Source organism: Rutilus rutilus (assembly GCF_951802725.1).
Source record: "Rutilus rutilus genome assembly, chromosome: 11".
Taxonomy (NCBI): Eukaryota; Metazoa; Chordata; class Actinopteri; order Cypriniformes; family Leuciscidae; genus Rutilus; species Rutilus rutilus.
The window spans coordinates 28,483,193-28,550,275 of record NC_140216.1 but is presented as its reverse complement, the minus strand read 5'-3'; the positions used below and the strand labels follow the sequence as shown (position 1 = coordinate 28,550,275).

Sequence of the window (67,083 nt, the reverse complement as noted above, 5' to 3'; positions counted from 1 at the left end):
TTGTTGTTGTTGTTTTTTTGGGTGGGGGGAGCAATTCATTTTTGCTGCATACCCCTCTGACACTGGGTGGTTGCGCCACTGAGTATCGGTAAGAGTAGTAATAGGCCTACCGTTAAAACCTTAACGATACCCATACCTATTGGCAGCAATGAATTACAAGTTATGGCCAATTTAACTGTGATTAAATTCAGTATATGTCTGCCATATGTTGCCACCCCTCAAAAATTCCTGCCCCCCTCTCGCCACCCCATAAATATTTTTCTAGATCCGCCCCTGCATGTACAGATGAATGCTTGCGTAAATCCATTATTCTCTGTGTACTGTTGCACATGGCAACAGGTGTTAGATAGTATTACTATAAAGCGTGAAACACTGCCCTCCTTTGGTGTAATAGTGAAGTGAAGTTTGCATGGTTGTTCCTTAATTAGCAATACAATTCTGTATTTTTACTTGATATTAAGCTTGGATATATATATATATATATATATATATATATTTTTTTTTTTTTGCTCCCTACAATCAATGCCACAATTATCCATTATTAATTGAGTCATTCATTCATTCATTATTTATTTATTCTCTTTATTCTCTTTTATCTTTTTTTTCTATAAATTCTATCATTTCTATGATGAATATACATTTTGCCAGTAGTCAAGCTCTAAAATATTTTATCAGGTAGAATTGACTATTTATGAGTAATTGTAAAAAAAAAGAAAAAAAAAAAGAAAAACACATACTGGAAAATTCCATTCTTGAAACTTCTAGAATTTGGGAATTTAACTATTATTGTATAAATTACATTACACAAAGCAGCTTTGTCATTACAGCATAAGTACCAGAAATAGCTCCGCCTACATTGGGGGCCTTGGGACAATGGGATCATGGAATCAAAAAAGGCTGAGAACCACTGTAATATCTTTGACTTGTTGCAGTGACTGTTTTCATGGCTCATAAGGTGGGTGTTGTGACTGTGGTGAGCCAATAGAGGGCATCAGTGGCTCTAAGAGAAGAGTCAAGCACAGGTTTATTTCAATATTCAGGTCAATATCCTAAACATCCATTATGATTCAATTGTCTGTCTGTCTGTCTATCTATCTATCTATCTATCCACTCCCTGGACCTGCAGATGTGAAGAGTATTGCGGAGGCAGACAGACAGAGCTGTTTCTTCTCCTCTGGGGGCCCGGATTGGTGATAGCAGTGAGGATCTGCCGCAGGGAGGGGGGAGAACTGTTGTCATGACACATCTCTCCCTAGTGGAGGAGGGGTTAAGCACTCAGGGATTTCCACCGAAGCAAGACTCCACACCAGCCCGACCATCTGCCCGCGCCCCTGCTATCTCTCTCTCTCTCTCTCTCTCTCTCTCTCTCTCTCTCTCTCTCTCTCTCTCTCTCTCTCTCTCTCTCTCTCTCTCTCTCTCTCTCTCCCAGCCCTCCCTTCCTTTCTCATTCATCCTGGATTCTCCCTCCTCCTCCTCACACATCTATGTCTGAGAGAGATCAGATTTGCTGGTTATTAGGCCAACCTAGTGTATTATGAATGCATTATAAATTAGGTTTCTGAATGAAAACTAAGAACCCAATACTGTCATTTCTCAAAGGTGAGAATGGCTGCGCACATACAGGTAGACCTACATGACGTCACACACAAGTACTGTTATTTTGTGTTTTTGTAATGTGACTAGGAGGGTCATATTCTTTCTAACCACCAGGTTGCAGATATGCAAAACTGTCTGTTAAACAGCTGCTCTCCATTGTCAGTCACCTGCAGGTGATGTTATATTTGAAACTCTCTGCCCAGTCTATCATTATCATATGACCAAACTCAAATCAAATAAGGTACAGGGAGCGTTCTCAGAACTTTACCTGGAAAGGTTGAAACTGGAACTGAAACTGAAAAACAATATTTACACATCGTTCACCTTTTTATCTGAAAAGTTTTCTCAGCTAACAGGGAATGTTCTCAAAATGTTAGCAAAAAACTGTAGACTGTTTCTACATTACTCATGGCATGTTTTTTTATTTATTTTAGATTTAGTTGGACTTCTGTTTTATGTTACTACACTGCGTTAAATGTTTAAGTACAATCAACTTGAATGAATAAATCATTTCAACTTAAATTAAATAAACAGAGTATCATACTAATAAAAAAGTTGAAAATTGCTTAACTTATTTTGATGAGTTACCATATGTAAAGCAATGTAAAACCAATAAGTCATAACTTATTGATCATATAATGTTTTACAGTGTATTTGTTTCAGAATGTTCACATAACATTCAAAAGTAATTCCCCATAATGTTTGCAAAATTATAAAATGGAATGTTGCCTTATTGTTCGCATTGAAAATGTCAATTTTTTTTTTTTTAAATGATGTTTTGAACTTTCCGAGAACATTAGAGAATAATTATGGAGAACTATAACGTTTCCATAACTAAATCACATATTTTTTTTGTAAGCTGGGACAGTTGGATGTTCATGTTTTTTATTTATGTTACTACTTGTTTCAGAACGTTCAGGCAACATTCAAAAGTAACATTCCCTTAATGTTTAAATGATCCCTGTTTTTTTATTATTATTTTTTTATGGAAAATTCAGAAATAATTTTTTCATAACTTCATAGAAACATTAGCAAAATGTTCTAAGAACATATTTTTGTTAACTGGATAATACTGTTGTGTAGTCCGAACTACAAAGCCATCTATGTGACTTCAGGACACATAATAAACCCCTTTCACCCATGAGCGGCTGATTCCAGCCCTGGTCCTACTCTGAGGTAATGTCATAAACATGCCAGACTAGCGTTTTTTCTACAGCCTGACAGAACGAATCTATCAGCCATTATTAGGCAGAGCTCCTGAGCACCCACGACAAGGAAACACAAACCTCTTTATTCTCGTTTTATGCTGTTTTAATAGAGTCGATCTCCTGTCCCAAAACTAATTACAGGTACAAAGAGACACTGCCAGATGAAAGCATCTCATGGATGATGAGAGGCCAAATAAATGTGATTTGTGCAGTAATGGACGACAGAAGAGTTTCTGCAGCATCTCCGAGTTCTGTTCTGGAGTGTCAGTCTTTGAATAAGCCAAGAATTTTTTACCACCATGGTGGAGTCAAGTCAAGTATCCAGGCTATGAAAACAAAGGCTGCAGGTTCAATTGCAAACTAGGAAGGGCCCTGGAGAGTTACTGAGATCCTCTTTTTGCTCAATGCCCTTGAGCAAGGCCCTTAATCTTAAGGTGGTCCAGTGGGACCTTCCCTGCTACCCAGTATATGTGCACAGAAAATCTCTTTAGATAAAAAGTATTCTTATAACCTTCTGTGGTAGGCTTAGCCATTATGGTCTAACAATGAAATATTTCCAAATAGTTTTTTACATTTTTTACAACAAAAAAAAAGCTCTAATAAAAAAATAAACAATAAAGACAATATAGCTTTGGCAAGCTTATCAATCTTAGTTAAAGGTAGGGTAGGCAATTTCAGAGTGGCTAGCAATAGTAAGCTAGCTTTGAAAGCAAGAGATCCCACCTTCCCTTTAGAGTGTCTCCCAAGCCACACCTTCTTCAAAACACATTACGCACACAGCAGAGTCCGCAAAGCGTCACGAGAGATGCCATTAAATTACCTCATGTTTTAAACTACATAACATTGCAATAATAATGAACGTAAACAACTTACAGAGCTCTTACTTGTACCACCTGACTGCTGCAGATTTATTTCAGCGTTGACATAGAAACATAAATCCGAGTCTGAGGACGTGAACAGCTCCGGGTAGCGGATTGCCATCTTGTAATTACGGTTAGGATATGGTGTGAACGCAACATAAGCTCGTTGTTTTGGTTCAGGAGGAACTGTAAAGGATGACTGCTGTTTTTTTGGCAATCGGTGGCTGTCTGTCTCTGCATAGCCTTAAAGCGGGGCTCAGTAGTTTCGGGATTTCTTCGCTGTATTCTCGCTTTTTGCTCGCAGGTTTCTCTCTAGAGCTCCCCCCACAGCTTCGGAATAGATATTTGACAACACTGTTGTAAAAACTCGTTGGCTATTCTCAGACACCAGAGGCTAGTAGATCAACGACATCAAAGGAGATGGGACATTCTTTAAAACGTCTTCTTCCTTCGGGTTCGAACAGCGTGAGGGAGCGCAATAATGACAGCATTTTAGCAGATTTCTTTTGGCCGTAAAGCAATTGTTTACATCGCGAGACCTGATATCACGCGATACTTCCTGACGCGGCGGCCCGCCGGCTCAAAGTTGCAAGTGCGGATCTTCCGCTCACGGGCACCAGGGGGGTGCGAAACGACCACCATTCAACCCGAAATAAGTAATATAACCATTCCAATGACTCCGAAGCTGTTCAGTTAAGGTAAAAAAGTTACTTAGTTCACCTTTAACGGAACGCGCTGATGACGTGTGATGTCTGTGCGAGCTGGGTGCGCGGTTGTATGGACATGTATTTATTTTAGACCAAAAAGTGTTTAGAAAACAAATTGCCTACCATACCTTTAATTGTACCCCCAGACAGCAACATAGTGTCGGCATCTGGTACACGTGGATCTGGGCCGACATTATTGTACGTTGCTATCTGGGCCACAACCGTAGTCAGTTTTAAGAGTTAATTATTTACTCTTTTTCCTGACCGTTCTGTAGATTAAACACATGAAAGATAAACTGTATCTGTGTTATTTATACATAAACACAATTATATATACTTCCAAATAAATAAATAATTGCATAATAATAATCATCACATAAATAACTTCAACATAATTGATCCCAATGACGAAATGCATTACTGAAATTCCACTACGGTAAAATAGACATTAGCAATATTTTCTCAGTTTAATATGCAAAGTTGATCTGTGTCAACTCAAAACCAACATAACAATATGTAACTGCTCTTTTTAATATCTGACGATTGTTGTAGATTTTTCCAAAAGCGCAAAAAAATTGAAGGAAAATCAAACATCATATCAAAGAGAGCTAAAGGCTATTAACAAAAATGTCAGAGGTGTTTAGATTTAATGTTGTTTATGTTGTAACGTTAATGCTTTCTATCAGTGCTTCAGTATCTTAAAAAGCAAGTAAATCAAATCTATAAAATCGTTCAGGACATGATTTGATGAGGTTTTTGATGTTCTAAAACACAATTTCTAGCACTTCATGACTGTTTTATTTCTTTTTCATTGTTGTAAGACAGTGAATCCCAAAACAAAAGAGACTGACTTATAAGAATGTACAGAAAACCCAACTGAACAATGTTTTAAAGCTGAAAAATCAGCAGGAGCGGTGTGTAAACATAACACTTAAATGAGAGAACTCACAAAGAGTTGAACACAGTGCACCTTAATTGTCTCAGGATTCAACTCCTGTCTGCCTCTTTTTGTCTGAATAGATTAGTCCCCAGGTCAAAGTTTGGCGGGCCACCGCTCACCCTCCCCCCGTCATGAAATATTCACCACATTCTGCTGTTGTCAAAGCAACAGGCCCTGACACCGCAAATAAAAAAAAAAACAAGGGATTAAAGCAGAGGGGTTAAGTGTATAAAATGCAGGTTTGAAATGTTTTAACCAATGAGAAACAAAAATACATGTGCTGGGTTGACCTATATAGACTTCCTTTTCCTGCAACATTCTATACAAAATGATGCATCATATTCCGCTTCAGAGAGTAACTGATGTCACTTATAGGCTACGTCCCAGGTTTAAAGTAGATTCTTCCAGTTGTACTACAGTGCCAAGAGATGGCATCAGTTAAAAAACATCTCACGAGTAGTTTTCAGATAAAACGGCTGCACCTCAAGTGCACCAAGTTCTAAACCAGCTGATTGAACGTGTAATTCTGTTGTCTCTATAAACCGCACAGTTGGAGGGGAACAGGAAAAGCATTCTACACTTCTTGATGGAGCCCGTGAACTCTGACCTGCTGGAAGAATATTCACATGCATCCTCCCCCACTTCTCTCTCTTTAAACTACCTCTCAGAGTCAAAGTTGTTCTGCTGTTGAAAACAACAGGTTGCTGCTTTCAGATCACACGTTTAATAACTTAGAAGAATCTGTAGTGCAGAGGAGAATGCAAACACATTCTGCAGAATGCAAACACCTCAAGAATAGAAGGAGAAGAAACAAGCGTTCTTTGTGAGGGCAAAGTGTGTCTGCAATGCAAATACACTCGGGATAAAACTGAATAGGTTGCAGCCTAAAGGATGCATTTAATGTAGAACTTTGAAACAACAACCCAGCTAACAGGGAATGTTCTCAGAACTTTGGCTAACGTTCTGGCAAAGGCTCTCTCAAACATTGTTTGACATTGTTTGAAAAAGCTGGACGTTTTGAAAGTTCACAGAACATTCCGAAATAATGCTTTCTTAATGTTAACATTAGCAAAACGCTTCTTAGAACATATTTTGTTGGTCTGGAAACAAACATTTAAATCGACACACATTCTCAGGCTCAAATGTAACCCCCCTTTCCGTGCTCCTGTTATAAAATTGACTGTTTCATTTGTATTTCACATGTGATAATTTATACTCATCTTTCCCCCCTTGTGTCCAGACTCCTGTGTGTGAGGTTTTGTGTGTGCCTGAGAGGAATTGTGGGGTGAAAGAGTTCAGAATTGCCCTTCCCCCACAACCAAAAAATCCATCGACTCTCGCTCATGGACTTCCATCTCAAAAACAAGCCCTTAAAAGGGTGGCAGTCCCGATTACCACGAACCAGGCCTAATTGTACCCCACTAATTGTCAAGCATACACACAAGAGGATTAGACCGAATAAAATGATGTATTAAAATACAAAATATGATAGGAAATGTGTGAGAAAAAACAATAGTTAGCAGAACACGCATTGTTAGGCGGGCAGCTGTGGCGTTCGATAATTGCGCGAATGCGTTGATTAATGATCAAAGCTGTGGGCCTGAGGTAGTGTGGCTGGTGGTTAATGACAGGGGTGAGTCTGGGATTAAATATGAGATGGGTAAGTGGAGATGAGGGAGTCAGGTTGCATGTCTTTTCAGCCCTACTGTTCATACTGGAGCATTGTGAGCGGGCGAGGGGGAGGCACTGGGGCCCAGCGGCAGCCACAAGCGACAGCTGTCACAGCCTCTGGTGAGAGCCACTAATGACCACTCTTCACATAGGTGTCCTGCAACAGCTCCAGCCAAACAACTACTGCATGATCCACTTCTGGCAGGCCTGAAAGTTATGTAACAAAGAGCTGAAATGATAAAAGTTTGACTGCTGACTTTAAATCGCAATGGTTGTTTTTTTTTAAAGGGCAAGTGTGGTGAATAAAAAAAGCATTTAAAGGAGCAGCTCTAGGAAAAATAAATCAGTTTATTCAAGTAAAGGACTAGTAACACATATATAAAGATTACAACGAGATGATAAAAATAATACACACCAATATGCAACTTCTAAATAAAATAGAGAAAAGCCTGCATGTGTGTACATCATGTGCACTCTTTTAAATTTGAAGAAATTCTGCCACTCAATGACAAATAAGGATGTCTGTGATGATAAACCTATGTAATAATTTTTCTGCCAAAAAAAAAAAAACTCCAAAAATGTCAAGTACACCATGAACACACACAAACACACACATGCACACACATATATCTATCTATATATTGGGGGGTGGGGTTAATACTTCAAAACAAAAGAGGATTACTCCAAAAATAATATTAATACATAACAATAATAATAGGCTCATTTGTTTTTAGACTTTTTTAGTTACACCACATAGATAGTTTGACTCAAAATGACTTTTTAATTATTCACACATCAACTATTTTTATTTATTGCTTGTTTGTTTGTATATTGAAATGTATCGTGAAAAGCAAATAGATCAGAGAAACAAAAATGTAACAGCCTTATGTGTGTTATCTTTTCCCAAATAATTTCATTATAATCATAAACTGTCAGTCATCGGACACTATCACTTTGTTTGCCAGACAGAGATTGCCGTTACAGAGTAATATTACCATTACAAGTCTTCTCAACGCCAGACTTCTGGATCACCTAACTTTATGCTGAACAAACAATAGTCAATGAAAGAGGGAGGTACGGAACCATTGCCGCTCCAGGTGTCGCACGAAACACACGGGGCACTTCGCTGTCGATCCGTCTCGATCTGGATCAACGTCGGTCGATGTCATCGCATTGTTTCCTCGATCTACAAACCAAGACGATGTGATCGCTTTGATTCGCAATTTCAACGCCGTAGTCATTTGGAAACTGCGGATGCCACTCAGTTTGTCATCATCATCTCGGAGTGTCACCTTGCGTTTGTGCCGTTGCCCCACAACTTCATTACGTCATTTATATGTACCGAGGTAAGTTTCGAATCGAATTCTGAGAAAGAATCGATCATAAACAGTAGGATCATGTAATGTGTTAATAATAGTTCGCTACTTTGAAGGGAGATTGGACGAAGAGATTTCGCTTGGACTTGCTGTCGTGATGTGAATAGGCATTGTTTCAGCGCTGGTGGTGTAACTGAGATTAAGATTAGAGATCATTCTATTGGCAACTCACTTTAATGATAGTCACACATTGAATTATTCCCTTCTTTATTGTAAATAGCCTGTCGTGTCGCACTCACAAAGGCTATAACCTCTGCCATAACCATAACCCATTCTGTTTGTCCATGCGCTATTTTTAGGAAGTTCTTCTGAAGAGCTTCAACCATTTGTATGGAAATAAATAGGAAGGAATTCAATAATTCTGTTTCATACGTATCATTCCATAATTCCACCAACGAGTCTTTTAGTACTTTTGAGGAAGACATTTTTGAAGTAAGAAATTGTAATTGTAGATTTGCTGCACTCAGCAGTCTGTTGCTGGTGAGATCGAATAGATCATTTCTGATTTCTACATAGCATGTCGTCTATAACAAATCAGAAATAAATTAAATCATTTTTTGGTAAAGAGTGTTTTTAATGAGTTTCCACAGACTTTTTAGAGGTGGCATACATATAGGCTACAATCCAGTAGCCTAATTAACCTTAAAGGTTACATAAACAAATAAAATATTTGTTTATTTTATTTCTTACTTAAAATATTATAATAACGAGAAAGCCAGCTTTGTGGTTTTAGTAGGCTACAATGACTCAGATTAAAGTGCTTTTGATTCACTAAAAATAACCGACTCATAAGAGCCATTTTGTACTGATCGCTCTGTATGTTTTTGATTCACTAAACAGACTCGTAAGAGTCATTCATTCGGGAATCGTTCTACCCCGGTTTCGCTGCATGTTTTTGTTTCGCTATAACGACTCGGCTCGTAATAGAGTCATTCGAGCTAGTTGCGTTGTATTTTTTTGATTCATTATAAAGAACCGGTTCGTAAGAGAATCATTCTGAAATCGGATTATGCTGGCTGCTGTAGCCTATGTAACGTTGTAGGCCTACATTCAGTAGCGATGTTTGTTTAAACAACTGTTAACCCTATCAGTGCAGCAGTGTTCCAAGATTGCACATTCAAGAACGTAACGTTGTGAAAACCATTCAGATAGGTATTTGCTAAATGGAACCTGTTCCTAAGAACCCACCGGTTCCCAATATCTGTCTTCATTCAGAAATGTTAAAAGCTTTTGAGTTGGCAAGTTTCGTGTGTATTTTAACTTTAGGCGACTTGACGCCACATTTATTTACTTGAGTTCACAACCTTTATCTATAACGCAGATATAACGACCAGCTTGCTTTTATTTACTCTTTACTCATGTTAGTTTAACAACGGTCACTATGCACTATATCGTGTATAAATGCATTAATTCTGCACAAATCGTTAATATTTTAACTATGATCAAGCCAAGCTCAGGAAAACAGCCGTGCATTTACACAATAAACTTGTTGATGCAGAGCAACACATGATAGTCTACATAACTGAAAACCAATTATTTTAGATGGAAAAAGCATATACCATGCAATGCCAGGCATTAAATTAGGTTACAGCTATCTTCCATCTTCCTATTGATTTTTTTCGACATGTTTAGGCATACGTTCAACATGATCTATTATTAGAATTTTTTTATATATTTTTTATAATAGCTACACAATAGCGATCAATTGCTTCTTATGGTCTCAAATCTAAACCCAATGTTACTTTCAGAGCTATTACAGTCTAGGGCGGGGCTTTGGTGCTTTACTTTTTTGTTTTGTTCAGTTTTTTTTCCCCTCCCCTCTCCCTGAAAGCTTGTCGGATGCTTGTCAGTTCGCATTTAGCTTACCATTATCAAGGCTCAAAGCCTTTGGAGGACGACGGACTGCGATTTACAGGGAATTTTTGGATAACGGTCCTGTTGAATTGGGGTCTTCACTATACGGGGATAAGGAATAGGCTATATGAATGAAGCGTTTGAAAAGCAGCAGAGGATGTTCGTGCTTCCTAAAGAATGTGCATGCCTGATTTTTCATGAGGACACTTAATAAATAAAAACATATGGTAAGACATTTTACAGTTATAAAACTTAATCAAACTAATTAGGCCTATATGCATATTGATTATACAGTATGTGATTATCCAGCAAACTTTGATTAATAAACACCTATGGCCAGTTTCAACAAACCTCTAAACTTGAGAAAACCTTTAGTTCTAATCTTAAGTGTTTAAAAAAAAAAAAAAAAAAAAAAACATGTTTTTATTGTAACTAGGGGTTTAAGTTTGCATGTTCATTCACATATAAGGAAGGTTTCTTATTTATCATGCTTATTAGTCTCGACACAAACTGTTAAACTGGTTTTTGGTGTTGTTTGATAATGATAATGAGCAGAATGAAGCGGAGGAGGATGATATGTGTGTGCATTATCATTATCATGGCTGTCATGGTGCCAAGGAACATCTGCTTGTGTGAAGCTGAAAGTTCATGTAACAGTCAAATAACTTGAGGGAGGTTTTTGTGGTAAATGACCCAACGGGCATGTGCAGGGCTCTCTTGTTGTATTATGAGGTGAATTTGCTGGCATAAGGGCTGTTGGGGGGCTGCTGCGGGGATGGCGTCAGCATACTAGTTAATACCCCTTTGCTTTGTGATGAGGGGTCTGTTTCTGGCCAACATGACTTTGAACGGGATACTTCTGCCTGTTCTGGCTTTTCTGGTTTACATATATTGCAAGTGTGACAGTATGGCTTCGTATGGTTAGAAGTGCAATATTTGTGGGATAATGTTTTGTCAGGTGACCTAAAATGGTGTTTCATTTGGTAACATCTTAATTCATTCATTTAATCCCCAAATTTTACTGTGCACATGTGTAATTTAACAAACGGCATGTTTTTTTCTGAAAAAAAGATAGTGAAGATATGTGAAAATAATTAACTCCTCAAAGTAACAACTGCGTATTTTATTGTGTTAGCTCATTTATTTGAGGTGGGTTAAAAAGGTGCAGATGACACTAAATGGTTATTCTTGTGTTCTGTGCTGACAGACAAAAGCCTTACCTTGCAGTTGCAATGGAGATATTTGCATAAGCCTTAGCTAAAGTCACTTCCCTTTTATTTACAGCTGGTTACTGTGCTCAGCCTCAATGAAGCAAGTTGTTTACACAGCTTCTGTTCACGCACTACACACCTTTTGACAGTGCAAATCAAACAGCCTGTTCATTCGGGAATGAGTGAGTGGGTGTTGTACTGCTTGTTCGAGTTGTAAAGAGACCTAAGCAACCTATGAAATCCCAACTGTGACTGGTCTGAGATGTAAGGAAAAGTGATAAGATGTTCAGTGCTTTTTCTTTTCTTTTCTTTTTTGTGGATTTGTTTTTCTTCTGAAAAGGGCCAGGGGGCTTGGGTTCAACCATTTAAATGTCGAAAGATGTGGTATTTTTGTATTTCAAGATCCTTTTCTCTGAATGAGAATGAAAAGAGCAGCCTTTTTATGTTAAAAACAGTGATGGCCGAATTGTCCTTTTGATTTGAAATGGATTCCAAACGGTTTATATAGCGACTATAAAAGAAATATTTGAATATTGGAGATTTAATTGTACAAGTCTACCTAGAATGCGCAATGTGGACATTTTATGCATCTTCCGTGTAAATTCAGAGGATTAAATAACATTCCTAATTTGACATTTCCCTTTGTCACCAGTCTATTTTCTGTTTGAGGTTTATGGCTTGAACTTGTGGCGACCTTGCAAAATTGACCCTCGACATTCTACTGTGACTTAACAAGCATTTCCAGTCCTCTCGCGAACCCCTAATAGTGCAAGATCCGCTAGCTAGAGGAAGGGACCATTAACATTATCAGTGGCTTTGAGTACAGGCAGTAGGGAGGCTAAAACAAAAGGCACAAGGGTGGCATTGTGAAGGATCAGCAGTAGATTACTGGAATTCTTTTTCCATGGCCTGAATAAGCTTCTACTTCCCCCATCTGGACACATGAGAAGAAAAGCTTACATTTGCAACTTTAATATTTTAATGCCTTTGTTATACTACTGAAGCAATATGAGGCTGCTTAGCCATTAGTGTCATTTGGATTCAGAAGACATATTGTAATAACGAGTGTCACAAATGTAAGATCCTTTTGGTGAAGTGTGTGCAGTAATGTTTTATGATGCGTTCTGTTGATTATTAAAACATTCAGGGAAGTAGATTTAACGAGTTGGCATTATTGCTACAGTATGCTTAATGTGTATTATAGTATGTCACAAAGCTGTTAAATGTTTCATTGCTGCATCATTACCTCTTGTTGCTCATTAAATTAAACATACACTCACATGCACACACCCACGTACAGAAACAGATAGATGAGAGAGAGGGTTGGAGGATTGGGTCATGTATATGTCATCAACTGAAGTGCAGTTTTACCTGTTGTGGATTAATTTGAATAACTGTCTGTTTGATAAACAGCTGAATGTTGTACATCCAGTCTAATAGAATCATAATCAGGAAAATGGTGTTCATAAACACACACACACAGTTCAGTTTGAGAGGCAAAGTCATTTGCCATTTATCCTCAGGAGCAATAATTCTGAAATGAAATAACCATAAATTTTCTGAATCCTCTCCATTGTGGTCTTAATCCACCTTTGGTTTGAATTACGGCGAGCGAGTTAAATGAAAATGCTCAATTGTTACCTTAATGGGATCATTTAAACAATCATCATTTACTCATCATCAAGTAATTTAAAACCCGTATGACTTTTTTTTCCCTGTAGAACACAGTTGATGTTAGGCAGAATGTCTTAGCTGCTCTTTTCCATACAATGGACGTGAATAGGGACTGAGGCTGTCAAGCTCCCAAGAGGATGAAAAAATACTAGAAAAGTATGATTTGTGCACTCTATATTAAAGGGTTAGTTCACCCAAACATGAAAATTATCCCCTAATTTACTCACCCTCAAGCCATCCTAGGAGTATATGACTTTCTTCTTTTAGCCAAACACAATCAAGGTCATATTGAAATTAGATTTTGCCCAAATAAGTGCATCCATCTATCATAAAAGTAATCCATATGGCTCCAGGGGGTTAATAAAGGCCTTTTGAAGTGAAATGATGCGTTTTTGTAAGGAAAATAATCCATATTTATAATTTTATAAACTATAATCACTGGCTTCCGGTAACAGCTGTGCGTGAGTCGAGTTGCGGGCGGAAGAGTGACCTCTGACCCGGCGTATGACGTATGATGTTGGAGTAGCGTATAGACGCCTCTCGCGGTTCAAAAAAATAGGGCTGGGCAACAAACTCATGCTCCTCTTCTCTTATATCGATATCTTCCCACATTTCTCTTTAAAAATCCTCTTTTTTAGGACTTCTAATTCATGACCGGTGGTTTGTTTTGCTCTAACCTCTGTGCTTCCGCGTTCGTCAATATGTCATGCGTCGGACCATGTCACTCTTCCGCCAGAAATAAACTTGCGTACGGCCGTTACCGGAGGACAGTGATTATTGTTTATAAAGTTATAAATATAGATATTTTCTTACAAAAATGCATTGCTTCATATGGATTACTTATGGATTACTTTTATGATGGATGGATGCACTTTTTTGGGGTTCAAATTCTAAGGTGCTATTATAAACCTTGGAAGAGCCAGGATATTTTTTAACTCCGATTGTGTTTGTCTGAAAGACAAAGCTTGAGGGTGACTAAATATGGGATACTTTTCATTTCTGGGTGAATTAACCCTTTAAGTCATCTAAAAGCATATTGTTGCTTTGCATGAGGAAAAGACTGAAATTTAAATTGATTTTCACTAAAAACTAGGCATAAGACGGTAGGGCTGGGCGATAAAACGGTATCGGTATTTATCGACGGTTCACCTTTATCGATAACAGTAGAAAAAATGTTTGATATAACGCTTGATATTTTCACTTAAATGCTTAAAAATGTAAATAGACATTAAGTTTGGTTGCACGAACAACCCTCAAGCTTGTGCCATCTCTGGATCATAAACAGTCATATGCCTTGATAAAGGAGCATACTACTAGTGACAAGCAAACAGCCAATAACAAGTTACGTTGCTGTGGGGTTCGGTTGCGCCATCGCCATGTGACATCAGAACACACAAACACACGCAAAAATGAGTGCCATGCTTGCCGCCAATGAAGAGATTGTGAAAAAAAAAAAAGGAGATGTCAGCTCGCCAGTGTGGCAAGTTTTTTTGGTTTCTTTACGTCCGACCAACATCAGAACAACGGTTGTTTGTATTTCATCACCTTTCTGTTATTTCATCACCTTAACGGCTTCCACCCATTGGAATATGCATCATATTGTCCTTAAGGGCCTACATCTACCTCACCTCAACAAACAAACCCACAAGCAGTCCACGATGGAGAGGTACTCGGCAACAATGCCTTATGAGAAATCCTACAAATGATACAATAATATAACCAACTTGTCATCCTTGCTCACAATTTGTAATGATGCCATGTATGTGAATATTACTATTTGAGAGTTATTTTTGTATATTTAGTGTTTTAAATGTGAATAGTATTACTTGATATTTTTGTTAAAAAAAATGTGTTTTGTGTATAGTTATTATCTGTTAATATAGGTTATTGCATATTGATGTTTGGTCACTCTAAAAGCTGAAATTGATTTTATCTACTTTATTGAGTTTGCATCTACCTCAAAGTTTACCTTGATTGTTCTGTTTACACTTTTACATTAATCTTTATATAAGATATAAGAATATATTTGTTTAATTTTTATTTAGTTTTTGACTGTTAAAAACAAAATGATTTATTTTCCTTTAATTAAAAATACAATGGTTAAATTCAAACTTTTTCAACTGGTCTTTGTTTAAAGGGGTCATATAATTGTACATGCACTTTTACAAGTTGATTGTACTGAAATGTGTGTTGGCAGTGCCTGTACACAACCATCATAAAATGATAAAAATCCATCCAGTGGCTTTTTTTATTTTAGCTTCTTATATGTTTTCCTCCGTCTCAAATCAAGCCGTTCGATTTTGTGACGTCACAAAATCGACGCCCCTCCCACGATTGTTGATTGACAGCAGCGTTTCAACACAGACCCGCCCTTGCTCGTGAGCGAGCTGTCAATCATAGTCCGCGCGGACCGGCGCGGTCATTGTTGATACGCTGGAGCAGAATGGCGTCTAAGCGATTGTGGTGTTCTGTTCTTGGGTGTAATAAGGAACACAGCAGTCATATTGATGTTCCTAAATCCGAACCGCTGAAGACGCAGTGGCTGAGTTTGTTTTCGAAGGGAATATTCCCCACGATCAACGTCAATGCTTTCATGTTTGCGCGAATCATTTCACACACCAGACTGCTTTACAAACGAGGCTCAGTAATGTTATAAAGTTGGTTTTAAAGGCATGTTTTCTATATACGACGTTCTCAATATAATTCATAATCCCACGTTTATAATGAACAACACGTTATGGTTATTGTGTTACAAACAGAGCTGTTTTTGACCAGGTAAAATGAGTGTTTTCTTACAATACTAATGAGAATTTTTAATTAAAGTATATTACAGACTTTTAATTTAGACCCTAAAGAATCATATTAGCTTGTACAAAAATGGCATTATATGACCCCTTTAAAAAAGTAACATTCATCAATAAGTATCGATACTGAATGATATGAAACATTATATAGTGATTTTTTAGCTGTATGGCCCATCCCTATAAGATGCTCACCATTCACTTTCATTGAATGGAAAAGAGCAGCTTATTCTGTAATAAATTACTCTTTTAGTCATACAGGTTTGGAACGACATGACAGTGAATACATTTTCATTTTTGCATGAACTGTCCCTTTAAGGAGATAATGTTCTTAGAACATTTTGCTAGCATTCCTATTAAAGGAATAGTAGATAATTCTGTCATCATTTACTCACCCTCAAGTTGTTTCAAACCTGTATGAATTTCTATCTTCTGCTAAACACAAAAGAAGATATTTTGAAGAATGTCGGTAACCAAACAGTTGATGGACCATAGTAGGAAAAAAAAAATTATATGGAAGTCAATGGGGTCCATCAACTGTTTGGTTACCGACATTCTTCAAAATATCTTCTTTTGTGTTTAGCAGAAGATAGAAATTCATACAGGTTTGGAACCACTTGAGGGTGAGTAAATGAAGACAGAATTTTCATTTTGAAGTGAACTATCCCTTTAAGTTATGATAACATTATTTCTGAATGTTCTCAGAATTTTCAAAATGTCACGTTTTTTTAAAATGTCTTTTTTTTTTTCTTGGTTCTTGGTGAACTTTAGAGAAATCATTAAGGGAATGTTTTATCATTTTGGAACTATTATGGAAACTTTTGAATGTTCTCAGAACCATCTACCAAAAAAGAAGTAGTAACGTTTAAAAAACAGACTAAAGGTCCCGATATACTCACGGCGAAGTGGTTTTTCGATCTTCGCTTAGGGGTGAAAAGAAGTGAGAAATACGTGACCAGCAGTATATTGTTAGCGAATAGCAAATTTTCAGGTTACATTTGTAGTAGTCTCATGTAGCCAGACCTTCAGACTGATGGCAGAAGCTTTCATTGGCCAAGGACCGCCCAAGAGGACATCTGACCAAAATGTAAAGCAACCAATCACAGTTTGTTTTGTTGTGCGCCATGTTTAGGGGAGTGAAAATGTAAAGTCGATGTCCCTACGAAACTGTACGTTCATCTAATAAATTATTTATTCAAGAACGTTGTGCAAGTTAACTGCAAAAGTGGCGCCGCAAACTTTATATACTTCCAGCATATAAATCCAGCATTTAGTTGATCCTGATAAGCGTTCATTGTCCATGAGGGGGTTTGATGACACGAGAGCTTTGTTTCCAGACGGACCGTTAAAGAACGCAACACACATGTACCTGTAGAATTCAACCAAATATATGACAACTTCGAAACTCCTGAAGTGTTTCTCATTTAGTGTGCCTTATGCATCAGATGTCAGCCAACAGTCTGTGGGCGTCCGAGGCTGTGCCTGCTAACGTTCTAACATTTACACAGGTTGTCACAGGACCCATTATGTTCCAAGCAAGTCGTCAAGTTGTTCTAAAGCGGCTATGCGGGATAATTATCATAGCATTGGTGAACTTGACTACATCTTAACTGACAACACAGCTGAGATGACTAATGAGTTTGCAAATAAGAGAACTTAATGAGTTGCCAAATACTTGTTAATGCGCACCCTGCAGACAGATGAACAGACACACACTCTCATTGAGTGGTGTGTTATGTCTTCGCTGCTCCCCCGGGCCATCTGATGGGGAGCTGGCACTACAGCCGAGCAGCTCCAACACGCGTGGTCAACATGTGGGCGGTAATCCCGCTATTAGGGTAATCTGCTCAACCCACCAATCAATAGAGAGCACGCCCATCCTCCATCAGAGCCCTGTAACAGGCAAAATTAGGGCTGAAGAAAAATGATTTAATCACTGGGATTAAGTGCAGCTGAGGGGGAGGAGGAGAGACTCCGCATGAAGAATTTAATTTGCTGAGTTAAGACGTCCAGGTTAAGAGTGAACAGATGTCTTCCGAAATTGGTGGATATTTATTTGATTATATACCTATTTGTGCTTTTTGTTTGTTTTTGATTAGGCACTGAATGGTCAGTGTTTTATAGTAAGTACAGCGTTAGATGCACACAGATGCTACACAAAATATACATGAATGTCATTGCATTACATAAGCAAATATCAAACCAAGTTTTCAAGCAAAACAATTCACAAAATAATTATTTAGACATGTTCTAGTTGTCTTGGCGGATCATGTCCATTTTTTATGTGATAATCTACAACCTGTGTGAAATGAATTTCTATAAATGGAAAAATCCAAAGACTAGAAAAGGTCATTCTAAAAAGTGTCGAGCATCAATCTTTTTTCCACTCGGTTCAATATTTTGACATATAATGCAATACATTTTTAGGTATTTTGCATGTATAGACTATATGGAATGTCATATTTGTTTTATTAAATGAATGAATATACATTTTGTTTAAGAATTATTAATAATCAAATATTTGATTTACTTATTACAAAATGTCATTCCACTTCATATTAAAGTAATACTGTTTTGTAATTGTGTTTTGATCCATGGCAGTGATTACGGCCTCAATCAGTATAGTAAGATACTTGTTTTTCCGGAGTGTTAAGGCAGGAATACATGTCTTAATATGCCCATGTTTTGTTGTATACATACACAAAGGGATACTATCTGTCTTGACTAAACCTGAAGTGATGGCAGATCCCTTATCTTTTAATTCAGTAATGCTGACTAATCAGCATCACCCAGTATAGTGGAAAAACCGGCTGGTGGTGTCATGACTGTACGTTACTTGCAGTAAATACAAATGTGTTTTGATCATAAAAACTGTTTTGGAATGATTGTATCCAGGATTTGTGTGTGTATCAGCTGTGTTGGGCGTGCATAATGCCCAGTGTCTAGTGGAGGGCTTGGCACATGCATGAGCTGGCATCAGCGGGCAGAGAGAGAGACAGAGAGAGCTAAGCAAGGCACAGCTTTGGCACAAGAGAGCACAACAAGTGATGGCAGTGTGTATCTTCCTGTCCAACGTTCCAACAGGAACAGGTTGGTACTGTATACTGCACACATCCCTGTTTTTGACCATGACCTCACTGCCTTCTTGTGCAGCATGTATACTTAGTAGAGTTCTTCTGAACCACTGCCATGGTCTTTTGCCTTTTTAAGGGGATAGTTTACACAAAAATCTATTTATTCACACATCTCATGTTGTTCCAAACTTGTATGATTTTTATTTTTTTTCACCATATAATGAATGTGAATGGGCACTGCAGCTGTAAAGCTCCAACAAACACATATGAGATGCTTATAAACTCTGTATATTCCAAGCCTTCATAAGCCAAGTTATTGTGTGTATGTCGTCTGTATAGTTTTATGGTGCTTTTTTCATTGTTTGAAGACTTTGACAGCTTCGGTTCTTATTCACTTTGATTATATGGAAAATACCAGCCTGTATATTCTTCATGTTTTAAAAATTCAATTCTGAGCATAAGAAACATTGAAAAATCATACCGACTCCAAACTTTCATTTTTGGGTAAACTGTCCCCTTTATCTCATTGCAGCATAAACAACCATATCATATCAAACTAAGACCAGACCTTTCCAGACCATAGCAATGCTGAAAGATGGCAAAGACCGATCATATGATACCATGAAAGGCCAAATTAGACTCCAAACCAAACCTGGTTAAACCAGATCATGTTATACATTTAGAACATAATACTCTCCAAACCACAGCACATCAAGACATAACAATGCCAAACTAGACCAAACCTGACTATACTATGCTAAGAACCCTTTTTGATGCTTGGTGATTCAGTAGTGCATATTAATCACACGCTGTCTAACAAATGTTCCATTTGAGATTATAGAAGTCATTGTTGCTATTGGCTGGAAACCACACAAACAGTTGAGGCGACTCCACCCTTAGACAGAACCGAAACAACTCTTTTTCTCTTGAGCTTGTGATGCAAAGTGCAAACCACCCAATCTGACTGATAGTCACCAGGAATTTTAGTTAGTTTCACATAGGTAGTTTCTGCTATGCAATCGCTTTGTAAACTGTCTAGTGACAGATTCTGCGATGTAGACTTGCCTTGTTAGTTTTGTTTCCTCTCACGTGTCACTGTTAGTGACAGCTGTAACCGCCATAACAACCTCAATGTTTAGATTAGTGATACCTTTTTTTTAATTCTTTTTTTTATATAATTAACTCTTAAAGCGATAGTTCACCCAAGAATGAAAACCGTCACTCTTGTGTTGATCTAAACTTGTTGGATTTTTGAACACCATCAGACCCCATTGACTTTAATTGCCTGCACAAAAACATTCTTCAGATTATGTTATTTTGTTTTCTTATTTCGTTATCAAAATTATGGATGCATGGATCCGCGGAAATGACAAAAAATTCTGTATTATGCAGGACAGACATTTGGCGATGCCACTTTGTAAAGAAAGCCTGCGCACATATATATTCAAACGCGCATACCTTAGACTAAACACGTAATATGCATGTGCACACCGTCACCGTTTTCACAGATTCACGTTTTTTAAGTTTACAAAGTTTGCGTTCTGGAGCCACCAAACACCATTGTCATGCAAATGAACGGCCATTAAAAGTTTTCTGTTTTCAGTTGAAAACAGTGTAGTGTAAGCGGTTAAAGTTAATATCTAATGATCTTTGCAACAGAAGTGAATCAATCAAAACTTACTTTAGCTGGAAAATAACTTTTTTCTAGAGCTGCTGTACAGCCAAAACAATCTCTGTTCCATTAATTTCCTATTATCACTGTAAAGCTGCTTTGAAACAATCTGTATTGTTAAAAGCGCTATATAAATGAACGTGATTTGACTTTTCAGCAGAAGAAACAAAGCCATGGTTACAATCTTTGTTTCGAAGCTGAATAGATCTTTACATGATTTGTGGAAAGTTGTTGTAAAACTTTAGAAAAGACAAACATTCGGCTGGTCCGGGATAACTTAAAAATTACATTTGACAAAACCACAAGCAAATGACCTGGCAGATCATACTATACTATAAATTAAATACTATACTATAGTGCGATATATACTGCACTATCATACACTATATCAAACGAAATATGTAACACTACAGATGTTGCTATTTAAAGCAAAGCTGTTACTCAGTCTTATCAGAGGTTTGTTTGAGTGACGGAGTTATACGAGTATCACATTCTTTGTTCACTGATCTGATTTCAAGGGCTGTTAAAGCAGCAGTGCGTTTGCTCTCCTCTTTATGCGGTGCACTCCTCTGTATTTTAGAAACTTGCTAATAGTGTCTCGTCTCTCTGGAGATGTCCCTGTTGTGCCTTTTTCCTGTGGACTGATTGCATGTGGATTTCAACTAATTGGATCCTGTGGATGTCAAGGCCTTGCTGCTGTAAATTATTCAGAGTCTAGTTTGTCTGTAAAACAACATGTCGAAAAGCACCGCACGTTATATCTTCATTTGTGTACTTTGTATTTAATGAATTTAATTCATGGTTTGATCGATCGGTGCTTTAAAAATGGATGTGTGTATATATTATTTTGAAAGGATTATGATTGTGTAAATGGGAAGGGAGAGTATGTCTTGGTCATGTGGGTGGCCAATGATTTTTATGCAATTTTATTCAACCCAGGCTCAGTCGAAAAACATGCATTTCTGCAAAATGATATTATGTTGCTTCTTGCACATTCAACACTTTTAAACTGAATTATCCGGTGTGTGGCACATGTCCGAAACATGAATATGAATCTGAAAATGTTGAATTACTTTGGATGTTGTACATATCATTGCAATTTGAAAATGAAATGCCTGGTGAGTGGAAGTAAAAGGTTAATTGCATGTAAAAATAACTTGCCACCAACACTAAATCCTACCCTAACCGATAATGTTAACTAAAGGAAATGTAAAAAGTTATTTTAGCTTAGTCTTTGAGTTTTTTCATTAGGTCTTGTGTTTCTATTTTACCCAAAACGCTCCGCATTGCTGTACCAGGTGAGGTACTGAGCAAGTTTACTACATCAGAAGCCGTACATGGAGCTATGGTAAAAGTGTTTTGTATTGTGTAGGACGAAAATAGGTCTTCATTAATCTTTAATCTGCCTTAGTAAAAAGCCTAAAATTTGTGTGAACAGAAATAAAAGTTATCAGTGTTTTACTGTCACTAGTTTTCACCTGGAAAATGCAATGAATTGTATGTATAGGTAAAAAAAAAAATCCAATGAGCCTAGGTTGGGAATATTTATAAATTTCAGTTTCCCCAACAGCTGTTCCTCTGAGAAAGAGCTCAGAGATTATTAATAGCTCGAACTCGAGGGAATTCGCTTATTGAGAAAAATAAAGCTAGCATTCAGTGCCAAACCTCTCATATCCAAAACAGTGCGACCCTTCTGTTCAAATTTCTCAAGTTTTTGAAGTCTGTTTCTTGTGCATATTTCTTGTGCAAGTGCATACTTATACTACCAGTAAGAAGGTCTTCAGTAAACTAGTTTTTTTTTTTTTTTTTTTTTTTACTCTCTAGCTTTTTCAGTGTTATATCTGAAATCAATATGTTGTGCTACAAAAAAGCGTGATCAAAACACCTAGTTGTCCAGGTAGCCCTTTTGTTTGTTAGGGAGACACAAAAGCTGTTTATGAGCTTTTGTGCAGTTTTATACAATAACAATTTACAGCATTTATTTTGTACAGCACATTCTAATAGATTTTTGACATTAAAGTTTATACTTTTAGTTAATGCATTAACTAACAAAGAACAGTAGTAGCCTAAATTTCCTGAAACCTTAACCATTAGCTGATGTTTGCATACACAACCTTAATGTAAAACTGGACTTTTTACATCCTCATTTTGTCAATTGTAAGGAATGGACAGAAGTATCATACATGTATTTTCCTGACAAGCCTTAAGTCTTAAGTCTTAACAGTCGTCACATGATACAGTGTAAATGTATAATTCATCTTGACAGTCTGTGCTGCTGGTCCCCTGAGGGCAAAACTCTTTTACATCTGTTTTTTTGTATCGTGACAAGTGATAGTAACACTGTTGTCTCACACTTCACCAAGCGTGTTTAAAGAGGTTCGGAAAGATCAGCTGAATGAAGTCTGTGGTCTGGAGAAGGACGCTGGCATCTTTAGTTCACTTCCTTGGGGTGACTGGGATTAAAGAGTGTAATCCACCTCATTTTTGCACCAGACGTCCAGCTGGACTGACCTCAAATCCCAGAGAGCCCGACATGACATATCTCTCAGCGAGGGGAATGCTCGACACCACCATTTTGATCAGGCTTGAGCCAAAACAGCCCTTTACACAATAACATGAGAGGCTATTGTTAAAGTTGAGCTGTAGTAAACAACCAAAATAGTAAATGGGTGAATCTCACGAAAATTTTAAGAAATCTCCAGATGATTCACTCAAAAAATAAATAAAAAAATAGTTTTTGGGATGAGAACAGATTGTATTGTTGTCAGCAATAGTGACAAACTGGAGTTTTTTTCTGGAGGGTGTGAGTTGGGCGTCCTCTCTGCCGATCCATCAAAATTCCAGCTATTGTTGCGCTCCAGTGGTTGCTCTATAAACAGGAAGTGAGACCTCTCATCAGAGTAAAAGCTTCCTGCTGAAATGACAACACGCACTCACACACATGTACTTATTCCCCTGGTTATATGTATGCTCACACACTAACCACACCAGCTTCCCCCTCCCAGCATCTAGCACACACACATATATGCACACATACCAGATGGGAGATGGGTGTGACGGGGCAGTTTCATTAAAAAGAGACAGATCTTCTCTTACTATGCAAAAGAAGAACAGAGAAGAGGCAGGGAAAGAGAGCGATTGAGATGGCTTTCATGGTGTTAGATTACCTGTCCTTCTCTGAACTAAGCAGAGTGAGAGAAACCAGCCGTTTTAAGAAACTTGAGCTCGTTCAGAGACTGTGACAATGACCTTAAAGCATATATTCATATTCTTTACTGCATTAAATTCGCTGATACATGATGTAATAAGGTCAACAACAAAAAAAGAAAAAGAAAAAAAAAACCCTTTCTTAATGGTTATTTTTTAGTGCTGGGCAACGATTAATCGCATCCAAAATAAAAGTTTGTGTTTACAAAATATATGTGTTTACTGTGTATAATTATTTTGTATATATAAATACACACATATGTATGTATATTTAATACATATTTGCATGTATATATATTTATACATAATTTATATTATATATAAAAAACACTTAAATATATACATGCATGTGTGTGTATACACAGTACACACACATATATTATGTAAACACAAACTTTTATTTTGGATGCGAATAATCGTTGCCCAGCACTATTATTTTTTATTTCCAAACAACATATATTTTAATTTTAAATTATTTTTTAATTACGTTTTTCCCAAAAAAGTTTTATTTTGTTAATAATTTTGATAGAGTTGTATATCTGTCCATTGAAGCAGATAATAATGGTAAATATTCCAGCAGTACCTTGTGCACCACTTTAATCCCATTTTGAATTTATGTTGCGCAAGTTTCTGGATGGCACGTAAGTCTGAAGTAATGAGTTTAGGTAAGAGGGTCCAGAGCCAGTGGTTGTTCTGTAGGCAAAAGTCAGTGACTTGAATTTGATGCGAGCAGTTACTGGCAACCAGTGCAATTTTGTGAGGAGAGGATCGGCTTGTTAAAGACCACTCTAGCTGCAGCATTCTGGATCAGTTGCAGAGGTTTGACAGTGCAAACTGGAGATTTCTCTCTGATTTGGTAGGATATTAAATTAAATTGAATGTGAAGGATTTTAAGATGATTGACAGAGCAGTTGCAGTAGGTGACAGGATGCATGTAAATAAGTGACAGAGCGGTCCTTTAAATATGCAATTATTATGAAATAGTATGTCCCAAAGCTTGCCAACTATTTGCTACACACTCAAAAGTATTTACTTTTTCTTCACAAAAACGACATACTTTTAGGGCATACTATAAGTAGGCGAATTGGGATGCAGCACATGACTGTCATATATAATTATGGGGTCAAAGATTATCACTCATGGTAGTTTGAATGTAAGATCACACCCTGAATGGTTACAAATTGCTTTTAAAGATATTTTCTCTGTAGTGGACATCATGCATCATAGGGTAAAGATAATAGGATTTAATGCACTTTACAGGAGAAATCCTATCCCTAAATTTTTTTTTTTTTTTCAAGATCTGCCTCAGGTATTACCCTTGCTAAATAAGCATCACTATCACTGTTTCTATTGCTCATACATAGGAATTTTAACAAACCCTTCACCCAAAGTATTAAACTTGTATCAGCTACAGACATGAATAATACCTCAAATCATGTGCTATTGCTTTTCTAAGCACGCATTTCACCTAATAGAAAGAGGATCCAGAGTCATATCTAGGGAGCAGAATGTCAAAGACTTGGGGGAGGGCTCTTTTAACTTGGATGGGTAAGCAAGCAACCACACAGAACACCCTAGCAACCACCTAGCAACACCTCAGGACCCTTTACACCTCATCACAATGTCCTGGCAACGACCCACAAAACTATAGCAGTATCTGATGATATGTTGCATGTTGTTCAGATATTCATACAACAAAATAATCAGGGTGCCATAAAATGTGTGAAAATGTTCAAAAAAGCTGGCGGTGTCAAAAAAAAAAAAAAAAAAAAAACGCTAGCAGGGAAAGAGTTAAAAACTTGCCACTTTTCACGGTTCTGGTATAATAAACACTACTTGCTGGGTGAGAGTTATCACAGTGTGAATTCGACATTAATAAATAAACAGTTGGAGAGACAATACTTTGAAGGCCATGAGAAAGACATCTGGCTGCCCTGCACTCTCTAACCGAGCAATCGTGATCACGTCTCTCGCCAAGGACGCAGATATACTTACGGAGGCCAGGCGGTTCTGAGGAAGAGTGTCCCACTTGGGCTGCCATCAAGGGCAATAAAGCATAGAGGCGGTGCAGGGATGAGCTGCGCTATGTGGAATTGCATATAACGCAAGAATTGATCGAATGTTGTAGTTTTAGCTTGTTTTTGGATGTTTTTAGCTGTTTGAATTGATCAAATTATGTTTTTTTTTGGATGTATTTGGATGTTTTCAACAGTTACATAAGTAAATAAGGACAGAATTTTCAGGGTAAACCTTTTTCTTTTATTAATAGGGTTCATGCAGATGTGGCAACCCAAAGCCAGGAACTTAAAGGGCTAGTTCACCCTAAACTGAAAATGTACTCACTTAATAATTTACTCACCTTGGTGTTGTTCTAGTGCCTTATGCCCTTCTTTCTTTTATGGATCACAAAAGGTGTATTTAAAAAAAAAATTGTCCTGCTAGCGCTCATCCATATAATGGCACTGAATAGCGACCAGCATCGAGCTTTTTCAAAAAGACGGAAAAGTATCACAGAATGATCCCATGTGACACGTGTTGTATATTCCAAGTGTTCTGGGGCTATACAATATGAAATTGAATGTGTTATTTAATGAAAATCCTTACCTTGGCCATTGGTCTTCAGTGCACAGCTATGGGATGTGCGCATTTGTGTGACACTGTTAGCGCTGCAGTTCACTCCGTCTCAGGCAGAAAAAGCACACAAGTTCTTGAGAAATAAAGATTTAAAAAAGCACAACATGAAATACAACGCCTAGAAATCCCCCAAAAATGATCCGTCTACTTTCTTCACTGAGACCAATAAGCTCAGTTTGTCTAATGACAGTCAGAATGACAGTTGACAGATGTGAACGTGATAGCTTCATGTTACGACGAACACAACTGATATTATTATATTCAACTCAGAGAAGGATTGTATTTCATGTCGTGATTTCTCTCAACTTGTGCGCTTTTTCTGGGCAAGACGGAGTGAACTGCAGCGATAACAGTCACGCAAACGTGCACGTCGGGTAGCAGAACAACACCAAGGTGACCATTTTAGGGTGAACTATCCCTTTAACACTGAGTTGCCACAGGGGGCTTCTGCAAGCCCTTCAATCAGCAATCACTCACCCTCAGGATATAAACCCAATGGAGAGATTTAGGTTGTGCCATAACATATGCTCAAACATATAGATGAAACATTGATATGGATTTCAGGGTTTTGATGTGGGGCGTTTTCAATGAACGCCCCACATTTGCAGCCTTTCCTGTTCACGTGCCACATTTATTCTATTTAACCTTCATTTGTTAAGAAAGTGTTTGCAAAAAAGATGGGGAGACAAAAGAAAGAGAGCCTGAGCTGGCCTTACCATGATAATCTAATCCCTGTTCAGAGGGCTTTTTTTAGAGCGCAAGTTAATGCCTTCAGATTATAGTTCAGCTCTAGACCACGCCAACCACACTAGTGTGTCTGCAAGCCACTTACTGTCACAATATCACTTCTACAGTCACACAAAAAACAAGACAACTGTGATAACAGTGTAAAGCAGGGTTATTAAAGTTAACTAAAATAACATTTCTCATTTTAATTTAGTTTAACCTAATGTAAACTTAATAAGTAAAGCTGAAATAAAATTCTCAGAGAATATCCTAGCCTTTTAAAACACTTACAAAACAGAAAAAAGGATACAAAACAACCAAAAAATTTGACTTATGCACTATATTCCACTATATTCCATTTTGATTTATGAACAAATCATTAAGACTAGTTTTGTGAACTGAATCAACTGATTCATTAAAAAGATCTGATGCAAAATAATGATTTGTTCTCAAAACAGACATCGCTTCTTCTAAATTTCAGCCTGTTACCCTCACATAGCTTCTGTATGACATCATAAAATGTGGAATATAGCTCATTTATGGACAGTCATCATTTACTTTCATTCTTTTGAAAGAAAAAAGCTAGTATATTCTTCAAAAGACACTTTTTGAATATCATTTTAAATGACATGAAGGTGAGTAAATGATGACATATTGCGATAAAAGGGTTTTATAGATGTTTATGGCTTTTCTGTGAATTTAATTGCAGTTTGCCGCTATCAAATTAGAATAGATTGCATTCAAATCAGTGAGCAGCAAGATGTTAATCTGGTCAAGACCAGACAAAACTTATTTGTCTGTTTGAGTGTGTATGTGTGTTTCTTGGACGAACTGTGTGGCCGCATAGGTGTTATGTCATCCTGCCATCAGGACTGCTGCAGAGGCTCGGGCTGATATTACATAAGCATTACTGCTGGTGTCCCTCTCTCATCTCTCTATCACTGCTGTCACACACACACACACACACTTGCATGCTTTGGCTTGCACCCAAAACATACAAATCCACCTGTGGACACATAGAAGCGTTTTCCCTTTATCCCAAACAAATTTAATGTATATGACAATTCGCCATTTTCACAGATCTGCATGAATTATGTACACTATAATGTCATCGTGATGATATGACGGCTAGCTGCCTGTCTGAAGTATCACTTTATAATCTCTACAAAAAGTAATCATAATCTTTATCACTATCTTTGTCTTGTTTGCCAATAAAATTAGCTACAAAATAAAAGTGTTACGTGTTCCACGTATAAAAGAAAGTCACAGATGTTTGGAATGATATGGGTGAGAAATTGATGACAAAATCATTCCTTTAAAGTATATATATTTTTTAAAGTAAAGGAATGCTGTTGGAATCCTAATGAATCAAAAAACATTTTTAATGTTAAGTAATTTGAATAAACTTACCTTTCAAAAATTAATTTAATTCATTATTTGATTTGACTCAGTGGTGTGAAATATTTGAGTAAATGTAATAAGTTACTGTATTCTTAAGTATCTGTTTGGCTACTTTGTAGTTTTACAAATCATAGTTAGCAACTTTTACTCTACTTCACTACATTTTTGAAAAAGTATATGTACTCTGTCTTTACTCCAATACATTTGTGATGAGTAATGCAATTACATGTTACATTTTGCATGGCACCTAACTTTTTCTGCAGCAGTTTAAATCTGCTACAAAATAAGTGATATCGCCATCTACAGGGCATTGAAGGTACTATTATCTAGTGTGTTTTGCCCTTTTCTGTTGTTGTAAGATTTGTTGAAACTAAATCTGAGGTTTAAACTTGGGTCCCGTTTACACCTGGTATTAAGATGCGATTTTGTGCACAACACTAAATACACACTGTAAAAAAATTGTAACACTGCCCAATCAAAAATTTCAATTGACCGATAACATCTAAATTTTTCAATTGGCCCAAGTGAAATTCTGTAAATTCTAAAATTAAATGTACAGATTTTCACTTGGGCCAATTGAAAAATTTAGATGTTATCGGTCAATTGAAATTTTTGATTGGGGAGTGTTACAAATTTTTTACAGTGCAAGTGTAAACGGGGTCTAAAACGTTTTGAGCTTGTCCACTTTCGACCACTTCCAGAGGCCAGATTGCTTTCATAGTGTAAACGCTCGTGTGGTCGAAAGTGTCCGAACAGCCACGAAAGACTACTCTCCACCTACTGATCTACCGCGTAAACATGAATGGAAGTGCTAGCCACATGTTGTTAGCGTGGTCTTGTGGCTGTCAAAGCAGAAACTAAAGCTACTGCTGTGCTCTCCGTATGTTTTTTCGTCGTCTCTGGGCGCATTCATATGTAAATTGCACAAGCTTATTTTCTCCATTAGATCGAAAGATCTGAAAAAAAAAAACCATAGACCCTCCCTTGAAGAAATCAGGACAGAAGCGGCTAAAAGTGAACAAAAGACACGGGTTAAAACACCAGGTGTAAACGGGTATGTGTCTCCCTCGTCTTCTGGTGATTCGATCGACCAAAACGCATCTTAATACCAAGTGTAAACAGGCCTTAGTGTAAAACAAGTGAGAAAAAATTTGCCAATGAAATAAAAAATACATATTTTCCTAATGTACTCAAAAAGGCACTTATTATATTTATATAGGCTATATATATATATATATATAGCTATAGCCTATCCTTACAATCCTTACAATGTTCGGTGTGGGAATATATATATATATATATATATATATATATATATATATTCTCACACCAAACATTATAAGGATTGTTACAATCATTAAGTGCATTATCTTTTCTTTTTAATAATTTCTTTTGAACAAAAGGACTGCATTATACAGTCGCAACTTTTAAGGCTTCTATCTACAGTCTCAGAAAATTTTGTCTAATTTGTTTCAACCAACCTAAACCCTTTTCATTGATATCATCACTCAGGATTTCCAGATTCTTTAGTCAGACAGCATGCACACTGGCAGGAAAATAATCCCTCGCTTATTGCTTGTGTAACCGTGTTCTGGCTTTAGGGAGTGGCATTCTGTAGTGACGGCGCTGGGAGGTCATGGAGACTAGCACATCTGCAATCTCTACTGGGGAAACTATGGTCTGATAATACTGATGACAGCGATCTGAGGCCATTATCATTCCATTCATTAGCTGAATTCTGGCTGAGTTTGAAAAACTACTGCTTTGTGAAGAAGTCACTGCAGCGGTGTAATCTAATTAGCAGATGAGCATCATACGTCAATAACACACACATTGTACTGTAGGATTGGGTTGTGATGCTGTTTCAAAACCTACAGCTCCTCTTGCTCGGCCTCTAGTGGTGTTTGGTATTTTAGGATTTATCAAACACACACACTGACATGCAACATGTTTGTTTGGCAGGGATGCAACAATTAACATATGTGCACAGGGCACACACATACTAGCACACACACTGTTTGGCTCACGATGTATGGTTCAAACCCAGGGTGTGTTCGAATAACCATATGTGTGATGGACTGGTTTAGCTCTGTCTTTCACATTAGGATTTACACACATGCACTTTTTCTGTTTTTTCTCTTCCACAAACACTGGCTCAGAGCAGAGGAGTAGTGTCCAGAGCATGGGGCGTTTGTGCTGAGCTGGACTAGCCGTCAGGTTGAATAAGCGAGCAGACAGTTGATTCGCCATAGCCATTCATCAGCCAGAGAAAAGAGAGGAGGGGAAGAATGGAGCTCTCGCTCAGGGCTGTGTCTCTCAGATACGGGCCTATATGTGCTGCTGTTTCTTTCCACTGAAAGCTGGCCGTCTTTGTGCGTGTTTTTATGCCTATGCATGTTTTTACGGGCACATGTGTTGTTGCTTATGTGTCGGTGGCGTGTAAACGTGTCTCACAAAGATGTGACATCATTTCTGTAAAGACTTTCCTCAAGCATATGGCTGGTAATTAATCATTGATCAGTTAATTATGATTTAATTACTTCAGCAGTAGTATGTCACAGAAGTATAGTACTAATAAGGATAAATAATATCTTTTGCTAAGCATATTTGCTCCACCGTACTGTGCAATTGCTCCGGGTAGCATAAAGTATATGCTTAATATGGTAATGTAAATCATTTGTTTATTTAAGTAAAAAGATGATTTTTTTTTTTTAACCCTACCGCTCAAAACTTAAAAAAAAAAAAGTAGAAATTAATACCTTTATTTAGCAAGGATGTATATAAAATTATTAAAAAATATAAAGACATTTGTAATGTTACAAAAGATAAAATAAATGCTTTTTTTTTCTTCTATTAATAAAAAAATAAAAAACTTGAAAACAACTATTTTCAACATTGATAATAATACAAATCTTGAGCACTGAATCAGCATGATAGAATGATTTCTGGAGGATCATGTGACACTGCAGACTGGAGTAATGATGCTGAAAATTCAGCTTTCCCATCACAGGAACTACATTTGAAAATATGTTCAGATAGAAAACTGTACATTTTTACTGTATTTTTGATCAAATGGCTTGGTGAGCATGAAACATAAAAAAATAAATATATATATACTATTTTGAATAGTAATATTATAATAGTATTATAATTATTGTTATTATTTTACTCTTCACCCCTGCTAATATTTCAGTGGATTAGAAACATAAATGTTTTAGGAATCATTACACAACAGCAATAGTGACAAAAAAGACCAACAAATTTGTCAAATCTGTGGAAAGTGACTTTAATTCAGGTCTATTCTCACACAAAACTTTTGTATGGAAGACTTTCAAAATAGTGCGTGACCGTTTTAGGGTGTTATCTGTCCTATCTGGAGCTTGACTATCCCCTGATCATAATAAATTGTCATTGTGTTGTGATTCTTTAAACGTACTTGTTTGAACTCTATGCTGAAAATAAGGGTTAACAGCACTGAAACAGCGATACGTGAGAGTGACTAAATAATGCCTTCCTTTAAGATGAGTAAATCGATTCAACTATGTTGAAGATGCCTACATTGTACAGTGTATGTAACCACAGATGTGTATTACAAATGACAGCTAAGAGTTGAGGCAGGGGTAACAGCCATTATAGACAAGTCAAAAAAGGTTCCTCAAGAACCTGAAATGAATGGTGGCTGTATCCTAACAGTGGAAATCAATAGAATCATAAACACTCAATCATAACCACTGTCAGCAACTATAGGGGAAACGTATTTTTGAAGAACTCGAGTTGTAAATCTTGTTTTATGCCTACTGTATGTAACGTGGTCAGGCAACAGTTAAGCAGTGTTCATTGTGTCTTCATTTCAGAAACACTGCAGAACAAAGGAGCCCTTCACCCTGTGCAAGCTGTATCACTAAGCTTTACATTTCAGCTGAATAGAAACGTTTGTGCTCTTTCTAGGTTCAGTTTTTATCATATGACCACATCTGTACTCGCATTCCTCATTACACAGACTTTAACTTTGCTGGACTTGACATTTTGTGTAGCATGTCCAACCAAGCCCGTTTCTTCTTGGCTCCTCTCGTTCCTTGGTTGCAAACCTGGGGGGATTACTTTTGTTGTAGACACCAGAATATTTTCCGCAATTTAACATGACAACGTTAGCCTCAGCACCTGCTATCCTGCTCGCAAGTGCAAACATGCACCAGGGCCCCCTTTTTATTGCAGCTGTAATCAGCAGTTGATGGTACCAGGCAGGATCTACTTCGAAATGGGACCGGGAGGGACTTCCCTTTGTCTTCCCCAACCAGACATGCTTCAGACAGGCCTCTAGCGTAGGATGGACCCCTTCATCCAACAATGGCCATGTTGGACTCCCCGCCGCTCAGAGGAGGTATAGACATGAGCTATTGTGACAGTTCTGGTGCGAGTGGCACAATGAGATTGTAGTTTAGGGGGTTTGAGAACTACCAAATTGTTAGTAAGATAGGAAGCCCAAGGAGTTTCGCAAAAATGCTGGATAACAAGTGTGCTTCTTCAGCGATAACTGTGATTTGTTCTTTAAATCATTTGGAATGAAAACAAAACGCCATTTGCACATTGAGTGGAAATCAAAAACTTAACATTATGCTTGTTTTAGGACAGATTATGCATTAAAAAATCTGTCCTTAGGGTTACTGTATAGTCTTAAGGAAAAACAAATGTTTAATCTGCTGTCCGTCACATCACAATAAGAACAAAAGACAATTGAGCTCTTTTATCTTCTCTTGTCATTATTGATGCATGTTAGTGGTTTGGTAACTGTCTCTGTGAATTTGGACAAAATGCACAATTTGGTTTAGGATTTGAGTGCACACATGCACACGGACAGACACAGCGCTCAATTTGAAAAATGCACTGATCCTGCATTGATGGAGCTACAAGATGAGATGAACTGTCTGGGGATAAGTAGGTCAGCAGAGCTGAGGTAAGCCCTCTGAGAACAGCCATGTTTCAATAATAACCCCACTGCTGACGTGTGTATATGTATGTGTGTGTTTGTGTAGTGTGTGTCCTTACACATCTCCCAAACCTCTTGGTATCATAGCTAGGGTGATTTAATGCTCAGCTCATTGGTTTGCCAAACAGCAAAACACTATTCATTACCAGCTCAGCATGTTCAGTTCCATTATTATGCGGTTAAGCACCTCATCCATTCCATTGTCATAATGGCTACACTGTTTACTCGCTACCTAACATACAAAATCAAATAATCAAAGAAAATAAACTAGATAAGTAGGCAAATATTGGATATAAGTCAAGATAGGCTAAATGGATGATGGGAGCTCTAGGAAAACTTCCAATTTCCTAAACGTCTCTTCTTTAAATTTCTTACCTGGCATTTTATAGCCCAGCAAGTTAACTTACCGTAAAAGATGAACTGTGTAGAGATGTGTGGTTTTAGTGCGTTAGAATGTGTGTGTTTGTGTGAGGGGGATGCTGGGCCAGCGGTGAAATGTAGTTGGTATATAATGGATTATTGATTGTTGAGAGAGAGGACCAGCCCTCAGGGTTCATCCCAACTGGCCCCTCTCTTGCCCAACACTGAATAGTCTCTTTACGCCTGAGCACACACACACACACACACACACACACACACACACACACACACACACACACACACACACACACACACACACACACACACACACACACACACACACACACACACACACACACACACACACACACACAATGAATTTAGGTCTGTGAGCAGACAACCACTGTTCATACTGACTATGAGAGGAGACTAACTGAGACTGTTGCCCTTCAGTCGAAGACTCACACAAACACACACAGACAGACACAATTATGGGGAGACAGGGGCAAGTTGTCACACAAACCTTAAAGTCTTGACTAAAAAAAGAAAGAACTATTGAACATTTCCACAGGAAAAAAGAGAAAAAATAGTTAATTGAATATACATTGACCTTGATACTGGGGCATGTTGTCACATTTACAGTATATGGGGTCACAATGAGAACCTGCCATTGAACAGCCTATTATATGAATTATAGGAACTAACTGAAAACAGTAACAATTAATCATTTTGAAAATAAACAATTATTAAACAAAAAAATAACAAACCATTGTTTTGTCTGTAGATATTATTACTATTAATTAATCATATACATTGGTAACATTTAAATTCAAAATACTGTATATTGTAAGAGTATTTCCACACATTTGTGTAATTGGACTTTATATTACTGAGATATTAGTTACAGTCCCCCATGTTACAACCAGGCCCAGCCTCCACTGTAGTGTAGTATATATTCATATTTTTTTAACCAAAAAGTGCACAAACTAGATTAACGGAAATACCAGGTTGGGTATTACAATAAACATTTTGTCAGTCAGCATAACCATTTTTGAAGAATGCAAAAAAACAAAAAAAAACAAAAAAAGGTTTGCTATGTTTAGATTTGATAGAAAACAAAACAGAATGGCAGGAAATCCTGATTCTGGACTGGGGTGTGTATGCTTGTTGGAATATGTTGCAGTGTATTTACTGTATCTGTGTTCATTTTCTTGTCGGAATAATCAGAGAGCCTGTTGTATAAGTTAGTGTGTTTATGCAATACTTAAAGATGTGCCGTTCCCTCTGACGCCTAAATGAGGACATCAGCAGTCTTTCTCTCTCTTTTGTCCCTCTCCCACTCACTTTTAAATGGTGCAGAGCATAAAACCCAATGTACTATGTCCTCTGTTTTTTTTAGCTATGCAGTATGGATCCTGCCTTAAACGAATTTAACTGAACAAAAGACTGTCAGATGACTATATAAAAGGGCTCTGTTAGCTGGGGGTCTCAAACACTGGGTCTAAGTTTCGAATCTCTACAGTTTTAAGAGCACTTGATTCATATTAAGAATCATTAAGACAGTAATTTTACAAAAAAATATGCATTGTGTACTGTATGTCATAGTAACTGCTTGTTCATTGCCATGGACTAATGGATTAATGAATAACCTTTATTTACTCATTTGCAAGTCATGTTCTCAAATCTGCGTCTGTTGTGTTTCCATTTTCTCTCAGGTGACCAGAATGAAGCAAACCCTCAGCTGTTAAGATGATTCATTGGAGAAAAAACTCCAGACATATTCCAGACAAAAGCAACACTGTCAACACAGAATTACCAACAATGACACATCTGACAAAGAGAACTTTTACCCAGACTGAATGACTACAGGCGAGACAGACTCAATAGGATCTAATAAATAGGACAACAGATAGCAGCATAGTGGAATATTCAAGCCTTGAGATGGAGGTGGAACGGCCGGAAGTCGCAGAGGAAGAGACCTTCTCCAAGGGTGGACAGGACAACCCGGATGGCAAGAAGAGCCGGGGTCACACTTGCGAACTCTGTGGAAGAAGTTTTCCTTTCCTCAGTTCCTTGTCCCAGCACATGAGAAAGCACACTGGGGAGAAACCATACAAGTGTCCTCACTGTGATCACCGCTCAGCCCAGAAGGGTAGCTTAAAGGCCCACATTCGCAGTCACAAACTGGAAGGCCTCAGCCAGAGCACTGGCGGCGAGGAGGAAGATGTAGATGAGGAAGGGGAAAAAGAAGGAGGGGTGCCAGAAGATCAAGGTGGTTGCTCCAGTCCGACTGAGAGTACCTCAGCCTGCAACAAGGTTGTGAGCGGTGAAGAGGCAACCAAAACGAGGAAGAAAGGTGGGAAGAAGGAAAGAACCTCCGGTGAGAATGGCAAACAGTCAATGCAGTGCTCTCAGTGCAGGAAAAGACTGTCAAGTCAGGCAGAGCTTGAACAGCATATGCAGGAGCTTCACAAGGTCTTCCAATGTGAACTGTGCCCTTATGAGACCTTGCAGGAGGACCAACTGCAGGATCACATTGAGAAGGTACATCCTATTGAGGAGGAATCTATCACCAAAGAAGTCTCTACCAGCGAGGAAGCTGACGGTGTACTTGGTAAAGGCGAGTTCCCATGTGAACAATGTGACCAGGTGTTTACCCAAGCCTGGTTTCTGAAAGCTCACATGAAGAAGCATCAAAACAGTCTGGATCATGGGTGCCGGATCTGTGGACGGCGTTTTCGTGAGCCCTGGTTCCTACGTAGCCACATGAAGACGCACAACACCAAGGTAAAACCAAAGAGTGAGTCTTACCTTCCAGCTACTGTCAACGAGGTGGCGCAGGATGAGTCCAACTTGGTGAATGAAGTGTGTGTGTATGAACTCTGTGCCAAGTGTGGTAACTTCTTCCATGACCGCCAGAGCCTGCAACTGCACGAGCAGGTCCACAGAAATATTGAGCAGCCTCCTAACAATACCTTCTGCAGTGAAAAGGACTTCACATCTGCCACCAAGACAAGCTTCTTGGAATGCCTAAACTTAAAACCAGCAGGAAAGGAAGAGAACCCCATTGAAGGAACTCTAGGGAAAAGAATCCCAGAGCTCGATCCAGTAAGTAGCTACCAGGCTTGGCAACTGGTCACCAGAGGCAAACTGGTGGAGGTATCTGAGAAGAGCCTGGGTTGGGAAGAGAGGTTAGCCGAAGCAGATGTAGCATATGACAGGGAAAAGGGCGAGTATGTCTTGACCAGACAGGACAAGCGAAAGAAATCACTCGATGCCACTGTGAGTATCCCAACCAAGAAACGGAAAGGGGCTGGAACCCAAGGCTCCAACACAGATCAGCACAGCAATGGAGAAACAAACAGCCAGGTCCTGACAGGTGAGCGAAGCCCTGAGAATCTGAGTGACTCAGAGTACCGGCCTACTTCTCGTCCTAGCCGTAAGAATTCCCAGAAAACCTCAGAGTGCTTGGAGTGCGGGAAGGGCTTCCGCACACAGCAACAGATGGTGATCCACATGCTCATCAGACATGGTGGCTTGGGTGAAACCATTGGTGGAAATGGACTGTTCCGTAAAGCAGCTTCCAGCCCATCTAAAGTAGGGGAATCAGCAGGACACTTCAGGGATCAAAGACGGGCAGGGTTATTTGGGGACACAGGTAAGGGCATCTTCCTTATTTTTAGATTTAATGCCAGTTCAAAATTTAAGTGTAATCTTAGAAATGTGTTTTTAGTTTGAACATTTGTTATAACTTCAAGCATCACTTGATATCATAACCTCCGTTCTGCCTACCTGTTTGTAATAATGCCCAATGCAATGCTGTGCAGATGCTTACGTAGTGTTTGCTTTTATATTGAATTGCTGATGTTTACATTCACCATAAGGAATTCAATTCCATCATTTGAATCTGTTCATGGGTTACCTATTTACAGTATGTGTATTGTACACCATGGGTCCTCAGTATTGCTACTATAAATCCACTTTATTGTAGAAATGTCATTTTCTATCCCTGTTCAACACCTTTTTAAGTTAACCTAAAGACCTTAATTAGTTGTTTCAGGTGTGTTAAATTAATTTACAGTTGGAATGAATTTTACTCATGTTGAATTATGAAGTGTGACAGTGCTCCAAACAATGTGTAAACTTCACAACAGGTAACTGGTACCTGATCAGAAATTACACTGGGACGATTAAGTAAAGGATTACAGTAACATTTATGAAGCAGGTTTATCTGCTGTAGTCACCTTAGAAATTACAGTCAAGAGCTTTTATAGTAATTGATCCTACTCTTGTGGATCCACCTTCCTACAATGTTGTAATCAAACACACTTAAACCAGCGAATCAACCAACAAACAACTGAAAGGAATTTTAGACCAGGTACCAAAGGCAGATCTAGAGGAATAGGATAAGAGAATGGCTGGTTTAACAGATCCTGTATGATACACTGCTTCTGAAGGAGGACAGAGACACCTTGTGGACAAATACTGCTGCACATTTTAACGTGTTCAGTTGTACTGTACTGTTTGTGCACATAATTGATTTCAAATAGAGAGCATGTTCTTAGCTTTCAATTTAAGAATTAACATATTTTAAGCTTTATGCACAAAATTCCCATCAAGTATAAAACTATTGTGATTTCCATATGTAGTACCCATAGTTTTGTTTTACTCTTCTGCATCAAAGCTATAATAAATACATAAAACTACATTTGTTGTAAAGGACCTCGAGACAGTTTACTCAAGACAGTTAGTTATTGACTATAATCAAAGGATTGGGGAAATTAAAAATAAATACATCTCACTTGTGTATCACTTGTTCATACCCTTTAAATCTGTCTTCAGACTAAGTGAGATCTTTGAACCATAGCATAATTTGGTTATCAAGGTGCAAAACCAGGCTCTGAATTGCTCAATCTTTTGCTTGTAGCTGGTGGTGTCCAGCCCTCTTTGCATGATGCTATTTCTGGACTTCCTGTCTCAGGAAGACAAGCTCTAAAGATTTGTCTTTTTTCCACTTTCCCCATCTTAATGCAGACCTTCAGTTAAAACACAACACTAAAATCACTGAAAAATACTTCATATGGCAGGTATTTCAACAAAGCCAATAAGCCCCATAGAGCACTGAATCTGTCCTGATGATTGATAAGTCTTGTCAAATTTAGTGAAATCATTGGGTGTAGTATTAATCGTCTATAAAGGAACAGATTATAGATCTGAGAGATTGGCCCCGTGTTACCACAAGGTTGAGAAAAATGAATTGCCTTAAACAAAAGATGACCTCTTAGGAATTAACACAGATGGAATGTTCCAGAACATAGGTTTCATTGTGTAAGAGTTAAAACAGATGTCCAATCACTGCTGATATTTTAATGAAGGTGTGAAGACTATAGAATGCTCTTCCACACAATTGATCTCCTCTAAAAGATTCATTATCATACCACATTATTCTTAGAATATGATAGTTCCTCTTGTAGCTTTTGTAAGGCAGAAAGAATTTAGGGAAGCAGTTTTGGCCATTACGTTTGTGTAAGGTTTATCTCAGCGGACCCCCTCTCCGAATTGGCTCAAAAGTAACCTCAGAGAGAGTGGATTGAAGGCTGCACAGCAGCTAGTGTAAGCCACCAAATGGAATCCAGATGGCTTGAGAGAGAGAGAGAGAGAGAGAGAGAGAGAGAGAGAGAGAGAGAGAGAGAGAGAGAGAGAGAGAGAGAGAGCTACTGAGAGATTGCAGACATGTTAAATGTAAACAAACATCTTGCTGACAGATGAGAAGAGGTAGTCCCAGGCAAAGTTCCCAGGCCCAGTAGTCTGTTGCTCCATTGTACTAATGTTAAACAAACTGTGTGCGATTGTGCTACCACCATTAAGGTTTTTTGATCTTGTGTAACTATGTAGATTATTATTTATATGTTACGCAATGCCATAACCATACTCATTAGAGAGTTTTTCAATGTCACACATTAAATATTATGTTTTATTAGACATTTTAGAAAAATTGTGCTGCTTAATACTTTTGTGGAAACCGTTATTTTTTGAGAATTTATTTGATTTTTGAAAGTATTTTCTAGCATTATAAATGTCTTTACTGTCTCTTCTGATCAATTTAATGCATCCTTCCTTGATGAAGAAAAGTTCATTTCTTTTTTAATTTAAACATCGTGTGTGTGTGTAATATATATAAACACTATCTAAAACTTCTGTACAGGATTAGTATGTTGTACTGTAAATTTACATGGTTATGTGGCGCCATCTTGTGGTGATTCTCTAAAATAGTTTTCACTGTCCGTATCTAAAATCAGTGTTATTGTGACTGCTAGCTTTTATACTTTCAGAGAATTTTTTTACTATTGTTATATAGTTACAAATCCTTGTATGTTGTTTTCTTGACAGATAAAAAGCCATACACCTGTGAGCACTGTGACTTTTGCACCTCGGAGCCCTCGGCCATCGCTGCCCACGTCCAAACACATCATTTGGCGATCAGGGACTGGGGCCAGAGGAGTGATGCCTTAACCAGCTCACTCAGCCAAAGCCAAACTCACCAAAAGAGCCACACAGGCTTCCCAAGACTGAGAAATGCCCTGCTGCAGCAGCCCTACTGGCCCTACACCACCTCAACTCACCTGGAGAGGGCAGCACTAAGCGACGCCGCTTCAAAGACGGAGGATGAAAAGAGCAAGGGGTTGAAAGAAAGTAGCTCCACTGATAAAGTGGATGCTAATCTGCTTAATCTCTCCATTGAAGTGGATAACGAAAAAGAAGGGGTTTCTTCTACATTTTTGAACAGTTTGGTCAGACACCAGTGTCCTTATTGCTCTTATGCAACACTGTATCCAGAAGTTCTCTGGATCCACCAACGAATTGCACACAAAGTTGACAGCACTACGTTGGTGCCTAAGTGGGCCCCAAGGAACGGCCTCAAGGGGCCAAAATCGCTTCTCGATTTCAAGAGACGCACCGGGCCACCTCCGTTTCTGGAGGGTAAGGACTGCCCGTCTCTGCCACAGATGAGAGCTTCCCGAACGAGTCCACCTGATTGCAGCCCTGGAGGGACAAAGAAATCAAAACCTCAGACAAGTAGCATAGAGTCCAGCTCTTCGCAAAGCAAGAGCTGGCACGCGGCCACAGCACCAGGGGCACCATCTCACTCGTCCAAACATAAGACCAGCAAGTCCAGGACGAGTGAGTTGGCAGGCAGTAAACACAAAGCAGACGTCCATCAAAATAGCTCATCGCGGCTCACGGCAAGTCCTCAGAAGACTGGAACCCCAAAGACAGGAAGCAGAGTGATGGAGAGAAGTCTGCTACCTCAAGAAGGACTTCATTTTATGCTCTCTAGCAAACACAACCTCTCGGATCAGAGGAGCTCCAAAGCCCATGCTCCTCAGACCCCCGGCAGGTCGGATTCTCAAGCTCAGGATACACCGTCCGTGGCTGGGTATGACCCCTGGAGCAGACTTGGCTCGAGCGGCCCATCCTCTCACTCCCAGTCCAAGAGACAGTCAAAGGCTGATGGTCCAGAAGCTGTGACGGACATCATGAGTTTCTTGAAGAACTGCAGTCCTCATGATTTAGCTGCCCTCTACCACCACTGGGGCTTCAGCAACGCCATTGCAGAGCAAGCAGGTAAGAGGCTGTTAATGGGTGTTTGAAAGTATACCACTATCATAGGATGCAGTTTTAACTGTTTTTTTATTTTTTTATTCCAGTAAGCTAATATTTATTGTACAGTGGCCCCAAACAGTATTTGGACCCTCAAGAGAGTTTACAAAAATGTACAAGATGTGTACAAACATGGCAAGATGTGCATTCATTAAGCCAAATCCTACATTTACATACCTCAGTCAAGAATCGAAAACCTTCAAATGTAACTGCAGTTGTGGATGCACAATCATTTACAGAAATTGTTGAAGCTAAAAACTATTCACCTTTAAAAAAATAATCACAATTATTATTATTATGACCAATATTAATACCTAGAGAGCAGGGTGGCCTATAATGTCAATATACACCATAATATATACAATTGAATAATTTAAAATAAGATGTACAGAAACTTGACAAGACACACTTGTTAAATATTTGCAATAAAATATAAAGCAGTTGTTTACTATTTGTAATATTATCCATTGACAAAGCTTTTCATATCAGATGTTTGCTATTTAGAAGGCCTAGATCTAGAAATATAATATATTGGAATGGGTTTTAAAGTTTTTTATTATTATTGTTTATTGGTATCTGTCAATATTGGATATTTATTTATGCATGCTCATTTCCCAAATTTGCATTTTAATTACCTTTGCCATCATCTGATGCTCACCTAATGTTAATCTTTAATAACACTAATGATTTAATAACACTTTTATTGGATTCTTTTTGCAAATTAAAATCCGTTTTTCATATCGTGCATTATAATGATGTGATGCCTATGTGTCATTCAAGTGTTTTGTTTTTTAAGTTATGAATTATTCCAGTAACACTAACTTCACAGGACCATTGTAACATTGAAAAACAGGTAAAGATTGACATGCTGAAAAATGGTTGTCAGGTCACAGTACCTGAATTATTCAGCAAAGGCACATTAACTACATTTACTCCTGAGCTGAAATGACAAATGAGAACGGTGAGGGCTAAAATGGCACGCATCACCCCACATGCCGTTGTGCCAGCATGCGCATACGCAAAGGTTAATGGAACTATTGAGTAATCTCTTCATCATCGTGTAACCTACGAAAGTGTGTAAAAACATTTCAGACAGCTATCGCTGAGAGGCATTCCGAGCCTTAAACATCACGCTCATAACAGCACGCCGGGCACTTTCTGAGGGGTTACAGCGCCTCAACGCCACAAATATGCAAAGTAGCCAACTCAACGAGTCAATGTACGAAAGAGCAAGAGGAGTCAAATTAAGCCACCAGCTGCTTTGAAAAATATTTTCAAATGCTTTTTTTTTTTCATTCCACTTCATTTAAGGACATTTTGCCAGGCGGTGGTCCAGTTGGCCGGCTTCAGTGAGTGTAGTTCTGCGGAAAGACAGAGAAAATTTCTGTCAACTGTCTGGCCTGATATCATCAGCGCTCTCTTTAGCCCTTTGAGTCACATACAATAAAGTGACCTTTCCAATATTAGACTATCCTTTTGTTTGTGCCGTCCGCTGCTTTTCCTGTTGCGTCGCTCCTGTATGGTAATAACTCACAGACTCATGTTTACTAAACGTAGCCTTGCTTACCACTGCCACCAACACTCTAAGTCACGGCTCAGCGCTACGACAAAGCTTGGCCCGAGGGGTCGGAGCAGGTAGGACCACCAGTGCCAGGTGACGGACAGGAGCCAAAGGGACAGCATTTCAGCTCACGCTCTTAAAGCGCCCTGAGGGGAAACGAATGCCGGTTGCTTCAGGTTCCACATCCGTTCCTGTTACTTCAGCGAGTCCTTCACCGACGCGCACGTGTCCGAGCGATTCCCCTCGCACGGACGAGGGCTGACATAGCTAGAGCGACGGGCAGGAAAAGAGCAGTGAGAGCGAGAGGGAAGGAGACAAGGAGAGAGGGAGGAAGGGGAAAGCAGCACACCTGACATGTGACATGGTAGCGCAGATGGGGGCTCATCACAGGGCAAGGCTTTTAATTCACTGTAATTTATGCGGTCACATGGGCCTGTGTTCATGTCAGGCTGTCAGAGATGCTCTCGTGATGCGGCATGACAGCTCCCCATCCAAGCCCTGAAGGTAGCCTCCCATAATGACACATAAAACATACTAATGATGCTCTCTCTCTCTCTCTCTCTATCTCTCCATCTCCTAACCTCTCTATCTGTTCTGTGTAAGTTTGGCTACATGTTTTTCCTATTAATTTCCATTTCTCTGTTTGTGTTTGTGAACTGTAGGGTTGGCGAGGTCAGGGTCTCAGCAGGGGGAGTATGTGTGTCCGGTGTGCAGGAAGAGCTTTAACCAGCCCAGCCATTACCGCACACACATGAGATCACACACAGGTGAGATACACACACTAAAAACAAACGTTGGGAAGCAACTAACTGAAACTGCTAACTTAACTACTTTTTTTTTTATTAGCGTCTCCAGTCACAAAATACCTTTTCCTATTAAAAATGCTGTTTTTGTGTCACAGTTTTATCATTATAAATGTAATAATAAATATATAAAAAATTATAAAATACTTTACGCAATAAATTGTAGTGTAGTGCTATAACCACTGCTTTTAATGTTACATTATATATTCTTTATCATTGTAAATATAATTATAAATATTTTTTATATTATAAGATACTTTATCCAATAAGTAAAACATTCTATGTATGAAATATTATATATAAAATGTGAAAATTTATAAATACACCAAAGTTAAGTTGGATAAGATAGAAGCTGCTAAATGATTCCATATTATATTACCATAAAAATGTCATATATATTTAAATGTGCGTGTATGCGTTTATGTGCAAAGTGTGTGTGTATGTATAACGAGCGATTTCTCTCTGTCCTTGAACGAGAGTCTTTCTTTCTTTCCGCCGCAAACATATTTGCGTGTGACTCTGACCTGTGAAAATTGTATACATTATTAATCAGATGTCACTTATGGAGCTGTAATTGTGCATGCTAATAAGCTGAACAGTCACCAGTCCAGTATGATATGTGTCAAATGCTCACTGAGAAAATGTGACAGTTTGCCCTTGTCTTCTCATCAAACCACACACACACACACACACACACACCTACTCAATCTGGGGTCTTTTTCATTTCATCACAGATAAGATTATATCCATCATCCTTGTTCAACAACAAACTTTCATACGCCATAATACATTTATAATGAGGTTGTGCGCCATTGAATGTTTACATAAACAACTAGGGGCTTGTTAGGATTCATTGTCATTGTAATTTTGTTTCAATTTACGTTCTACAAACTGAAATCACCGTTGCTATTTAGTATTTAGTACATTTACCTCCAGTTTACTAGGGGAAAAGCGCTATTGCACATCATTAGCATGCACTGTAGCAGCTTTTTAATAATATAAAGAGATCACATTCCATTCTTAATAGTCCAAATGAATAGGGTTCCCTGCGCTCTTTTAAACAGGGGTGCACTTAGCTGCTCGGATCATGAGAGGACCGATTTATTTAAAAAAAATTGTTTTGAAGACTGTGTGAAGGTTGTGCATACTATCCAGACTGATCCCCAGTGACAGAGGCCAAATGCTACATTTTACGAAGCGCTCTCTCTCTCTCTCTATGCACATAGACTTACAATCTACGTCATCAGTGATTGCTCTCTTCAGTGTGAGCTTCCAAATGAAGCGGGGCAGGGGCCCCCGGCCTCCATTAGCATGCACACTAACTCTGTGTGTCACTTTAAATTGGTAGTTTCAGTTCACTGTCTGCCGCGGCCACGCTAACTGGTGATACTAATTCAAGGCCTTTATGGCTAATGCTTGATGAGAGGGTGGATTCTTGGTTTGCACCTTAGTGCTTTTAAAATGGATTCCTGCTTTGAGGATGTTCAATACTTGCTTAAAATTTGACAAGGAAAAGCAGGAACATCATTAAAGTCAACGTGAAACTTTGACGTGCCAGTAAAACAGGGTATTCAGTGAGATAAAAAATTGTTTTTCTTTTTTCAGCCCAATTGATTGGGCCGTGAAAAGTGGTTTATATATTTTAGAAGGAAGACTATTCATCCAAGCAGGAACATGTGATTAGAACATAAATCAATTTTGATTTTATATTGACTTAGAAGCTTAGTTTTTACAAGAACGATGTTTACACCCTGCTGGGTGACAATAAAAGGGAACAAGTTCCAATTTTTGCAACGTTTACATTTGATTTCCTCTTTTTAACCCGGCCACCTTGCTCCCACAGTGATGTTTGAGTCCAATGGACTCATGGGAACTGGAGTCCATCCTCTACAGAAGCCCCCAAACAAGTATGTTCCACTTTTCGTTCGGTTGTTTGCATTATTTGTGTGTTTCTTGTGGTTTTTTTTCTGTCCTGTCAATCATTTCTTCACCTTTCTACATTCTGTGATGTGCAGTTTCAACCTGCCGTCGTTGTTACCATGCAGAAAATTCGAGAAATAAACAGACGTTACGGGATCAAATGGATTACATCCAGCATCCACCTTAACAGTCGGAGATGTGCTTTTCTGCAACGGGGAGGCCCACCCTTAATGAATTACCCCCTTTGCATGTGTTGCATATTACAAATGGCAAAAGCAGGCCGAGAGTAAAGGTCAAATTAAATTTGTGCCGCCCTCTTGGTGATGCTCTGACAATAACCTTTAATGTAATTTGGCGAGTTCTGTTTTGTATCAGGGTTTCACTTTCTACTCCTCCAGGGAACCACGGTGCCCCTGGATGAGCTCTTACTGTGCCGCAGACCTTATCAGGCAGCCAGCGCAACCCAGCCTCAGATAGTCCTGATTAATTGTGTCTGTCTTCATTTTTTTATGAGGCATGATTTATGATAATACCCCTTTTTCAGCCCCTCGGAATGACAATTATTTCCTAGTGGATAATTCATTCATTTTTCAAAAATAATAATACGGAGAAATTGAATGGCAGACTCATTTGTTTTGCTCAGGTGTGGGGGGATATTTTTATGCGATTGCGCGAGGACAACGTTGTACATCAGTCTAATTAAACGCTGAAACTGGGACTCTGACAATTATTCCAGTGTTGAGCCCCAAACAGACATGGGCAGAAGGAGAAACTAGGTCTGTGTGTGGTTGTCAAGTTCGCCTCTCCTCGCAAAACTTGATATGCCCAGACTTTCGACATCTACCATCGGTGTGACGTCTTATTGCTCAGGGGAAGGCAGGCAGGCAGAGATTCTTGTGTCTGTGAGTTTGTGTGTTTGTACGAACAGCTGACAGAAACAGAAAACAAAAGGCTGACGTCCCCTCGGGGGGAACAGTCAACCGTCTCCATATGGCATGTCATCAGCCCATCAATCATGCCACGGCCCCTCCCCCCACCTTCCCAACCTGCCTCTGTTCTTTCCTCTTGAAAAGGGAAGGCAGCGCTCTCAAAGCCAGCCCTTCGACATCACCGCCACGTCACCTTTCTCTCCTCTCTGGTTCCAAAACTCGGATTCGCTCTCACCTTCGGGTCCAGGCTCTGACCTCATCTTGTTTTTTGTGTGTCCGTTTCAGGTGAGCGACCTTTCCAGTGCCGATACTGTCCTTACAGCGCCTCGCAGAAAGGTAACCTGAAGACTCATGTCCAGACCGTGCACCGTCTAGCCTTCGACAACGCACAGTACCCAGACAGGAGACTCCGCCAAGCCCCTACCAATGAACCCACGGACCCCTCCGGATCTCACTGAACATCCCCACCTCCTCACGACCAGCTCAAATGAAGTTTGAAATCTATAAAAAGTCCATCAAAAACTGTTTGATGCACAAATACGGCATTCAAGGAAGACTTTGTGTAACGTACGGCATTGGATTTGTTCGTGTTTTTAGTTTAGTTTGATGGGAAGTGTTTCCTTTTTTATTTTCACCTGACACAAAGCTCTAGATTAAAACGAAACTACGCAGAACAGGCCGATGACATGTTTGCAACATGTTTACACCTCCTTTATCCAGAACTTGCAAAACACTTGAGGGCTAAAGCCTTGGCAACACGAGGTCAAAGCTGATGGAGTATGACAGTGAGCTGCGTTCTCAAACCCAAGGACTTCAGCTGATCCCCTAAACTTGAAATGCTGCCTCCGAGTTCCCCGAATGACTAGTTGTTCAACTAAATAGCCTTAGTCTGCAACGAGTGTAGTTTGTGCGTGCGTGTGTGATTGTGTTTTCCACATTCTATTTCTCAGGACTTGAGTTAGATGAAATTCCAAAGCCTGCATTCATTCACACCAGTGCATAATTGCACGCGAAGGAGACATGCAATGAAATTCAGTACTTAAGATTTGAGTTTTGCTGATTATAGGCATATATAATATAGATGTGTGTGTTTTGTCACTGGTTGGACAAACACTTGGCACTATAATCAAAATATGTCCTAGACACTTTTGTATTGTGCTATACCTGGGATTTAAAGTATTTATGTAAGCGCAGTTGTATTGTTACATGGGTTTCCACTTGCGTTGTGTCATATTCATAAACCATCTTTCTGAAGAGTATAAGGTAAAGACACATGCCATATTTTGCGTTAGTGTCATCTGATTGGTCCAACAAAGTCAGGAATATTATTTGTCTGCGCTTAATTTTTCATGTGTTTCTCCTTTTTTCCAGCAAATATGTTTGCCTCAGTGGATTATGAATAATTGTATTTCAAGAAAAGAGAAAGAAAACTTAATTCAATGGCGCATCAGGTCTTAAAGCCATGTTAAAATGCTGACGTTCTTGATGAAGGATCTATTTTAATCTTAACATGATGAGTTGCAAGTTGTCTGTATAATCATTTAAATTATTGCATCATAGAGAGATTAGTATTAGAGCAAGACTAGATTGGGGGATTTTAGTGTGTTTTATAATGCTACTTATAAAGCTTTAGATTGACATATTTTTAGAGTTTGAAAACTTAAAGCAAAGAAATTCTTGTCCATATATTTCTATGGATGTTGTATATGGTAATTAGGTATTTACGAATACAGTCCCACACAGCTGTGTACTTTTAATTGCATTTAGATATGTACAACAGTCAAAAATGAGCATTTATCTAGAGCATTTATATTGCCTAAGTCCTTGTGTTGGAAACTAAGCCAAGAAAACTGATCCTACATTACAAATTTTGTTTTAGAAGATCCTCCAGTATGCATTTGTATTGATGCTCAGCAGTCAAACTGTAACATGTTGCAGGTTCTAAGCAGTGGTGGTGACCCAGGAACTGAGAGTAACTGAGAACAGTTCTATCACCACTGCCCTTGAGCAAGGCACTTAACCCTTGGTTGTTCTATATGGACTTTATGTTCCTGCAATTGATGTCTTGAAAGTTGCATAGGATGAAATGTGACTGCTGAATTGTAATTTACTAACAGTAAATCATGGAATCTTTTAAAATTGGTCCTAGGACACACAAAAAAAAAAACACAAAAAAAAACATGAATAGCTTTTCCTGATAGCTTTTTACTAAATTACCCCTAAGTACTAGAGCAGAAGACCTAAGAAAACTAAATAGCATGTTATGAATTCATTTGCAATTGGATTGTTTTTTTTCTTTATGTAACACTATTAATTTTGTGGTTTGAATAGAAGAAGTAGTTGAATGTATGGAATGTATTTTGTGTGTTTAAAAGTTTTCTTTTTTCCCCCTCCACATATATTTTGTTCAAGTACACAAAACCTGTCAACTGTCATCATCACATCATCTCCATCTCATACATTGTCAACTGTTGAAGTTTTGAACCACTTAAATTAAACTTTACCCTTACCTTTGGTCTAAATGGTGTTAAATATTAAATGGTGTTAATATTATAGACCAATGGTTCCCAAACCTGTCCTGGAGTATCCCCAGCACTGCACATTTTGTATTTCTCCCTCATCAAACACACCCGATTCAACTCATCAGCTTATTAGTAGAGACTGCAACAGTGGCTGCGTCCGAAATCACATACTCTCGAGTAGGTATTTTGAATAAGCAATTACTTCACGACCGCTTAAAGTACGTCCTATATAGTATGAATGTGTGTAGTATGTAATCTGGACGTACTACATTCGCCATGTTGTCATTATCATGTGACCTACCAGTGTCATTTACTTCGCTTCACCTCCACTCATAAATCCTCTCCCGTGGCCTCATGGGATAGTAAACTGTCCATCATAAACACACTTCAGAAATCGCCGGAAGTAGTGTAGGTCAACCGGGTACTTTTTGCCTACTCTTTTATGAGAACTGTGAATTTGGACATACTTCTTTTGATACATACTGTTTATATATATATATATATATATATAAAATTGGATACTTGTGATTGTCTTATTATTGGCTCTACCATTGGAGAAAGCGTAACGGCCAACTTGGATCACGTGTGCCTTGATAACCAATCACATTACAGCCATGACATCATAGAATTTCGTTCAGAGTTGTGCGACAGTCAATTACTGTTTGCGGATGCCATAGAAATTAATGAGAAGTGCCATAAACTGAATCATACCTGTCACACAATTGTCTGTGACCTCTTATAAAACAGCGTTTGTTTTTTTATGTAACCTCAAAAGAGATCAATCCAAATGTTTAAGAGCAAAAAAAAAAAAAAAAGGGCCTCTGGTGCCGTTCCCTGCTTACCACAGCATTACGCTATTTTATGCTTACCTTGGGAGGCTTGTCTTAAAGTGGCTTTGACTCCAAGACCTGAATTGGGTGTGTCCGATAAGGGAGACCTGGGGGTCCTCCAGGACAGGTTTGGAAACCACTGATCTAGGCCGCTAGACCACTATCTTTGGGACTTTGACATTTCATTCGAAGAAGATTCTGACTTTTTTATGACTCATATTTCATTTACTAAAGTCTTAACTTTTTGAAGAGTATGGCTGCTCTTCTGGCATTAAAAACTGACAGTAGTAAGAGCCAATAGCATTTGAGTTCAAGTTGTGAAATAACATTCACAAATCGCTGTTTTATAACAAAGCAACTGCAAGAGAGGGACAATTTTGCTAACCAATTAAAGAAGAGGGAGCATGTAATGCGCTTAATTTGCCATGTGTCATTGTAGTTTACAAATGGGAAGATGATATGTGCAAAAATTAATGATGACCAAAATTAAAATGATGTAAGGACGTTATTGAAACTTATTAGTCTTTTTCTATGTTGCTTAAACTTTCTATATCTACAGATCTTCAAAGAAACACCACAATTTTAGGTAAAGACTTTGCTCTTCTGCCATGAACAACTCGCCCTGTGTCTGAATATGACTCCTTCCCTACTATATAGTAGATGAAAGACAGTTTGTAAAAGTACTAGAATGTCCAAATTCATAGTATTCATAAAATAATAGGTCTAAAGTACACGAATGACCTACTAGATCTGCTGATTTTCCGAAGTGCACATCTAAAGGACAGTTTACTATCCCATGAGGCCACGGGAGAGGAGGTCTGAATGGCAGTGAAGCAACGCAACTGACGTCATAAGTCACATGATGGTGACATCATGGCAGATGTAGTAATTCCGAATTCAATTCATACTACACGTATTCATTAGCCTGACTTCGTCATACTCATATTCTAGGCAGAATGTGAGTCTGAAACTGCTCCATAGGGCTTTGATTATGAGGCGTGTCTTAACCGAACCAGGAAAAAAAAAACTCTGCACTCAATTGGATAGACCTACAACCAATCAGAGCAACGCAGTAAGTGACGTATGTTGGGTGACAAGTTGTCAACAGAGCTCAACTGCACGCACGCTGGGAGAAGTAGTAAAGTAATGAGTGTAAACGATCTTTGCCGTTGTTGTAAAAATAATTTAAGAATTCGCGGAGTACTTACAAGCACGAATAGCATTTTTGAGAGAAATACAAAAGGTGTATGTAGCCTATATACGAACAAGTTCTCCGTTTAGGATTAGATCTCGACAATAAAGCAAATAAATCTGGTCGCATTTGTCGGCCCTGTCTCAACTTTATAACACGGTTGCAACGCGACTTGACTGATTAAAAAAAATGGAAAGACGACGAAAGAGACCAGGCTGAAGAAGCGTGTTCATCTGAGGCTTCAGAGAAAAGAGATCGACAAATGCCTTGATTGCGGTTCTCTGTTCGTCTTTTAAAATTAATGCGCTGTCGATTTCTTTTATAACAGACGCGATAGCGGAATCTAAACATCTCAATTCTCCAGCTGCAGTCATGTTTGTTGAAAACCAATTCAACCCAAGCGCTCTTTGGTGACGTGGGTGATTACGTAACCGCAGATCATCTGTCCATCATCGATTACAGCCCGCCCTGGCAATTTGATTGGCTCGGCCTTCTGGGAGCCGAGCATAATTACTCGTCAACGGATCGAGTCCAGACCGAACTTCCCGACCAAAAAATGTTGTGGGCGGGGTTCGGGCTGGCACCCAGGCTACGTATTCATACTATGTAGAACATACTTTTTTAATGGTCACAAGGTTAGTTCTTGTAAAATGTAGTACCTACTCAGTGCAATACACTTTTTTAGCAACCAGATTCAAAATATTCAAGTCCCTGGAAAGAATCCCTGTTGCGGGTAGCTATAATACATTTTTGTTAATAGAGAAGTTGTGTAAAAAAAATTCCACTTGCAATTGAGTGGTTGTTCTGAATATATTTCTGTGGCAGGGGAAACACTGCTCTAGACAGCAGATAAAAAGTCCATTTATGCACACCGTCATTCAAGATACTGCATTGCAGCGTGCAGATACTGTGATCTACTGTAAAGATTCATCTTTACTATTTGTGTAAGTGTTAAATGTCTAAAGTGGCAAATTATAATATGGTCTAACTTGCATTTTACTCAATCAGACATATCTCTTTCTCTCTCTTTTTCTCTCTGACCTCTCTCTGTCATGTGCGTTCACTTACATTAGTATTGAAGTCCTTTGCATTGAAATGGCTGCTAATTGCATTGATCTCCTTTTGTGCATGCATAGCTACTGCTGCTGTTCTGTGCTGTGACAAATGACTTGGGATTACATTGCTAAACAACTGGAGGAGTCTGTCTGATCTACTAACCACACAATAGACCTCTGACCAGAAACAAACCTCTGTGGGGCGCTGTTCAAGCTCACAGTTGAACCTACCCAGACAATACATATATGTATGTACATTTGGTATGAAATGGGCTGAAAAACTGGGCATTATATAGGATTGTCCGTGGGTTCCATAAAGGCCCCATGCCAATTGCCCACATGGATTTCATGCAGGATTGCACTTGCCACTAGGTGGGTCCCAACTGGGCAACATGCGCAAGACCCATCTTGGTCCCAGCGTTGCGCTGCATTCACACGGGGCATAGGCGTAAAACTCTTGGCGAAAGGCGTGTCTGAAGCTTGGTGCTGACGCGACCGTCATAGTGACAACAGCCAATCACATTACTTTTCCAGTGTTGCATTAACGTAATTGGCTAGCGTAAGTGCTAGGGTTTTTGCATAGGCAATCTGATTGGCTGACGCCTGCGTTTGCTCTTGAAAAGTTGAAAATTTTTCAACTTCTGCCGTTGCGACACAACGGAACCCACAATTCAGCTCGGTAACGCATGACGTCACTCATTCGAAGTAAATGAGAAGCTTTAACGCCAACGTGTGAATGCACTGTAAGGGACTGAAATGGGTAAAAGCAAGACATGACAAAGTTTATCATGTCTTGTAAATATATATATTCAAGAAACTTGCTGTAAACTGGAACAAGCAGTTACCTAATACAGTATCTACTACTCTCGTTCATAGTTCTTATTTCATTTTCACTTTTTCATAAAATAGGAGGGAAAAAAAGGCAACAAGCAATATGTTCTTCCCAAACTGCTTTAAATGCTTTAAACAGATCTCATTTGTGATCTTTTTTTCCTATCAAGAAATCCAGCTGCAGCTGGATTAAATGAATTGCTTTGACTGGCGCAGTCCCTTCTCAGTCCCAGAATGAAGAGCAGTCATTGGTAAAATATGAATCATGCATTAAAAACTCAGTACCTTCAATCAGACTAAATTTAAAGGGCAAGAGGCCACCCATCTTTGGGGGATTCAGATGGGGATTGTGATCCACTTCACTGGGCACTTCTCTGGGGGTCAGAGCAGAAACGTAGAGTTGGTGCAGGAAAGCGAAGGACGCTGTCACTGTCATCGGAGGTAAGTAGAAAAGAAGTGCATGTGCATATTTGTGTGTGTGCGTGGGCCCCGATCGCCACGCGACAAAAAGGCCAGAGAAAATTACAACACTTCAAGTGTTTCCGACACCCCAACAGTGTCTGCGGCGGAAAATATGTAAATACGCTGCTAATCAAACGATCTGGAATTGCAAATGCCACAGCGAGGTCGCGACCCGGAGCCTTGCTAATGGAGGGTTTAGGGCACCGGCGGAGCAGGTTGGAGTGACGGGTACCGCGGGGTTGAGAGCGGAGAGTGGACCCCTGGCGGACGACCTCTGCCTGCAGGCCCCTCACTATGCTGACAGTAATGAATGGAGAGAGCTGTTTATGCATATCAACGATTATTTACAGCCAAACAGCTGAAAGAGCGAACGCTAGTCATCAGAGACGCAGACACTCTCTTCTGTTCGACTCGCATCGCCATTGTCAAATGCAAGAGGCTGGCGGCCAAGAAAATTAAGTCTCTCGATGTGGAGGCTCTCGGTTATGGTTCGACTGATATTCTCTAAACATTAAATGTGCTGGCTAAAATGACAAAAAGAATGACATTTTAACTAAAAGACATTGAAAAGTCTGAATAACTTTTAACATTTTTATTTATACCCTTTAGTTGTAAAAAAAAAAAAAATTGTTACCTGTTTTTTTGCACATATACCATGGTAGTACTATCATATTCTTTAACTTGTCTTGAAGTTACATAAATACCAAAATGGTTATTAATGATGCACAAATATGTGAGAACCAAGTCGATTATTGTTAAATAATATATGAGATTTTTTTTCATATATGTGATATTTCATATATTTTTATCTTTAGATTACATTTGCCATCATCTAATGCTCAATTAAAGTTAATCTTTAAAAACACTAGTTAATAGCACTTTTGAATGTAATCTTTAAGCAAATCTCTTAGTTATTTATTTTGATCAAATAATATAGAATTTTAATATTAGCCATTTATCAGTTATCAGCCATAACATGAAAATAATTATTGTATCAGCCAGAATTTTTATATTAATGCATCACAATGATAATCATGGTATATATCATAATGCCACAGTACTTCCACCCCCAAATTATTAGCAGTAGTAACCTATTCTAAACTGCTCTCTAAAGCTGAACATATAAATCACGTTGTTTTCCCTAGCACACTTAAACTAGTCAGGCACATATACCTTAAAGAAGAACAACCCACAACGATTAATAATCGTACATATTAACCTGTCCGGCATATTTTCCGACAGCCAGCAGCCTTTGTCTTTTAGCATCATTGTCAAAGCTTTATGGCTCTGTGTGATTCGTGACTTATCAGCAGAGGAGAGAATTAAACCATATCTAAAGTATGCTAATCAGAAGCTATTCAGTAGGTCTGCACTCTCAAAAGTGCAAATGGTTCCCAGGACATCCAGTGACATTTAACATCGCCCTCACTAATTTGTGCTTAATAGGCAAAAAGTGATTAGCATTAACATTAAGGACATTTCATACATCCCCCTTTCCCATTAATTTTCCTTTTTTTTTTACTGATACTTAACAGTTGATGTATGTAGCTGGATCCTACAGCTTAAACTAATGCTATGCTTTTGGCAGAAATCCTTCAGAAGTATAGCAAGAGCACCAGTATAGTCTATTCTTTGACAAAAGGACAAAACAGCAAAGAGAAACAGTCACAGAACATTTTAAAGAAGCCGTTTAAAGTAAATCCTGTAATACAGGGCCCGGGATATCAGTCAGGCCCTCTTAACAAACCGTCCAGTGTTCGACTAAAGCGACTAGCATGGGATTAGTCAAAAGAGCTAATTCTACAGCACTTAGTGTGCCCAACAGATTCAAGTGTCATTTGTTCATCTAGAGTCTAGACCAGTACAAGTTAAGATGAATGGACTAGCGCAGTTATAAACATTCTCATGTACCATTTATAACTCTCTTGTCCTCTTCTGTCAACGGTGGTCTCTAAGCTGGTGGCGCAAAGATCTCTAACAATGTCCTAGAACTGATGTTCTCAAAGTCAGAACAGTGTAAGGACAATGGTTCAATCACTTCGCCTTCAACACAAACAACTCTTCAACCTTCTGTACACTCATGGGAAATGGGCAGAGCCAATGATGACGGACAGTCCAATCTTCCAACCAGACACTTCTAAGAAGGACATGACTCTGGCCCACTACCTTTGGCCCAGCCAGAGCTGAAGGTGATAAATGTATATTGGCAAAGTGTCTGTGCCAATGCTATTAGCCTGAAGGTTTAAACTCTTGTGTAATTTTCTTTAGGGACTTCTTTATAGGCACAACCCGCAGTATTGGCAACTGTGATAGGAAGACTCGACTCTCACAGACCAAGTGGAGTGGAATTTCTGATTAGGCCTCTTCCCGTGCATTGAGCTGATAATGGGCTAGAAGAAGGAGGAAAGCTCTCTAAACAAACAGTGATGTTAACAATAGCATAAGTAGAAGTGCTGATGAATTTAACTAGATGTTTAGTAGACAAATGATGAATGGCCTCTGGTAATAAAACCAAGTATCTTCATGGTGACTGTCTTTAAAAGCAAGTTGTCCACAACTAAGGGGTACCAAATGGAACGGCAAACACTGTTTTCAAACATGTTTCCAGAACACCTCCTCCCCCGTCAGTCATTGGTCAACAAACAGATAGTCCCGCCCCCAAACTCACACCATTGGGCCAGTGTTGCTATGTCAGGCTGGTCAGGCTACTCAAACAAACATTTTCACTTGATTTTCACAGATCACCATTAAGGTTTGCATTTACTTCAACATTACTATTTAGTTTTAGTTTTGAAATGTATTTATATAAAATTTAGTATTACATTAGCCTATATATTACCTCAAAAGTAGGCTATATATATCCAAAGGTGCAAAATTTAATTCATTTTAGGGTTCTCATATGCTTTTCCTCGTATGCATTCTCATAACATGGCAATGTGTCCTAGACTTATTCCCACCCCCCTTCTCTTTTACAAGGAACAGAAGCAGACTGTGTCAGTCCTTAGATAAATGGTCGCAAAAAAGAAGAAAAAAAAAAAAAACCTGAGTAATTTGAGTCTTTTGTAATACACTTGACAATCATGCTGGAATCTTTTACCCCAGAAATGCTAATTACTCACAGCGGGAAACAGTTATGGAGAAGGGCGCAGGAGTTTAATGTATTCCAGTGTTGCCGTAAAGTCGACAAAGCGGAGCATTTGCGTGCTTCTCCTTTGCCCAAATACCTTAAGCCAAATGCTGAAGGATTATTGTTAATGGGAGAACCTTTAATGAGCCAAGAGTGACTTTATGAAGGTGAACTGAACCTACGGCTATATAACAACCATCATTGCACTTGAGTTTTACACAGTTGTCTTCAGCGGATTAAATGCTCCCTAAATGACGTACATTAAATTGCAAAGCTGAAGTTTATGAAACAAACATGACGGTCTAACTTCTTAAAATATGTTGCCCCAATCCTGGTAGGTTCTAAGTAATGGGATATGAAATGCAGCATACAAATAGAAAAACTGTCAAAGAAACATAAGCTTAGACTTACCGCAAAACTTTTCTATAGACCCTTTTCGCATTTCCGGGTTCTTAAAAGGCGAAGGTGTAGTTGGGTAAACTTAGCGGTGAATTAAGAGACTACATTTTGTGTGTTCCCATTTGCTCAAATAGCAAAAGAAAAACTCCACATAATTGTTTTCACAACTTCAAAAAGAGAGACTGATAACGGCAGTCAGAAGAGAGAAAGCTGTCAATTTTCCCATCACTCTCACAGCCACTGTAGCCTAGGCTAGAAACACCCTCACAGCAGCGTTAACTAGTTTCTTGTAATTTGATGCAACGGTAATATAATACAAAGTATGGTGTTATAAATGAAAAAAAAATGAAAACCTTAAAAAACTTTGCAGGATTTACGATGCTGATGGCCGTTAAAACGCGCCATCACAGTCTGTCTCCTAGGCTACTCATTAAGTGCTCGTACTGGAACTGGCAAAAACACTAGAGTTTTTCTACACATAGAAACGTTATAAAATGAATCTATGATAATCAAGTAAACCTGTACTGAAATATTTCACTTAATATTATTTTTGTAATGAGTGAAATTCCATCAAATGAGCCAGCAGCGTCTTATCGACAGTTACTAAGGCAACCAGCAGATGGCGCGCAACGGCAAGCAGAGCGCCCTGGAGCGGCTTATTTCTGAGGGCTGGAGGTAGTTTCAGAGAACACTGCCTCCAGAAATTCATTTTCAGAGAGGTCAGCAATCGCTGTGCAGTTTTCAGTTGTTGTTTTTTTTTATTATCCCATAACAGTTTCCATTAATTGCACTGCATAAAATGAGCTGATTATTCAGACATTTAGTAATGAATAAAAATGGTTGGATAGCTATAACAGTTTATTGTCACATCTAAAGGTGGTTATTTTTTCATTTCGTGTTTGTAGAGTGTAATTTTACCCATCCATCTCGATCTCATCCCTGTTGAAACCTGTGTCTGAAATATCGCTGCGCCATTCCTTCCTCCTATACCCGCGCTTCTCCGGACGGAGGAATCATCCAGCGCGAGCTTCGGCGTGTCAGATCGGCTGAGCGTCAGCGTGTCAGGACCCAGCTCACTGGCAGTGTCAGTCAGACATGGGTTTAACAGACACGGATCATAGACGGCCCTGCCAGCTAGAGAGGACCGTGAGTTCCAGCGCTCAGGGCTCGGGGAGTAGATACCGTTACAGGGGCATATGTTCTTTGGCAGCCCAGTCAACTCAGACACTCGCCCTCTCTCTTGTTGACTCAGCCAGCTGGTGGTGGAAGAGATGGGCAGCCGGCTGATTAGAATGACAGGCATCTCGCTCTGTGAAAGGCAGACTGAGAGGCCAGGGCCTCACGCACGCACACAAACACACAGGCACGGACTCATGTAAAACTAGAGCGAGCAAAAGGGGGAGACAGAGAGGATGAGAGAAAGAAAGGGACAGAGGGGCAGAGGCCTAACACATAGCAGAAGCTACACAAATACAGAGCTTAACAGCGGGTCAGCGGAGCGGACAAAGAACAAGGGGAGAGACAAAGTCCTCAAATGCCTCTTTTCATCAAGATTCGACATGACGGCTCTTGAAGACACTGAAATTCCTGTATTTGGTACATTGCAAACTCTCCAAATGCAACGTTCAAGTCACAACAAAACCTAGACTTCCTACAATGTATTGTCAGCAAATATGGCACAATAAATTTATAACACTAAGTAAGTAAGCCATTTGTGTCAACTAAAAGCTGGCCCGCTCTGCCGTCGCTCTGATAATAGGCGCTGTAATTGATCCCGCATCAGGTTATTGATGTCTGGATCAATTAGGCTTAAACTGGCTATGTTCGAGGTATTCATTTTAGGAAACAATCTGCCTTTATAATACTGCACATTAATCATTAGTAAATGCCACTTAACACAAGGTTAATTACACTCTTAACGACTCTCATAACCATTTTGAAGCTGAGAGCTCTTGTATGTGTAATTTGCTCGTCATAATCTCAAGCATAGTACATTTTAAGTGGCTGATTGATGGACAGGAAATAGAATCTGCCCATCGTTTTAAAAGATAATTGAACACCTTATACAAGGAGGTCAGACTGCGGGAACAGACGGCAGGTAAAAGAGGGAGTTCACGTTCACGCTCACGCTTAAATGGAAGTTTTCAGGTTTCAATTTTAAAAATGTCACGGTTAAAATTGAAGCCAGGGAACTTTTTTGTCAGTCACTGCCAAACTCGCCGTCATGGAAAACCTGGACATATCAGGTACATTTTATGAAATGGTGCTTGTAGGCCTGGAAAAGTCATGGAAATTTCTATAGTGAATATAGTTTTCAAGTATGCTCTGTTAAAAATATTTCACTTGTATTTCATTGCTTGAAGCAATTGTGAATTCCAGCCTGTGAGTGAATCATTCTTCTGAGCAGTTTTTTTTCTTCTTCGATGAATCAACTAAATCGGTTCACATAAGATTCATTATTAAAATCAGCCTGAATTAAAAATAAACGATTTTCCAATAATCATGTCGTGTAAACAGCCCCCAAGTAAATAACTAATGATCTTTGCAACGGAAGTGAATCAATCAAAAATGAAAGCTTTAGCGCAAGTTCTGCCGGGAAGACTCAATTGTTACGTTACTTATTACCTTATCATCTATCCAGTCGTGTTCTAATACTTTTAGTATAAAAGGTCGGTACTGACGAGATGCTGACGCCTACATTCACCTCCATCCTCCCCACCACCACCAGGATGATCCCTTCCCATACCTCCCAGGGGGTCGGCTGCGCCCCTGCCTTCGTCTTCAGGCAGGAAATGCAGATTCCGTACCCTCGGATTGCGAGCTACGGATGGGGCCAACGTCAAAGAACTTTAAATCATAATACTTGCTTGCTGGGCAATTAATAAATGCATACTTGTTACGTTATTTTGCCTCCTGGGTCTTTCTGGTAGAACTAACTTTAGCTGGATACTAACTTTATTCTAGAGCTGCAGTAAACTTTAATTTCCTATTATCACTGTAAAGCTGCTTTGAAACAATCTATATTGTTAAAAGCGCTACATAAATGAAGGTGACTTGACTTGATAAATGACCCGGGAAAGGCCAGGAACTTGTCAACGACTAGAAGTCTTTTTACAGGTAGTGAATATAATTTTTTTTTTTCTAAATATGAAAACAAAAAAATATACTTCTAAATCAAAAGCAAATCATCCTATTGTTTTTTCAATGAATCAACCTAACTAATCAATCTGCATAGTTCAATATGAATTAAGAATGATTTTAAAAAATCCTTATTCAATAATGACATTTCAGTCAAAAAATGACTTGAAAGGTCATGGAAAAGTCCTGTACTGTAGAAAAAAATAATCAGTATTGATAATGCATAGAAAAAAACACCAATAGTAAAATTTATGAATAACTATTTGAATAATAATGATTCTTTCGTCAAGTTAATTAACTGTTGGCTGTTCACGGGTGCCAATTAATATAGAATGTGCGTGCGGCACAGTCACAGGTGCAGGTCGTCCAATCAGAAACAAAATTATTTGTAACATGTAACAGACCCCATAACAGACCTTGCATTTACTTCAGTTTTAGTAAGGTCACAGCTTGCGCACGTCCGACTCGTAATCCTACGTTTTTTTCAGCCTGCTCATTGACTGCAGCATTGTTTCAGCTCGGGCCAACTTCTGCAGGCTACAGATGAAAACTATCGATTTAAAGTCAGTTTACTGTGGATTTCATTTGTTTGGAAGAGCGAGAGCTGTTAATGCATGGTAATATCACCATAAACAGGAAACGCTACCTATCCCTGCACGTCTTAACCTCGTTTCACTACTGATCCGGTGACTCTAATGGCAGCGGAGAGTTAATCTGAGAAATATGTCCATGAATCAAAAGCAGATTGATCGGCTCCTTCATTTCGAGCAACATATTACAAGGGCACGTCGAGCCGGTATACGTTTCAGTTCCAGATTAACTACCTTTTTAAAAGGTGGAACCGCGGTCCGTCTCTCCAGGGTAAACCAGAAGAATGGCGAAAGGACAAATGAATTCTAGTAACCTTGATATTCTGCCGGATTCACGAAAAATACACTTACATTCCTAGCATTTATTCCTCGCACCCACCCACCCACCCACCCTCTCGCTCTCTTTCACGCACACACATACACGTCCACAAGCACGATTCTGGCCCGCGTTCGCACCTTGCACGTTTTCATTATGCGAGGCTAAGTGGGCGGCACGCTAGTCCTCCCCCTCATGCTCGCTGCCATCTTTATATGATATTTTGGGTAATAATCACTGCTATCAGGCCATCCTCTCTCTCTTTGTTTCATTTCCTGTTCATCGGCAGGCACGCCGCCTCTCTCCGCTCATCCCTCTTCTCAGCTTTGTGTAGCGCAGGGCCTTTACAATAGAGAGGCGAGGCAGAGGAGGCGTGCGGTTGGCACAGCGTGTCATTAACTCTTTACTGTTGCTGGAGAGCCAGACAGCAATCTGACTTACTGCACACGATTACACCAGGCCCCTCTCCACAGCCTAACAGTATTTATTAACATGTCCCTCCCTGTCACCTATCAACAGGTACTTAAAGGCCTTTCACCTCGTGGAGCACTTAGCTGTGAGAGGAACACCTGTGTTAATGTGTCACTCCCAAGCTATTTCTGTGAGTTAAAAGGCAGCTATTGTGCCGAATGATAGCGCACGACCCATCTGTAACAATGGAGAAAAGCAGGTGTACGAGCCTTTGCTATGAAAGACTAACAAAACTAGTTAAAGTAAGAAATAATAGATAATTGTTTCATTTACTGGATTTAAATGGTGTTGTGAAATGCAAGGCGATCAACTGAAACTTCAGGCTCTGAAGTGCCACTCTTTAGCCTATCGCATCATAAAACCAACATGGAGGGGTTTATTTTGCTATAACGACTAATATCACAAATTAATCAATAAGTGGATTCAACTCTTTACAATAAGGTCTCATTATGCATGAACTAATATGAACTAACAATGAGCAATATATTTTTTACAGTACTTGTTAATGTCATATAGGCATAATAAAAATGTTCATGTTCATGTTACTTCACAGTGCATTCAAATGTATTAGTAAATGTTGAGATTGACAGTAGATAAGATTAATAAATGCTGTAGAAGTATAGTTAATTTTTATAACTAATGTAGTCCGTATCTTTTTTTGTGTTCAAAATGTACAAATTGTATATAATAAGCGAGTACATCAAGAATCCATTGTCCAAACAGTGGATATCCTGAATTACTACGGTACACCTATAATAAGTTTATATTCAGACTATTTTAGACTGGTACAGGTCCAGTACCACTGCTGAGAAGCCCAGAACCTGCGTGACTCGTCATAGACATAAACAGAGAGCAGTAGCTCTGGCTACAATGTTCTTCCGCAAGACACATGCAGTTCTGTTTATTAACCACTAGAGCGCAAAAAGTTACGGACTGCAGCTTATTATAAAGTGTTACCGTTTTTTATTATGTGAGAAGAAAGATACTTCAAAATCATTTGAAATTACAGGTAAGAAATTGGTTGCCTGCCACAAATTCAAATAAGGTAAACTATCATTATACAAAACACATGACTGTAGAATGCTGCGATCGACCAATCAGAATCAAGCATTCCAGAGGTGAAAGTCAGTCGCTGTGCAATGCTCAATACCATCCTCACTTTTTTTCTTTTTTTAAAGATACTTTGCATTCAAACTGTAAAAAGGTCATGGAGAGAATCTTTCTCTATTTAATAATAAATGTGTTTATTCATTTATTCTGAATAAATAAGAAGAGCATTGTACTGCTGGGTCATTATCTGATGATTTTTTAATTACCAGTGCTGGAAAATGTCAATAGGTCTAAAACGAGAAGAAATATTTCAAATGTACTTAGGGAATGTATGAGAATCGTTTTGAAATATTTCAGCTGGTCCCACATAGTTTGCCATTTTCACCTTCTTGAGCTGTCAAGATTGCCAACGATAAAACAAATTACTAAACAAACCTTTTGGAAGAGAGAAATCTGACAGACAGGAATTGATTTCCTCTCTGTATCAAATGAACACTTAGATTTAGACATTTTACAGGTATGTTTAACCGCTTTTGAAGAGACACATTCAAACACAAATACATGGATGTACTGTGGGGTCCAAGAGTCTGAGACCACTTGTGAAAAACTTTTTTATTATTATTATTATTTATTTAAAAAGCATTGTACTGCTGGATCATTATCTGATGATTATTTTAAATTACCAGTGCTGGAAAATGTCAAAAGGTCTAAAACAAGAGGACATGGGAATGTATGAGAATTGTTTTGAATTTCAGCTGGTCCCACCTTTGAAAATGGCAAACTATGTGGGAATTTGAATGCTGGATTTCCATGGTCTCAGGCTTTTGGATCCCATTATATTTACTGTCTGCAACAGATGCAACCCACTCTCTTCAGGCTGCGCTCAGTCATTCTATACACCATATAATGCTTAAACGCTTAAACTTGAAAGGTGAAAAGCGAACGAGGCATATTGCGAACAATAAAACACCCTGCCTGCAGACCATAGGTGAATATACATGTCTTGAGAACAAAAAAGCAAAAGATTTTGGTGTGAACGCCAACACCATATTTTGGCATTCTACATGTGTGAATTGTCTGTCCTATCTGCTAGTCTCGAGGGACAACAGGACAGGTGGCCATCATAACCGAAACAGATGCTGAAGAGAAGCAGTGCTGATGAGATTGTCTGGCTACTGAGAGAAAAGGAAAGTGGAGATGAAGTCAGCACTTTTGTTCTACTTCGTACGCGGTCAAGGCCGCCATGTTGAGGCACGTGTAAACTCTCGCTCCCCTGTGAGAAAACGAGAAAAATAGCTCTGGGCAAAATGCACGTTTCTTTTTTCCCTCTTGGAAGAAGGGATTTGTTTTTTTGTCTGTTTAACATATGAGGGTGTTTCTCTAGCATAAAAGGCTGTTTCTGAGAGGAGTTATGAGAGGAGGCAACACTGAATAGACTGTTAGCACCATAAAATGTCTCCTTTGTTTGAATGGAAGGCTAACAACAATGCAAAGCACAACAGAACAAAGTGAGGTATTTTCTCCGTCTGATGAGGAGAGGGATTGTACTGCAAAAAAAAAAGGGAAAAAAAGAGAAGATTTCTATAGCAACGCAGGATTCAGAACCTTAAAGTCTTATTTTCCAGCATACAGCAGAACTTGATTACACAATGAAAGGTGCTAATTTAAGAGATGAATTTACATGCTAACAATCCTTCCATTCAACTATCGCGATTCAGATGATCTATATCTCATTCGAGCCAGGCATCTGAATGGCATGAAACAAAAGAGATACACAATAGTGTATGATGTCGCATAGACTAATGGGATTTATTTTCAAAAGAACAAAAAGCACAGGACCACTCGTTTCAGCATACCGTCATATATGGAAAAAAAGAAAAGGGGCCGGACTACAATATGAAATCGCATTAGGCCTGTCGCGATTATTTACTTTGTGATTATTTTAGATAACTGTGTCCTTTGTATTCAAATTATATACTGCCATCCAAAATATAGGAATTTTAAGCAAACATGCACATCTTATAAATGGCAATGCAATTATTTTTTTTTTACATTCACATATTTACAAATATCTTTGGATGTCACAATGGTAAAACCAACATGCATCACATAGAGCAAGAGATCTGAAGATTTGAAGAAAAGCTATTATCGACAACTCTCCCTTATTGCACAAAGACGGCTCGAAGGTTTAAATGGAACTGGCTTAAAATGTTGTGTGAAAGTTATACATTAGAACAGAAATAAATTACTTATGATGTAAACTTAGGATGAAAAAAAAAACAATTTATTATTATTATTATTATATAAATGTATTATAATTGATCTATTTAATAAAAAAATGTTTTCTAACTAAGTTAATTGATTACTTACTGTTAAATGACTAAACGTAAAAATGTGAATGTAAAAATAATACTTTAATATTTAGGTCGGCAAACTACGGAGCCCCTAAAGAGACATAAAAAAAAGATGTGATGGGAGTAAAAAAAGAATAAGTCAATGCTTTTGCGTTCTCTCGCAAATGTTTTGTGTTCCCCCGAGTAATTTTGTGTTCGCTCACAAAACCTTTGCCTTCCCCTGACAAACTTTGCGTTCACTCGAAAAAGCCTTTGAGCTCTTTGCGAGCGAATGCAAAGTTTCTTGGCGGAAATAAAAGTTTTTGCGAGGGAAAGCAAAGTTTCTCAGGGGAACACAAAAGCATTGATAAATAATTTTCCCTACATCTCTTTTTTTTTTCCTTCACTTATATATTTTTTCCCACCACCATGACCCTTTGGGTGCTCCGTAGCAAACAACAAAAAAGTTACATAACTTTAATATTATATGAAAACTTTTCATTTATTTAGAATATTATGGTACACTGTGCATATATAGTCAAACCAAAATGTATTCAGACAACTTTAACATTTCTCACATTATTACAGTTTATTCTCTATAGTTGTACTATAGAACTATAGAAAATGGTAATAACATGATAAGAACTCAGATCAGTTGATATTTCACTGGTTTTGGCCATCCTTCTGTTAGACTGTCTCACAAATGAATTCGGTTCAATAGCTGTCAGCTGTTAAATTTAAGTACACATAGATAATACCAATTTAGGTCAACCAATTACCAGGCAATGCTTAATTTTGTTCAGTCTGTTGTGTAAAAAGGTCACATTAGCAATAAAAAAAACACTTAAGCAAAACATTGTCAGGTCAAAGTGTCTGAATAATTTTTGCTCCCAAATTTTTATAAATTATACTTTTTATTTTACTGTAGTCCACTGTATGAAGAATTTGAGTATAATATAGTTTACTTTATTTTGCTATGTATATTTACTGCATATATATATATATATATGTTTCCAGTTTGACTCAATTAATTCAGGTGTGTCTAATACAATACAGACATTTTTTGTACGACAATTAAACGCAGGCCAAATTTTCACAATGGCGTCAACCCCCGGGTAAAAATCTAAATGTACGCCGATTTGAGTTCTCCTGCATTGTTTTCTATCAGCATACACTGTTGTTGTGCAGCTTCGCTGGGGTGTAGTAGTCTGTGCTGATGAATTAGGAGAGCTGTTGGCTGGCGTTGGAGAGGAATGCAGCAGAGGTGATGAATATTAGTGTCTTCTCTGGTGTTAAGTTTGAATTAATCATCTCACGGCTGGTGAGCAGAGCCACAGTCCAGCGGCTTTACCACTACGGTCCCACAAAGAGAATGTATTGCATCAGTCCAGCATGGTACACTGCACCACTAAATGTTTGCTTCCCTCCTTTCCTTTTTCGGACAAAAGGAAAGAAACAGCGAAGAATATGGGGGAATCGAGAGAGACGCAGAGGGCCACACAAGAGGAATAGCTTGGAGACGCTCTTCGCAGTTTATCATCTCGCTCCGCTTTCAGAGGATTGTTAGAGGGGAAACTGAGATCAGGAGCCTTCTAGCCATGAATGTCCAATTTGGAGACCGCTGCTTGTACGTACTGATGACTACAAAATACTAGCAGCTGTTCTCACACCATTTCCTCCCTATTGGCTTTTTCCCGCTCACGCTGCTCTTCCCTGTTTCTCTCTCTCCCCTCCAGCACTCTGCGGTGATAGATAGACATATGTCTGCGACACCAAAGTGCCTATCTGGCCCTGGTGTGTCAGCTCACCTTTATCAAAGCATGCACAGGTATATCCAGCTGCCATGGCTCATTACACCACCGCAGCGTGCCTGAAATGTTTGAGCTGCTTCTGTCGCACCCCTCCCTCTACATTCCCCCCCCCCAACCCATCA

The 67,083-nt window shown here is 38.7% G+C and overlaps 1 protein-coding gene across 4 annotated transcripts; it reads left to right on the top strand.

Moving 5' to 3' along the window:
• The first annotated feature begins 8,027 nt into the window (after window positions 1–8,027).
• On the top strand, window positions 8,028–49,343 carry znf516 (zinc finger protein 516). Of its 4 annotated transcripts, none has more exons than XM_084422722.1 (6): window positions 8,028–8,328; window positions 35,675–37,617; window positions 40,350–41,585; window positions 43,845–43,949; window positions 45,829–45,892; window positions 47,120–49,343. In XM_084422722.1, exons 2-6 carry the CDS (start codon window positions 35,901–35,903, stop codon window positions 47,121–47,123), a joined length of 3,126 nt encoding a protein of 1,041 aa, XP_084278848.1. In that variant the 5' UTR covers window positions 8,028–8,328; window positions 35,675–35,900; the 3' UTR covers window positions 47,124–49,343. The 4 variants fall into 4 exon arrangements, with proteins under 4 accessions (XP_084278848.1, XP_084278846.1, XP_084278847.1 ...); XM_084422721.1 differs by lacking the exon at window positions 8,028–8,328 and adding an exon at window positions 10,207–10,439; XM_084422720.1 differs by lacking the exon at window positions 45,829–45,892 and having other exon boundaries at window positions 8,070–8,328.
• The last annotated feature ends 17,740 nt before the right edge of the window (window positions 49,344–67,083 follow it).

Bases quoted from the DNA above. Each gene is read 5' to 3' on its own strand.
- znf516 (XM_084422720.1), top strand. From the start codon at position 35,901: ATGGAGGTGGAACGGCCGGAAGTCGCAGAGGAAGAGACCTTCTCCAAG. The intron at 37,618-40,349 runs GTAAGGGCATCT...TTTTCTTGACAG, and splicing joins AGGGTTATTTGGGGACACAG to ATAAAAAGCCATACACCTGT. The intron at 41,586-43,844 runs GTAAGAGGCTGT...TGTGAACTGTAG, and splicing joins CGCCATTGCAGAGCAAGCAG to GGTTGGCGAGGTCAGGGTCT.